This window comes from Eucyclogobius newberryi, unplaced genomic scaffold (assembly GCF_026437365.1).
Source record: "Eucyclogobius newberryi isolate DKJ021-1_F unplaced genomic scaffold, fEucNew1.0.hap1 SCAF_2, whole genome shotgun sequence".
Lineage (NCBI taxonomy): Eukaryota > Metazoa > Chordata > Actinopteri > Gobiiformes > Gobiidae > Eucyclogobius > Eucyclogobius newberryi.
Genome location: NW_027315834.1, coordinates 37507759 through 37579039, shown reverse-complemented (window position 1 = coordinate 37579039; position 71281 = coordinate 37507759). Strand labels below are relative to the sequence as shown.

The window sequence follows — 71281 nt, the reverse complement described above, 5'->3', positions numbered from 1 at the left end:
ATCTTTGTGACGTAGAAGAGGAACGCCGATGCAGCAATCAGGTACATGATCAACACTCGGGGCAGGAACAGCTGAGCAGACCACACAAAAAAAAAAAAAACTCTTTCAACAGCTCCCGAATGTGACGCGGGGGGAACGTGTATCCGAGCGGCGCGTTTGTCAAACCTGCACGATATCAGAGGCGAGCCCGTCGGTGAGGCAGATCCAGTGGCAGGCGGGCACCACGCTGACCCCGGCCACGCAGCAGAAGATGCCCATGCGGATCTTCTTCCAGTCGTTGCTGAGATAGTGAGGGTGAACCTGGGCGCAGAACACGGCCAGGATCAGGGACAGGACGGTCATGAGGTACACCTGCCGCCAGAACTGGAACACACGCCAAAGCCACCGTTAGTGCAAGTGAAGGGTGAAGAGAACGGCTCATTTACTAGACAGATGAGCCAAAACTAAATTATTATTTCAGTGGTCGACTAGTCCAGCAATTACCGTATTTTCCGGACTATAAGTCGCACCAGCCAAAAAATGCATAATAGAGAAGAAAAAAACATATAAGTTGCACTGGAGTATGAAATGCGGTTGCAAGTGTGAAAATAACAATATCACATATATACTTATACTCCGGAGCGACTTATAAGTATAAGTCGCACCCCAGCCAAAACTATGAAAATAGGTGCGACTTATAGTCCGGAAAATACAGTATTTCTATTGTACATTGAGACTTTTGAACGCATTTTTTACCAAATAAAAGTTGAAATGCCATGAAAATTTGCAAATAAAGTACATTAGTGACAAAAAATACGAAATTGTCAATTATTTCTGGACATTTTTAATTAATTACAACACTGTCTTTGTTGTAGACTCTGTTTAGTCCAAATAACCATGATAAATATTCATATTTGTTTTATTTGAGCTTTATTTAACCGGGTTAAATCTTGTCGAGATGAACAGTCTGAACAGTTTCAAGAGCGATCCATCAGCAGAAACACAGCTCAGGGGTCCGACATTTTAACACCCGTCTGCATTTACAAATCTTTCATGGAGAGTACTTTCAGTCAAAACATTCACATCGAGTCTATCAACGCAGATTTAATTGTTGCGGCCCGCAAAACGCAACAACTATTTCTTAACCATCAGTAGAAAGGCTTAGGTAGACTCTGTCCGCAGGGAATTCTGATCAACCCTTGAACGTCTTTATCTAAAAATAGACCAGACTGAGTACAAAAGGAAGGTGGAGCGTTACATACGGTGTCACAGTAGAAGGCGTAAAAGATCCCGGGAACGTAGCAGCCCAGGATTCCCACTGAAATCCCAGCGTAGTCCAGCGAGAGCCAGCGCCGGCATGTTCTCTCCGAGCGATGGCACGAGAACAGATGGTAGCCCACGGAGCACAGCATGCACACCTGACGACACAACACAGTTTACACTTTCACTCGTTTCCTTTAACCGGTCAAAAGATCAGACGCCATTCCAGCTAAACTAAACTGTTACCATTGGGCTTGCTGTGCATGTCACCTTCATCGTTCTGCCTCGGCTCCGTCTTTAGGATGTATTGTAAAAGGAGGCTTTTTCGAATTCGCTAACCCTAGCGCCTTCTACACAATCCAGCCCTGCCTACTCCAGGAGAAACTGAACATGATGCTGTGGACCTGCACCTGGTGAGCTGGAGGACGATTACTTTACCAATAGGCCACAGTTTGTCCGGCCGGGGGGACTGACCTGCAGCATTGGAGTGCTTCAGGGAATGGTGTTATCCCCTCTCCTCTTCACCTTCTATGTGCTTACCGAGCTGCTCCTCGGACAGTGCCTTGTGCATTAGACTAATGCAGCCGCCTCCCCTCTCTCAGGGGCAGGAGAACAGTCTTTAACAGTGGCTTTGTTCAGTGCCTTTAACTTCTAGCACCTTATTAAAACTCCTTAGCACTTTATGTATTTATGTAAATTACTGTGACATGTATAAAACTGAACCTGTTAATCTTTTAAAATGTGGTGTTCATCATAAGTTTTATGTAATGTGTGAATGGGATTTTGGATTAATAAAGTATTTATCTATTAATCTATCTCTACAGTACCAACACAAACATAGAAGTATTCAAAGAAGTGACTATCTAGACTTTTAATACCGTCTAATCTACTGTACAAACCCGATGTTGTCTCTGTGGCCTGTAACAAAGTAATATGTAAATAAAGAGGATACATTTATACAATTTAAAATAGGTTCCATTATGTGTTGTTGTTTTTTTCAATCGCTTTGGTACATTTACAGAAACGTTTTATAAAAATTCAGAATTCAGAATCTAACTTTGTGAAAAAAACGTAAAATGAGTTTTCTCAGCTCATTGCATGTTTTGAAACCTACGTTTAGACCAGTTAAAGGTCATTCGAATACTAAATTAGATGACGCTTATTCCAATAATCAATCAGCTGCAACCGTAGTCAGGGGCATTACCGTAGTTACCGCGAACTGTAGCTGCTTCGCCTCCGTCGTACCTTCTAACTTTTGATATTTGAATTTTTCCAAATCTCTAAAAGCAAAGACTTATGAGAAATGAGCGTCCAGAATCACGATGAACTCTGACATTGCGCTCCGTCTGTGTTCTGCTTTGTACCTGGAAGCAGAATAATCCGATGGCGTAGATGACGTAGTCCTCCCTGTTGGCTCCGGAGGCCGGCAGGACGGTGAACAGGTCGTTTAGTGACAGAGAGAAGAAGAGCAGGAAGCCCAGCAGGTGGCTCCAGATGTTCACCGTCTCATTGGACAACATGAAAATACTGCAGTAGAAACAAAGAGACAGAACATAACACCGTCAACATAAACACTGAATCAGAACTCCCCGTGCGAGTTCAATACATCAAATATTATTTATGAGCACATTTCAATGGGACTTTTATGAGCTTTTAGCCTTAACAGCGTCACCTCATCAATAGTGCACCAAGTCATATTTTGATTGATTCAAGCGTTTTTAGGTAATCCTGTTCGATCATGCATTAGAGGCTTGAGTGCTCAGGGAAATTCAGTCTACACTTACCCCCTATCCCCACCCACTGAGATTTGGCATGTCTTTTACTGGGGAGGAGCCTATTGAACATGTTTTCTATTTAATCTGCAAAAACCTATGACGTGATCAAACACATTTGTTGGCATCAGAATTGTTCTTAGCTGATTAGGTGCTGATTGATTAAAAACAGGATTAAAGTTTGTATTACAACAACCCCAGCCATTAATGTGAATCTGCAATTTTACAAATGACAGACAGGTCAGTTTATCACTCTGGGAAACTTGACAGATCCTAATAATATTGAACCATAATACCAAACAGCTTTTTTCATAATGTATTATTAGGCAAAAGTATTGCAATCACAATATGTTGAAATTGCAGTATATATTGTATCTGGCCTAACGCATCGTGATCGTCTCGTGACAAAAGCATATCGTTACAGCCCTAAAAAATAGTTCATTGCATAGCCATCTATTAGTTTTTGAAAAGCCTCAATAGTAGTACATTATCAACGCACTCCTCAAGTGCTGCGAACGCTCCCTAAATAAACCCCTAAATCACATCACAAAGCCAGAATCCCACCTCCTGAGGCAGAGTTTGGAGGGCAGGTGGGCCCGGTATCCGCCGGTGATGTAGGGGTTCTCCTTGAGGAAGGGGGGGATTTGTTCATAGGTGTAGAGCCGTATGCTCTGAGGTATGAGGACGGGCCAGTGCTGGTAACTGCCCAGCTCGATGTAGTGAGCCGTCTTCAGCAGCTTCTGAGGCACCTTCAGCAGCATCCTGTACATGAGGCTGAGTCACGAGGCCAGCGGCGGACACCAGGGCTGAGCGAGAAGAGAAACTGTCAGTTCAACTATTTTAGCGACTCTCACTTTCTTAAGATGTTGCCACACACAACAGCTTAAAAAAAGACATCACTATCACACATCACACATCAATTTTACAAAAAATCTCACAGGTGAAGTTCTGACTCAGTGTGTCCGATAGAGGAGAGACTATAATGGCCCCTCAGTGTAAAATTCTTCCCAGTCTAAAAATAACCAGGACTATTACTGTCATAAACTAGTATATAAAAGTAATTATACAAAAAATACTGCTTTGATATATATTACCAGTGACATTTATAATCCACATTCCATTGCATGAAAATAATTCAAATAAAAACCATTTGTGCAGCTACAGTTTCAACAAACTCTATGGCAAACACAGAAATATAGCTAGTCTTATTAATGATGACACAGAACTTCCATATTTACCGAGTACTTTTGAAGAAAATAAGAACTTGTTCTTTCCATTTTTTTTTTCTTTGACATTTTGATTTAATAAATACACTGTGTTTGTTATGAAAGGTCTTTTCATACGTTATTTAGAATGTGTATAGACCAGATAACACGAACAATTATAAGAATACGACTAAGATTATATATTTACAGTCAACTAGTCACGATTATTGCTTTTTTTGTTGTTGTTATATTATTGCGTTATATTTTTGGTCCTGCAAAAATGGAAATTAAGCCTCTCAACTCAATTCATCGGTGAGAAACAGAAAATAGTGATAAAGTGTTTTGTGCGTGTATAAATGCAGGCAAGAGTGACACCTGATCACACTGCACTGAAATGCTATTGTTTACATGTAGCCTCCTTTAGCTAGTTGCACAATGCACCAACATGTAAGAATGTCAACTGTACAAATGCACCCATACCTTACCTTTTTAAAGCTTTAATAAAAACCCACATAAACATTGCAGTGATGAACGGGTCGAGGATTTGTCTCGCGCGCTCGCAGCAGAAACAGGCTAACGTGCAGCTAATGTTTTGACAGGCTGTCACTTTCGTCAAAACAAGATCCAAAACTGGGTGAAATGACTTACCATTATCCACAGCACCAATGTCGCGGCGCTGTTTGTACCGGCTCCGGGTCCACACACATCCCAGGCCAAGATTAACTCCAGATTTGACCCATCAAAGCGAACATGGATGTGGGACGTGATGTGAGCGTGGATCTCCTGGACCTGTGCTGCAGCAGTGAATGAACACGCGCTTCTTCGTCCGAAACATTACAATGAAAATAAGCGGACAGCGGCGCGTTACTGCCCCCATGTGGTCAGAATGAGTATCGTCGACCTACACGTGGTGTTTGTGCTGTTTTTGAGATTTGTCTGTGGCTGTAAACGTTGAATAGTACAGTGTGTGGTCGATTAAGTTTGATCGTTTATTGCCATGAGCAGGCGTTTTAAATACCGAACATGTAAAATTAAAACATGTATGAAATCTGTTGCGTTTCGTGGTTCGTCAGACATCTTTTCTGCAAAGAACACACACTCGTAGCTTCTTTGTTCCAGTTTATTTCCATCAGGTACAGAGCTCAACAGCAATCAATTTATATCCCGCCAAGACACCAGGAAGTGGTCACAACCGGAAGTGATCAAACGCAACAACAAAATAATACATCAACACAAAGTACACACAAATAACAATATGTATGAGAACACAATTCCAACAAAATCAAAAAAAACAATGACTTAAAGGTTGAATGGACAATTTTTTTGGCCCAAATCTGAGTCTTATTTCCTCGTGGCGTGGACTGCCGATTAGTCCTGCCACGTATCAATCATAAAACGCACCTACCGCTCACCTGCAGCCGCGTCAGGCTCGTCCCCATGTTTCAGCGTGTCTAAGCGCATTGATCTATCATAATATACGCGCAATTGCACACGCACACAGCTTAGATGGAATAATGCTTGGCAGTTGTAGATCATGCCTTTCATGCTCCGCATCACATGGTCGGCGTCAGCAGTAATTTTATTCTCACAGCCTGACATGAAACATCTGAGGAAACTCTGTTGCTATACAATCTGACCCATCGTCCCTGCTCCGGGCACTCGTTCAGAATAGGAGCCACCACAGCCGCAGCCACTCAGGGCATGTCCTCAGCAGCTCTCCAACAACTCGGGTGAAGGTCTATTTCTGCCCCATATGTTCACACGGACCTACCTTGCAGCCCATCGCTCTCTGCACCCCTAGTTATTGTGTCTCTTAGACAGGGCCGGCCCAGCCTATAAGCGAACTATGCAGCCGCGTAGGGCCCCGAGGCGTTAATAGGGCCCCCAATCTGGCAACCCGTCTTATGAGAAGTGCAGGCGCAGCGTGCGCCACTAGTGTAGTAGCGCTGCTGGCGCGGCAGCGCCTAATAGATCGATGGGCAGCTGTTGTTGTTGTTGTTGTTGTTGTTTTATGGCGGTTGGCATCCAATTGTTGCATTACAGCGCACACAGCGGTAACATATAACGCACAAACCGCATTTATTTGTAATTACAATCTGGCAACCGAGACACCAAACCTGCGCTGATTGGGCAACTTCATTGTGCGCGAGGAACTCGAGAGCAAAACATAAACACAACACAACGTGGTCCCTGCGTGGTCCTCATGTCCAGAGGAATATATCTCCTGGTGCCGAAAAAACGAAAGAAGAAACTTCTTGACGATGTAAAGAAACTGCAAACTCAACAACACTCTCCAGGTAGTGAACTTCTCTTACAAAGAGACGGTTAATGCTGCTGTTTGAAACAACACGATTCTGTCAAGTTAGTTCGCTCAGGCTGGAGGCGACGAGAGCTCTGCCCCGCGCACAATAATATGTCTGAATGAAAGATAATAAGCTTCACATTTAAACCAGCCCGGTAGTGTCAGCTGCAGGTGAGGCCGGTGAGGGGCCTCTATGGTCCGGGTCACTAAGAGGCGGGGATCCGGTCCGTCTCGTCCAGAACCTCTGACGTGAGACTTTGGAGTGAACAGTGTGCGGCCCCTGTCCCGGGCCCCTGTCCCGGGCCCCTGAGCAGCCTCAGTCAGAGATGAGCTGGTTTGAGTTTGGGTCCCTCTCTCTCACATCACCATGTGTGAGATCAATCGTGACTCGTGATGTCTGTTTTACTTTGAATTCTTAACGTGCAATAAGAGGAACGTAAAGGTTTATGCACGTAAGGTCCATCAGCCAATCACATCGCAGCATTGTTTCATGTCCAGTGTGTGATGTTCAGATCAGAACAAACATTTATATTCTAATTCTCTTTTAATAGAGCAATAAAACATTTCAATTTATTTAAAAAGCATCATTAGACTATTTGTTATAAATTATAATAAATTGTGAAAAATAACCAGACATATTATAATTACGTCTGTTATAGAATAATACTATATATTTTTATATAAGTGGCAAAGCTGCAGAAACGCAGTCTCTTCACTATAGCTAGGTTTGGACCTTCACTTCTAGTTCTGTTCATTCTCTGGGAATAACATGTTTGCACTGTTTTATCAGTGTTAATTGTTAATCAAGCAATGCTTATGCTATTTTTTAAATTTAATATAACTTGTTTTGTCACTTTGGCAAGAAGGAACAGTTGGGAGCTGTAAAAGATAAATTAGTAAGGATAACTATTACTTTTACATTTTCAGTTAAAATGAATCAATTTGATCATAAGTATTTTTCATAGCCAATATTGTATTGAGTACTTAAGTACACTAATGTATTACTAACTGGCTTTAGTCATTTTCTCCTGGCACAGTTTCATCACATCATCATTTTATAGCATTACAACCTCAACATTTTACTCTTACTTTAGCCGGCTGGACCACATTAAAATGCAGCAGAAGACCCAAAAAAGGTCTGAAAATCTCTGGGGGAGGGCCCCCAGACCCCCCCTGTTCATTAATTTAAACTAATGTGCTAATGTGGCTGTAGACCCTTAACGCCCACAAATACGTCCAAAAACATATCTGGCACGTGTGTTATTTGTTCAGGGAGTAGAGGTGATGTCAGCGGAATACCAAGTTGCATTGTGGGATTTAAGTTAGCAATATTTGAGCTTGTGAGGTGTTGAGAATAAACTAACTGGCAAACAGATGCCCTGGAGTTTTGGTGCGCTTTGTTTGCGTTGAAGAAAGTTCCCATATGTGAATTGTTCACTGACAATGGCAATAAAACTGATTCTGATGACGTGGTGAGGGGCCCCCAAAAATGTTTTCGCTTAGGGCCCCCTGAAGGCTTGGGCCGGCCCTGCTCTTAGAAAATACTAGTGGTGGTTCTAGCTATTCTCAATTATCTGTCCCCTTGTCTAGGCCATGTTTGCTTTGCCCATCTCGTGCCCCTCCTGCTGCGGTGTGTGACCCATGTCCCACAGTTGCCTGTTTCTGCTTCCGTCTGTGACCCATGTCTCACAGTCAACCCCATCCACTCCTGCTCCTGTTTATGACATTATGTCTCACAGTCAACCCCATCCAGTCCTGCTACTGTTTATGACATATCTCACAGACCGACCCCAGTTTGTGAGAGCCCGGGACTGTGTGTCTGACACTCGGACCTGCAGTGTGGGGGCGCCCCAGGGCACTGTCCTCGCGCCCTTTCTCTTCACCCTTTACACTGCAGACTTCAGACACGACACGGACAGCTGTGTCCTGCAGAAGTTCTCTCTGCCCCCTCACCAGTGAACATCCAGGGACGGGACATTGAGAGAGTGGACTCATACAAGTACCTGGGTGTTCATCTGAACCACAAACTGGACTAGACTCATAACACAGACGCACTGTACAGGAAGAGCCAGAGTCGGCTCTACCTCCAGAGGAGACTCAGGTCTTTTGGAGTGACAGGGCCACTCCTGAAGACCTTCTACGACTCTGTGGTGGCATCAGCCCTCCTGTACGGTGTGGCCTGCTGGAGCAGCAGCATCACAGAGAGGGAGAGGAAGAAGCTGGACAAAGTCATCAAGACGTCCAGCTCCGTCCTGGGCTGCGCTCTGGACTCGGTGCAGGAGGTGGGGGACAGAAGGGTCCTGGCTAGACTCACATCTATGCTGGACCATGAGTGTCGCCCCCTGCAGGACACTCTGTCCACTCTGGAGAGCAGCTTCAGTGAGAGACTGATCGCTGTGTGAAGGAGAGATTTCGCAGGTCTTTCCTTCCTGCTGCTGTCAGACTTTATAACAAACACTGCTAGCCCTGAACATGTGCAATACTGATGTAACCATGTGCAATACCTGTAAATAAGAGTGTTCTATTTTGTTTTTTATTCTGTTTACTTACCTGCTAATAGTATTTACCTAGTCTTGTGTAGGCTATTTCTACTTTATTTTATTTTATTCTATTATCATTATTATTTTATTATTACTATCTTATTCTTATCTTTATCTTTTATTTTTTATTTATCTATTTTATTTTATTTCCCCCATCCATTCCCTATTAAGATAGGTGAGGAGTTTTTGTTAACAAGAGTTTTTTTTTTTTTTTGTTCATAAGAGTTTTATTAAGAGTGTGTTTTGAAACTTCCTATAATCTGTCCTTTCCTCCTGTTTCTACTGCGTTGTAACAACGAAATTTCCCCTTGTGTGGATATTAAAGGATTATCTTATCTTATCTTATCTTATCCAGTCAACCCCATCCAGTCCTGCTCATGTTTATGACATATGTCTAACAGTCAACCCCACGCAGTCCTGCTACTGTGCTCTCCGTGAATAGAGGCTATTATTCCAGGTGCTTCAGCCGTCACTGCGTCTCCCTCAATTCTTCCCGTCAACTACGCATTCTAGAATCCACCTATCTTAGGCTACCATGTTAGCAATAGCGGCCTTGCATCCTTGCCATTCCATTTCAGTAAGCTGAGCATTTGCCACCCTCGCTTCCTGATTTTGAGCATCAGTTTTTGATAACCAGTGCCACTTAGAGAGCTCGTGCTTTACATACATCTCATATGAATCTATTATGGCACACCTATAAGAGCAATGTCTTGGGCTCTGAGCACCAAATAACCCATGTAATAAAACTTGGGTGAACTCTCTAGGGTGAAATGTAAGCGTAATTCAATCTGGAAGACCTAAATTCACCCCATCCACGTCCACTGCTTCACCAGGGCCCACTTACTTCACATGATGACCTGAAAAGTACTCATTAAAAGTGATACACACAGTATTCTGTCAAACATCTATGTATAAAAAGTATATGTGAAATAAACTATTAGCTCCATACTGTTTGATTCAGCTAGAAACAACTAATTAATTCAATTCAATTTATTTTTGTAACGCCCAAAATCACAACAACAGTTGCCTCTGAGGGCACCCTCTTAAGGGTGCACTTTTCTGTAAGGGTGCACTTTTCTGGTGGAGATGGTATTATTTTGACTTAAATGTTCCAGAATATGTAATTAAACTTTCAAGCATTTATTCAATTACAAGTGTTATTAAGTGTTTAGTGTAAATAAAAACATCGCAATTGAATTGGGGATTCAATAAAAATGACATCAATATTTATTTTCCTGTATGTAAACCTTTTTATTCATTTATGTATAGTACACGTGAAAGACAAAGTGAAAGACCCCTCAGTCGTCTTGTGGAAGCACAAAGCAGAACAAAACCCTCAAGACTTTACCAAGTCTCCAAAAAGAGAAGCACTTTGGCGTTTTGGCCACTGGAGAGTTGTTTTCTATTTGGCCACTCACTCCTGGGTCTACCAACTCATGGAGGTCTATAAGATTAAAGCTGTGTGAATAGTCAGAGGGTCCGTGCTCATCCCTACAGACGGAGGGTGTTTCAAGTCCAAATGACTCGTCTCGTGTCCAAATGACACGAGACGATGCATCAAACAGGGAGCAGAAGCCTGGGTCCTGCCTAATCAATGCAGAGGATTTGGGAACATCTGATTGAACATCACTTCGGAGACACACACTGGATCTGCCAGAAGACTTGTAAAAAGGTCCGCCCCTGGACAGATCTGCATCAGCTCCTCTGAGATAGTTTGACTGAAAAAAATAACACATCGACGTCGGTACAAACCCGTCATTTGAGTTTAAAAATGTTGCTACGGTTGAGATCTTTGTCGACTTACTATCCCAGGAGCTGAGGACCTTGCAGGTGAGACATGGTTATAAAGGGATGTTGCAGAGCCTGACGAGGAGTCAGTCTCCATGAAGACCCTCTTGTCCTCAATCTTGGCGGCCCTGTTTTCAGGATAGACCTGTACAAACACTCTGGTTAGACTCAGTAAACTATAGATCTGCATTATTAGTGTATGTGTTACCGGCAGGCTTCTTCTTCTCCTGGTTGTTGTTGTTGTTGTTGTTGTTTTATGGCGGTTGGCATCCGAGTGTTGCATTACCGCCAGACTTTATTCCTCAGACTTTTCCGTTGTTGTTGTTGTTGCTGTTGTTGTTGTTTTATGGCGGTTGACATCCGAGTGTTGCATTACCGCCAGACTTTATTCCTTAGACTTTGTCGTAGTCCTAAAAGTTCTTCTTCCAGTGCCTTGACTTCCAGTGCTTTGTTGTTGTTGTTGTTGTTGTTGTTGTTGTTGTTGTTTTATGGCGGTTGGCATCCAATTGTTGCATTACCGCCAGACTTTATTCCTCAGACTTTTGTTTTATGGCGGCTGGTATCCAAGAGTTACATTACCGCCAGACTTTAATCTTTAGACTTTATCCTTTAGATTCCATTCTTAGGTTCTTCTTCTTCTTCTGCCACATCTTTCTCCAGGCTTTATTCTTAAGGCTTTATTCTTTAGACTTTATTCTTCTATTCCCCCCTCTTCTCCACTTCCTCTCGCCCCTCTTCCTCCTCTTTCTTCTTCCTCCCCGGTGCTTCATGGTGGCCGGCATCCACCCACTGTAATTGTGATTTCTGGAGTTACTTCCGTTGTTGTCGTTGCTTTCAATGGCGTCCGGCAGCCGTGCATCTACTGTGGACAGGAGACCAGCGACACCCCTTCCTCCATTTCATTACTCTGATTACTCTGATTCTCCAAATGTAAACTTCCTTTACTCTGACTCCCATTTAGCGCCTTTAGCGTGTTGCCCATTCATGCTCTTTTGTTCCAAGGAATCTTCCTGCAGCTTTAGCAATGATCCTGATCCTTTCAGTTCTTTTTTGAGTTTGAGCAGCACAGTTTATAACATCCACCATAAAGAGTATAAAATCCTCTATCCACAACCAAGGTATTATCAGTAATTCTGGAACCTCCACACTTGGAACCTTCACACTTGGAACCTTCACACTTGGGAGCAATGCTGACTTCTCTCACTTCGCTCTGGCTGTGAGCAGTTCTGGCATCTCTCACTGCATCTACTTTCACCTCTTTACTTGACACTTTCTTGACTGCATCCGCATAGGATATGCCTTGAGAGACCTTAATTTTCTGCACCTCAGCAGCCCTTTTGCTAAACATGCATCCCCTGTAGGCAGAGCTATGTTCTTCCCCACAGTTACAGCACTTAAGTTTTGCTCCTTCGTCACACTTCCCATACTCGTGATCTCCTGCACATTTACCACGCCTTTGCTTCCTTCTACAGACTGCTACTATATGTGCAAAGCGCTGGCACTTAAAGCAATGCAGGGGCGGTGGAACATATGGCCTGACGCCATAGCACACATATCCAATGTACACCTTACTAGGCAGTTTTATCATTACCAACAGGCTGTCACATCTTTCTCCAAACCGGGTTGTTTTCAACCGCCTAGCGTCCACCACCTTAGCTCCAGTTAAATTCTCCTTTACTTCATCCACAGTCACCATCGTAGGGACGCCTGTGATAACTTCTCTGACCATGTTTCTTTCAGCGTCTGAAATGAGAGCTGCCGGCCACCGTTAAAAGTAACAGAAGAAGCAGAAGCCCATGTATTTTTATATAAAAACATCGCAATTGAATTGGAGATTCAATAAAAATTACATCAATATGTATTTTTCTATATGTATCTTTTTACTAGTTTATGTACACGTGAAAGACAAAGTGAAAGACCCCTCAGTCGTCCTCTTGTGGAAGCACACAGCAGAACAAAGCTTCTGCAACCCTCCGTAACACTTTACCAATTCTCCGAAAAGAGAAGCACTTTGGCGTTTTGGCCACTGGAGAGTTGTTTTCTATTTGGCCACTCACTCCTGGGTCTACCAACCCATGGAGGTCTATAAGATTAAAGCTGTGTGAATAGTCAGAGGGTCCATGCTCATCCCTACAGACGGAGGGTGTTTCAAGTCCAAATGACAGAGACGATGCATCAAACAGGGAGCAGAAGCCTGGGTCCTGCCTAATCAATGCAGAGGATTTGGGAACATCTGATTGGACGGTGACGTTCACTTCGGAGACACACACTGGATCTGCCAGAAGACTTGTAAAAAGGTCCGCCCCTGGACAGATCTGCATCAGCTCCTCTGAGATAGTTTGACTGAAAAAAATAACACATCGACGTCGGTACAAACCCGTCATTTGAGTTTAAAAATGTTGCTACAGTTGAGATCTTTGTCAACTTACTATCCCAGGAGCTGAGGACCTTGCAGGTGAGACATGGTTATAAAGGGATGTTGCAGAGCCTGACGAGGAGTCCGTCTCTGCTCACCATCCCAACACAACAAGCCCTTCAGGAGGTCCACGAAGGCCCTCTTGTCCTCAATCTTGGCGGCCCTGTTTTCTGGATAGACCTGCACAAACACTCTGGTTAGACTCAGTAAACTATAGATCTGCATTATTAGTCTGTGTGTCTGTCTCTGTGTGTCTGTCTCTGTGTGTCTGTCTCTCTGTGTGTGTGTGTGTGTGTTTGTGTCTGTGTGTCTGTGTGTCTCTCTCTGTCTCTCTGTGTCTGTGTGTGTCTGTCTGTCTGTCTGTGTGTCTCTCTCTGTCTCTGTCTGTCTGTCTGTCTCTGTGTCTGTCTGTCTGTCTGTCTGTGTGTGTCTGTGGATGTCTGTGTGTCTGTGTCTCTGTGTGTGTGTCTGTGTGTGTCTGTGTCTCTGTCTGTGTCTCTGTGTGTGTGTGTGTGTGTGTCTGTGTCTGTGTGTGTGTGTGTGTGTGTGTGTGTCTGTGTCTGTCTGTCTGTCTGTGTGTGTGTGTGTGTGCGTGCGTGCGTGTGTCTGTCTGTGTGTGTGTGTGCGTGTGTGCGTGCGTGCGTGTGTGTGTGTGTGTGTGCGTGTGTGTGTGTGTGCGTGCGTGTGTGTGTGCGTGCGTGTGTGTGTGTATGGGAGACATACGCTAGCAAGACCGTCCAAGGAGCTGGGAACCTGAAAGAGAGTTTCTTCATCCTCCTCTCCATTCACCACACCATATTGTTCTGGTGTCTAAGAAATGAAAAATGAGTAAAAATGTAGATTTTTAGAAATCTCAAACAGAAATTTCAGCTGCATTAATATAATAGTCATAGACAACAAAGGTGAAAAATACCAGAAGCCTCCATGTTATGGCCTCAGAGGTCCGGTCTTTGATGAAGAAGACATCGCTGAACTCCCCAGTCTCCAGCATGTGGTCTGAGGGTGGCCCCAGTAAGTCCACCATACATTTGACAATATGGTATCCACACTTGACAGGGAAGAGGTTTCCAGAGAGGTAGAGGAAGACCAGGACGCAGCCCACCGCCCACATGTCAATGGCCTCGGTTATCGGGAGGCCAAGTATGACCTCAGGAGCCCTAGAACACAAACAGCACAATCAGACCAAGTTCTCACTAGTCCTGGTTTAGTGATCTGTGTATAACTCTCACCTGTATCCTTCAGCCTGGATCAAGGCCCCCACCTCAACTTCGGAGGCTCTCATGGCCACTCCGAAGTCAATGAGCTTGACTCGTAAAGGCTGGCCATCCACGTCAGTGAACATCACGTTGTCTGGTTTGATGTCACAGTGCATGATGCCCAGACCTTTGAGGGCATATAAAGCCACAAACAACTGCACACAGCACACGGTTACTAAACCTGTTCTGTAACCAATCAGTCTACATTTCTATATATCAAAATCAATTGACTATTGTATTATTATGTAAATACCTGGTGGGCTATAGGCCGAATCTCGCTCATCTGGAGAGGTACTAATTTCCGATTTACAAGGAATGTATGCAGGTCCATGTCAAGCATTTCAAATGCGAGACAATAGAAACCAACACTCTCAAACTGCTCCACAAAGTGCACCAGGCTAGTGCGCACTGGGTCGAGGATACGGAGCTCCTCTAAAATGGAAACCTGGGGAATACATAATGAAAAATATACTGTTTATAAAACAAATACATTCATGTTTAATTGACATAATAGTAGACTATAGGATAAACATGTCATACCTCAGCCTCCATATCCTCTAAAGCATTCTTGCTTTTCAGGATCTTAACAGCAACACTCTGCCTACTGTCCACAGCCATGCACTTGGCCACGGTGCCAAAGGAACCATCACCCTTCCATTCTTGGATCTTGTAAGCATCGGTCAGGCCCTGGAGGGTTTGTCCGATGGTGAATGTAGCTTGGTCCCACTTAGGAGCTGTGGACCAGACAAAGAAGAGCCAACAAGCATTAACTACAACTACTACTACTACTACCATGTTTACTGTTTTCTAAAATAGTAACTCTAATCTTCAACGAGACATTACCACGAAGAGACAAGACCAGATTGTTATACTTTGTCACTGATGTTTTTGAGTATTTGAGAGAAGGGAGGACATGCAGTAAATTGTCCAAGCCGGGATTGAACTCAGCTCTGCGGTGGAGCCAGGAATAAATGTGTGGCCACCTTAAATAAACACATCCCTGGCCATGTTTTGTTTTGTTATTTTAGTGAATATAATGTTATAAAAACAGACTTTTGGGTCTAAAGCATTTTAGACCTAAAGCATTGTCCTCTTTGGGTTCAACTGTGGCCACTACATTTGAATTTTGCGGTTAGACCTGCAGCCACTGCTGGTCATTCCATCTAAAAGCAGCGGTAATTTCTGTAGTGCATTTGATTCAGTAGAATCCCAAGTCAAATACATAACATTAATACAATACATTCGGAGAATTAGGCATTAGCTCCGATGCCACTACAGCTTTCAGTCCAAACTGAGGCCCAACCTTGAGCCGGCCTGTCCAGGCCCCGCTCAGACCCGCTCAGGGCTGCTTGGCTCCGCAATGACCCGTCGGGTCTAAGCAAATGTCCGCTCCAAGTCAGTCTGGCCATGTCGGCCTCTCACCCCTTTGCCCTCCCCCAAACCTCCGGGCACTGCCCACAGAGGAGCCTTTTTTCAAGGTTGCTTTTGCATGAAGAAGGCTGTTTAGTGGCACTTTAAATTGACATGTGTAGAAGTGGGTAGTTGTTTCTTACACAAGAACCTAAATATTCCCACTAAAATGTAAATGAAAGTCAGTAGAAACAAAACTTAGTTCAGTGAGTAGTGTTTCTGATGTAATTACCTTCTGTATGAGAGGTCTGGCAGGTGTCCAAAGATGACATAGTTGCTAATATAGTTAAACCTGGGTCAAAAGCTGGATTTTCAAACAAACCGCTGTGCACTCTTGTAAGCAGAAATGTGAACACTTTTCATCTTCTTCTTCTTTGGGATTGAAGCAACACAGGGGAGGCCATTGCTCTGACGCCATAGCTCATGTATCCAATGAACACCTTACTAGGCAGACATTTCCCTTCAAGTTTTATCATTACTTCTTTAGGCTTTATTCTTTAGGCTTTATTCTTAAGGCTTTATTCTTTAGGCTTTATTATTTTTTTTAAAAACTTTATTCTTCTATTCCCCCCTCTTCTCCACTTCCTCTCGACACAACAACTGGAAGTCAGTCTGACAACAACAACAACACCTCGTGCACTTGGATGCCAACTGCCATAAAAAACAACAACGACAACAGTTTGGATATTACGGCAACATAGAGGAACGCCTCGGTCCGTATGACGGGGAAGAAGAAGAGGAAGCGTGACCTGGTCGGTGACGATATGAACAGCGGGGAGGACTCCCCTGGAGCCACTGATCCTGTGCAGCGTAGGGCGTCTTCTTGCTCGTCTATGGAGGGCTCTCTCAGTGAGGAGCAGGGCGAGGGGGTTGCAGATGTCGGGGATGTGAGTTCAGAGTGTAAGGTGTTCATAAAGCTCGCGCAGGATAATGCGTCCTTTAAGGGGTGGGATCCGATGGCGTTGACAAGGAGCCTGACTGTAGCTGTGGGAGTGGTCAAGCATGCGAGTGTCCTTAGGGATGGCTCGCTGCTGGTCGTGTGCAAGGACGTGGCTCAGCAAAGGAAGGCGATTGAAGCTAAGTCTCTGGGGGGGAAGGACATTCTTGTGTCTGATGCTGTAAGAGGCACGGTTAGGGGAGTTATAGTAGGCGTCCCTACAACGACATCTGTGGATGACATAAAGGAGAATTTGACTGGAGCTAAGGTGGTGGATGCTAGGCGGTTGAAGATGACCCGGGATGGGGTAAGGTGTGACAGCCTGTCGATAATGATTAGATTTGAAGGTGGGATCCTGCCTCGTGTGGTGTGCGTTGGGTACATGCGCTATGGCGTACGCCCATATGTTCTGCCGCCCCTGCGTTGCTTCAAGTGCCAGCGCTTTGGGCATATTGCAGCGGTCTGTAGAGGGAAGCAGAAGTGTGGTAAATGTGCAGGAGACCACGAGTATGGGAAGTGTGACGACGGAGCAAAACTCAAGTGCTGTAACTGTGGGGGAGAGCATAGCTCTGCCTACGGGGGATGCGTGTTCAGCAAGAGGGCTGCTGAGGTGCAAAAAGTTAGGGCCTCTCAAGGCATATCCTACGCAGATGCGGTCAAGAAGGTGTCTGGTAGTCAGGTGACGGTGGATGCAGTGGGGGCTGCCAGTGCTGCTGGTGTCCTAGGCGACAGGGGAGGGGGCAGCGTTGCCCGCGGCCAGGGGGAGGTCCTCACTGGGATGCCTGTGAGTGTGCCTTCCACGGGCAGAGGCCCTGTGGGTGCGGAGGATGTACTGGTTGTGAAGAGGAAAGATTTCTTCCTCTTTATAGTGGAAGTGATTAACTGTACTGGGCAAACCAAGAAGAGATCCGAAAAGACTAAGATCATCGCTAAGGCTGCAGGGAAGTACTTTGGAGCTGGGGGCCCCGAGTGGACGGAGATAGAGGATGCGCTGCGGGAGGGCGCCCTGCCCCATTCTGGCAGTGGGAGTGGGGGGGCTCCCGATGCGCCGTCAGGTTCCGGGGGCTCATAATGGCGGTGGTTGTCTTGCAATGGAATGCGCGTAGTCTTCGTGCTAATGGCCAGGAATTTAAGCATTTTGTCTCTACCTTGTTGAACAAGCCTCACGTTATGTGCGTGCAGGAGACTTGGTTACGACCTAGGTGGGGTTTTGGGATACAAGGGTATGTGTGTGTTAGGAATGATAGGGAGCAGGGTAGAGGCGGAGGTGTGGCTGTGTTTGTCCGAGATGACCTAAATTACGTTGTTGTCAGTGTGAGTAAAGCGCCGGAGGCCCTGGCGGTGAGGGTCTGGCTGGGTGGTGAAGCTGTTACTGTGGTTAACCTTTATAATCCGTGTGGTGAGTTAACGTTAGAGTCCTTGCATAGTATCGGTAAGGATGTTCGGGGAAAGGCCGTCTGGTGTGGGGATTTTAATGCGCATAGCGCTTTGTGGGGCGGTAGTGGTACCGATAGGTATGGGCAGGTGGTAGAGGGTTTTATCAATCAAAGGGAGTTGGTTTGTCTGAATGATGGGGGTGGGACCCGCTATGATATGGGGACCGGTGCGGAAAGTGCAATAGATCTTACACTTGTGTCCAAGGAGTTAGCTGGTGTTTGTAGTTGGGAGGTTCTTGGTAATCTTTCTTTTGGTAGCGATCACTATCTAGTCCGCACCGTGATTGGCTTTGGGAGCTGTGTGGTCAGGGGGACGAGGATCCAGAGGTGGCAGTTGGCAAGGGCGGACTGGGGGGCTTTCCTGAGGAAAGCTGATGATGGTTCTAGGGTTCTGCAGGAAGGAGGATTGACTCAGGTGGATGATCTCAATAGTGCAATTGTCTCGCTCATCACGCAGTCAGCGGTAGGCACGATTCCTAAGAGTGGTGGTAGTGGACATAGGAAGCGGGTGCCGTGGTGGACTGAAGCATGTGGTCATGCTGTTAGGGCGAGAAATGCGGCGTTTCGCCGGCTAAGGGTTGCCCACACTGAGGGTGCCCTCATTGACTACAAGAGGGCCCGCGCTGTTGTGCGGAAAACTGTGAGAACGGCCAAGAGTGCCTATTGGAGGCGGTATTGTTCCAAAATTGGGAGAGAAACGCGTCTCGGGGATGTTTGGGGGATGATTAAGCGGATGCATGGGGTTGAGCGCCGTCATGGGACCCCGGTCCTAATACTGAATGGTGTTGAAGCAGTCAGCGACGTTGACAAAGCTGAACTGTTGGCCAGCACCTTTGTGTCGGTGCACAGCTCTGACAATCTCTCACCTGCGGAAAGGCACTACAGGGAGAGTACTTTGGCCCAGAATTCTGAGCTGATTGGGCACCAGCCTTCGACTCAAGATGACCTTGACCTTCCGTTTAGTTTGTTTGAGCTAAGGAGAGCACTTTCTAAGGCGAAACAGACAGCCCCGGGTAGAGATGAGGTGTGCTATGACATGCTCTCTCATTTGACTGATGACACGCTTGGGCTAGTCCTGGGTCTTTTCAACCGTGTTTGGGATTCAGGTTGTGTTCCATCTGCGTGGAAACAGTCTACGGTGGTGCCGGTTCTGAAGCCGGGTAGGCCAGCGTCTGACCCTTCAAGTTATAGGCCGATTGCCTTGACGTCGCAGCTCCGGAAAACGATGGAGCGCATGGTTACCGAGCGGTTGGATTACTTCTTGGAGAGTCGGGGTTTGCTTCCTGCGCACCAGAGTGGTTTCCGTAGGGGCAGGAACACCATGGATTCCGTGTTGTGTTTGGAATCTGATATCCAGCTGGCCAGGGCTCAGAAAGAAAAGGTTATTGCGGTGCTCTTTGATGTGGAGAAGGCGTACGATATGGTTTGGAAGGATGGGCTCCTCATTAAGCTGCGGAAGTGTGGTGTGAAGGGTAAACTGTTTAACTGGGTCCGGAGCTTTCTGTCTGGCCGGCGTATCCAAACCAGAGTGGGCGCTGCTTACTCTGGGGTCTATGGGGTGGAGAATGGGATCCCGCAGGGGAGTGTGTGTAGCCCTATCTTGTTCAATGTTATGATTAAGGACATCTTTGACGACGTGGATGGGTCTGTTGGGAGGAGCCTTTATGCTGACGATGGCGCTCTATGGGTGAGAGGGAGGAATCTCCGGTTTTACGAGGCGAAACTGCAAAGGGCAATACAGCAGGTGGAGCAGTGGACCCTGAAGTGGGGGTTTAAACTGTCCGTACGGAAGTCTCAAGTGATCTGTTTCTTCAATGGGCATAGGGACGTCTCCCTTCGACTGCATGGGCAGGTGCTCGAACAGGTCAGGGAGGTGAGGTTCTTGGGGGTCACCTTTGACGAGAGGCTTAGTTGGCGTCGGCACATTGATGAGGTCAGTGGTAAATGCAAAAGGGTGAATAACTTGCTTCGTTGTCTATCCGGCCAGGACTGGGGGGCCAGCAGAAGGTCGCTCCTGGGTATTTATCGGGCCGTCATGAGGGCGGCTATTGATTATGGCTGTATAGCCTACATGTCTGCGGCTGAGACTAACTTAAAGAAGCTTGATGTGGAGCAAGCCCAGGCCTTGCGCATCTGCTGTAGGGCTTTTAGGACCTCCCCTGTCTCGGCGCTGCAGGTTGAGTTGGGGGAATTGCCGTTACGGCTCCGGAGGCTAGAACTTCTGTTGGCTTACTGGGTGAATGTGCAAGGTCATACGAGCTCTCACCCGGTGAGGGACTTTCTCAGGGTTGATGGGGGGCAGAGTGAGGCTGGCGGTATGGTTTTCAGCCAGGTAGGAAATGCGAAGGCGCGGCTTGCGGGGGTTGGTGATCTGCGTGTGAGCCCGTCGGTGGCTTTGTCTGCTATAGCTCCGTGGAAGTTTGTCCCGGCTCCTGTTGATGTTAGCTTGCATGGCAAGCTTAGAGGAGTCGCTGGGAGGGCACCGCAGTTTGCCGTTCAAGCGATCATCGATAAGCACTCAGGTGATGTGTTTATTTATACCGACGGGTCTAGGGATCCTGAGAGTGGGCGTACTGGCGCCGCTTATTTTGTGCCTGACCTGGAGCTAGCGGTCAAGAAGAGGTTGACAGATCGCCTTTCTGTTTTCACGTCGGAACTTATAGCGATACGGTTGGCGTTGGAATGGGCGGAATCTGCTTTGCAGTGTTGCGGCATTGTGGTGGCCTCTGACAGCCTTTCTGCATTGCAAAGCATTAAATCTGGGAAATCGGATTGCAGACAGGATGTGTTGAATGGCATCTTCTGTCTGATGCTCTCCCTGTCCAGGAAGGATGTGAGGGTTTCCTTCATTTGGGTCCCTGCGCATGTGGGGGTGGATGGTAACGAAATGGCTGATGCACTGGCTAAACATTCCCTTCGGCGGCCATCAATTGATGTGGCGGTTGAGTTGGGCAAGTCTGAAATCAAGCCTGTTATCAAGAGTCATGTGGTCGGCCTTTGGCAGGAATTTTGGAGCCACTGTGTTACTGGACGGCATCTCTATCACATACAGGGTAGTGTGGGTCCTTGCGGGTCTATGGGCAGGAACGCGTGGGAGGAAAGGGCCTTCGCCCGCATGAGGATTGGCCATACTGGACTCAATTGGTCACTGAGTAGGATAGGCAAACATCCGACCGGTCTGTGTGGTCACTGTCAGGTGCCAGAGACTGTCGAGCATGTGCTGATTTGCTGTGAGGCTTATGATAGGGAAAGGGCCGGGTTGGCCTTGTGGTTTCGGAATAATGGGCGGGAGTTCAATCTGCGGAACGTTCTGGCGATCCAGTCACAGGGTTTGTGTCAGGCTGTGGTTGCTTACTTATGTAGCACAGGGCTGGGTAAACGTTTATAGAGGTGGGGGGTGTTGGAGACTGAGCCGAGGATGAGGAGCAAGAGGATGTTCTAACGCGCTTGGACTTCGTGGGCCTAGAAACGCCAAAGTGATGGAAGAAGGACTTCTAACCGAACGTCAAAGAGGGCGAGGAAGGTGAAGAAGAGTCTCCCTGGAATAAAGCCGGTTGGTCTCTGACACAACAACTATTCTAGTCACAAAAACACATCATGACCTCATGGGCTTTGTACGCCAAAGCAATGGGAGGAGTACTTTTACGGACTACGACAGAGTCTGAGGACTACGAAACGTCTGAGGAATAAAGTCTGGCGGTAATGCAACACTCGGATGCCAACCGCCATAAAACAACAACAACAACAACAACAACTTCCTCTCGCCCCTCTTCCTCCTCTTTCTTCTTCCTCCCCGGTGCTTCATGGTGGCCGGCATCCACCCACTGTAATTGTGATTTCTGGAGTTACTTCCGTTGTTGTCGTTGCTTTCAATGGCGTCCGGCAGCCGTGCATCTACTGTGGACAGGAGACCAGCGACACCCCTACCTCCATTTCATTACTCTGGTTACTCTGATTCTCCAAATGTAAACTTCCTTTACTCTGACTCCCATTTAGCGCCTTTAGCGTGTTTTCTATTTCTGCCCATTCAAGCTCTTTTGTTCCAAGGAATCTTCCTGCAGCTTTTGCAATGATCCTGATCCTTTCAGTTCACATCCACCATAATGGCCTGACGCCATAGCTCATGTATCCAATGTACACCTTACTAGGCAGTTTTATCATTGCCGACAGGCTGTCACATTTTTCTCCAAACCGGGTTGTTTTACTGCCTAGCGTCCACTACCTTAGCTCCAGTTAAATTCTCCTTTACGTCATCCACAGTCACCATCGTAGGGACGCCTGTGATAACTCCTCTGACCATGTTTCTTTCAGCGTCTGAAATGAGAGCTGCCGGCCACCGTTAAAAGTAACAGAAGAAGCAAAAGAATGAACTAGGATCATCTCTTATATTTATGACCAACAGTCTGTTATTTTATTCAAGTTATCAGTCAGTTTCAGAATGATGAAGCGTTGGAACTGTTGCCACAACAATTACCAAATCTAAATATTGTTATTTGAATGGGGGGGCGGGGGGAAATCCTCAAATGTATTTATGTTTTTATGTATTTATTTGACAGGGACTTTGCACAATAAAACACAGATCAGAGTACCGGGACAGAGGCCAAGTGACAGCAGGTTAAGAGTGTGCAGGTAATCCATGAAATGGATATTGAAATCGTAATAATTACAGTTAAAAATATATATATATATATAAACAAAAATCAACAACCAGCAGAGAAAGCACCTCGTCAGTAATCCAACTACAAATGTGAAACAGTTTACATCATTCTTACAGACAGATCACTTGTGACAACACTCTTGATTCTCTTTTAGGCACTTCTTAAGGTTGAAGCAGTTCTGTTCAAATGTGGTGGACCTAAAGTTGACAGTCACAGTCTCCTCTGGTGGTACTAACTCTCACAAAAAGGTTGTAATTTTTGCTAACAAGATGACATTTTCAACAGTTAAGATTTTGTATTTCCTGGCAATAATACTTCCCCAGCACATCTTATAAAATTCCACTGGATATACAATTCCTCCACGTTGTGTTAAACACTGAATCATACAACACAAACTCACTGTTCCTGTACTTGACTGAAAGGTTCCCTCTGATCCTTTTCCTCCTGCCATCATCACAATCCAAAGAGACTTGACTGTGATACGAACTATGCTTAGGTCTCTGAAATAGCTAGTTTTTTTGTTTTGATCTAATCAGATAAATAGACCTGGTTAGACCTGTACAAAACACTGGTTGGACTCAGTAAAATATAGATCTGCATTATTAGTGTGTGTGTGTGTGTGTGTGTGTTGAGCAGAGGTGGAGACATACGCTATCAAGGAGGAGCTGGGAACCTAAAAGAGAGTTTCTTCAACCTCCTCTCCATTCACCACAGCATATTGTTCTGGTGTCTAAGAAATTATAAATTAGTGAGTAAAAATGTAGATTTTTAGAAATCTCAAACAAAAAATTCAGCTGCATTAATATAATAGTCATAGACAACAAAGGTGAAAAGTACCCACCATATATAAAGGTGGTGGAGAACCACCGAGCCACAGTCCTCTGGGACTTCCAGATACAGACAGAATGGCTTGAGCAGATATTATAGATATAGATATAGATATAGTAGGAATATCTTATCTTATCTTATATCTATATCTATATCTATATATATCTATATATATATATATATATATATATATATATATATATATATATATATATATCATTTTTTAACTCTTTCTCCTCATCATCCTCTGTTCCCCATTGTCTGAGACATTCACTGAGCATGTCATCTGTAGGAGCCTTGATGTACTTACGGATCTTGGACGTTTCGTCCTGGATAGTGGCTCTCATGCTCATTAGTCCCCGGCCTCCTTCTTTACGGCTAGTGTACAGTCTCAGGGTGCTGGATTTGGGATGGAACCCTCTATGCATGGTCAGGAGCTTTCATGTCTTAACATCTGTGGTCTGTATCTCCTCCTTTGGCCAACTGATTATTCCTGCAGGGTATCGGATCACTGGCAGGGTATCGGATCACTGGCAGGGTATCGGATCACTGGCAGGGCGTAGCTGTTTATTGTATATATATATATATATATATATATATATATATATATATATATATATATAAACCTGAACAGAGACACGTTGCTGTCTTTGATGGATGGATATTAAACTCCACTCTCTTATTTGAGGTTATAGTGCACATGTCTGTAATGTCTGAGCTTGCCTTTTCTGTGACCTCTGTTAATCACATTACGTTTATTTGGCTCTATGACTAGTTGATTTTATAGTCTGGAATTAATATTGAATGCTCTGCTTAAGATTGTATTCACTCAAATTACCTCACGATCTCAGGCCAAACCCTCGACTACACCCAAGAGCTGATGAGACCTAATCCACTGCAGATATTGAGAGGAATCCAAGGGGGGAATCTTTTGGGAATGTGTAGACGTAAGCTTAACAGTATGAACTCATTTACAAATAAATGTCGACATGTTCCAGTTGTTGAAGTAATTTGGCTAATGTTTGTAGGACTTTTCTTTGTTGCAATGTGACCCCACCTTGTAACGTTCTCCAACATAAACCAGTGTTGGGTATTTCCTTTTCAGAGAATCACACTCAAGCAGAGAGACAAACAACCATAACATAACAAGGGTGTAATGTTTGATTTTTCATCTGTTCTTCATCCTCAGCGCATGCAACTCCCGACAAACAACAGCGAGGCCTCGTCATGACACATCGTTCCTGCTCAGACACATGTCTCTTTGCCCATATCGCCCACTGGCACAGAGCTGAGAGCTGCTCTGGTATTACCAGCAGGTTCATTCTTTTATTTGTGAAATGCATCAGCGTAAACCAATATAAGTTTAGGTCATATTGAAATATATTCAAATTTGTCAAAACAATTATGGCTAAGAACATGACATTTTGTTTCTGTTCAATTGGCATCAACACAGCAGTTTTGACATAAGAGAAATCAAGTGAAATTTCAACACAGGAAAAACATGTTTAAGAACTTCAAAACAAAGTAGTTTTCTGCAATGCCATTCTCCTGGAGGACTCTGGCCCATGTCAGGATCACATTACTTTTCTATTATTAACACTTAATAGAAAAGCTCTTATAAACAAAACTTTTATTGTCAAAACCTCTCATATTCTTAATAAGGAATGCATATGAATATGACATTATTGCTTATGAGTGTTGCACATGAATATGACATTATTGCGTATGAGTATTGCACATGAATATGGCATTATTGCGTATGAGTATTGCACATGAATAAGACATTATTGCGTATGAGTATTGCACATGAATATGACATTATTGCGTATGAGTGGTGCACATGAATATGACATTATTGCGTATGAGTATTGCACATGAATAAGACATTATTGCGTATGAGTATTGCACATGAATATGACATTATTGCGTATGAGTGGTGCACATGAATATGACATTATTGCGTATGAGTATTGCACATGAATAAGACATTATTGCGTATGAGTATTGCACATGAATATGACATTATTGCGTATGAGTATTGCACATGAATATGACATTATTGCGTATGAGTATTGCACATGAATAAGACATTATTGCGTATTAGTATTGCACATGAATATGACATTATTGCGTATGAGTGTTGCACATGAATATAACATTATTGCGTATGAGTATTGCACATGAATAAGACATTATTGCGTATGAGTATTGCACATGAATATGACATTGCGTATGAGTGTTGCACATGAATATGACATTATTGCGTATGAGTATTGCACATGAATAAGACATTATTGCGTATGAGTATTGCACATGAATATGACATTATTGCGTATGAGTGTTGCACATGAATATGACATTATTGCGTATGAGTGTTGCACATGAATATGACATTATTGCTTATGAGTATTGCACATGAATATGACATTATTGCGTATGAGTGGTGCACATAAATATGACATTATTGCGTATGAGTATTGCACATGAATATGACATTATTGTGTATGAGTGTTGTACATGAATATAACATTATTGCGTATGAGTATTGCACATGCATATGACATTATTGCGTATGAGTATTGCACATGAATAAGACATTATTGCGTATGAGTATTGCACATGAATATGACATTATTGCGTATGAGTGGTGCACATAAATATGACATTATTGCATATGAGTGTTGCACATGAATATGACATAACGCCTTGTCGTTCAAGAAATAAATAAATAAAACAGCTGAAACAATATTTTTGGGGCTCAGTATTCATCATGTGCACATTTTCTTTTATTACAAATTATAGATACTAATTAGTTAAAGGCGAAATGGACGATTTTTCGGCGATTTGAGAACGCAGGCGGAAGTGCGCATGCACTTCCCCGTGCTGACGGATACAACACACACGTGCGTTTGTTTATTAGCGCAACGGAGCGCATCGCATCGCTTGTCTCCCGTAGATTTCTGTCCACTTCTGCGTCAGCACTATATTATGATAGATCCATGCGCTTAGGAAACGTGGCACGAAGCGCACGCAGCTGCAGGTGAGCGATAGGTGCGTTTTATGATTGATACGTGGCAGGACAAATGATTTATCCACGCCACAAGGAAATATGATTAAAAATTTGCTGAAAAAAATCGTCCATACCACCTTTAATGTTTCATTTGCCTTGTATTTGTTGCAGCTCATGTTTACTGGGATTCTGCAAGTATAACATTGTTTCAGTATCATCTTTTATAGTGATATTTTGACATTTTATCACACTTTTTTAATCGTGACAACGGGAAAAAAGTACTGTATAATCCCATCCAGACACGGGAAGAACATGCAAACTCTCTACAGAAAGACCAGGCCCAAGAATCGTACCAGAGACCTCGTTTTGCTAAGTGCTAACTGCTCTCTATGCTTATTCATTTACCAGGGCCGGCCCAGCCTATAAGCGAACTATGCAGCCGCGTAGGGCCCCGAGGCGTTAATAGGGCCCCCAATCTGGCAACCCGACTTATGAGAAGTGCAGGCGCAGCGTGCGCCACTAGTGTAGTAGCGCTGCTGGCGCGGCAGCGCCTAATAGATCCATGGGCAGCGCACACAGCGGTAACATATAACGCACAAACCGCATTTATTTGTAATGACAATCTAGCAACCGAGACACCAAACCTGCGCTGATTGGGCAACTTCATTGTGCGCGAGGAGCTCGAGAGCAAAACATAAACACAACAGAACGTGGTCCCTGCGTGGTCCTCATGTCCAAAGGACTATATATCCCCCCGATGCCGAAAAACGAAAGAAGAAACTTCTTGACGATGTAAAGAAACTGCAAACTCAACAACACTCTCCAGGTATTGAACTTCTCTTACAAAGAGACGGTTAATGCTGCTGTTTGAAACAACACGATTCTGTCACGTTAGTTCGCTCAGGCTGGAGGCGACGAGAGCTCTGCCCCGCGCACAATAATATGTCTGAATGAAAGATAATAAGCTTCACATTTACACCAGCCCCGTAGTGTTAGCTGCAGGTGAGGCCGGTGAGGGGCCTCTATGGTCCGGGTCACTAAGAGGCGGGGATCCGGTCCGTCTCGTCCAGAACCTCTGACGTGAGACTTTGGAGTGAACAGTGTGCGGCCCCTGTCCCGGGCCCCTGTCCCGGGCCCCTGTCCCGGGCCCCTGTCCCGGGCCCCTGTCCCGGGCCCCTGAGCAGCCTCAGTCAGAGATGAGCTGGTTTGAGTTTGCGTCCCTCTCTCTCACATCACCATGTGTGAGATCGATCGTGACTCGTGATGTCTGTTTTACTTTGACTTCTTAACGTGCAATAAGAGGAACGTAAAAGTTTATGCACGTAAGGTCCATCAGCCAATCACATCGCAGCATTGTTTCATGTCCAGTGTGTGATGTTCTGATCAGAACAAACATTTATATTCTAATTCACTTTTAATAGAGCAATAAAACATTTCAATTTATTTAAAAAGCATCATTAGACTATTTGTTATAAATTATAATAAATTGTGAAAAATAACCAGACATATTATAATTACGTCTGTTATAGAATAATACTATATATTTTTATATAAGTGGCAAAGCTGCAGAAACGCAGTCTCTTCACTATAGCTAGGTTTGGACCTTCACTTCTAGTTCTGTTCATTCTCTGAGAATAACATGTTTGCACTGTTTTATCAGTGTTAATTGTTAATCAAGCAATGCTTATGCTATTTTTTAAATTTAATATAACTTGTTTTGTCACTTTGGCAAGAAGGAACAGTTGGGAGCTGTAAAAGATAAATTAGTAAGGATAACTATTACTTTTACATTTTCAGTTAAAATGAATCAATTTGACCATAATTATTTTTCATAGCCAATATTGTATTGAGTAATTAAGTACACTAATGTATTAATAACTGGCTTTAGTCATTTTCTCCTGGCACAGTTTCATCACATCATCATTTTATAGCATTACAACCTCAACATTTTACTCTTACTTTAGCCGGCTGGACCACATTAAAATGCAGCAGAAAACCCAAAAAAGGTCTGAAAATCTCTGGGGGAGGGCCCCCAGACCCCCCCTGTTCATTAATTTAAACTGCTAATGTGGCTGTAGACCCTTAACGCCCACAAATACGTCCAAAAACATATCTGGCACGTGTGTTATTTGTTCAGGGAGTAGAGGTGATGTCAGCGGAATACCAAGTTGCATTGTGGGATTTAAGTTAGCAATATTTGAGCTTGTGAGGTGTTGAGAATAAACTAACTGGCAAACAGATGCCCTGGAGTTTTGGTCCGCTTTGTTTGCGTTGAAGAAAGTTCCCATATGTGAATTGTTTACTGACAATGGCAATAAAACTGATTCTGATGACGTGGTGAGGGGCCCCCAAAAATGTTTTCGCTTAGGGCCCCCTGAAGGCTTGGGCCGGCCCTGTCATTTACTCTGATTGTATATCACAGACCTGACATTTGAGTTCGGAAGTCACACGCTGATGTCTTTTTCTCTCTGCTTTTATTGTGACAGCGCGCAGGAAGCGGGCTGCCTGCTGTCCCGTGACTTGACCGCACTTGCCCTGCCCCATGGCCCTGCCCCAGTGCACTTCACTCTGCCGCCTCCACGTGAACGCGAGCACGGCCAAGCGCGAGTCAGTGTCCGGCATGTGAGTGGAGGGCACATCTCTCCTCTGCAGTGGAGCATCATGGGATTTTAACACGCTCTTCTTCTTCTTCTTCTTCTTCCTCTTCTTCTTCTGCTGCTGCTGCTGCTATGAGACACATGGATTATGGAGCGACCTCGTCTATGCTGCCAGATGCTGCTCCTCATCACAGTTTTGGTGACTCCTTCAGTTCACGATGGCGACGAGGCTTCTTGTGATGGAGCGTTTGATATTTATTTTGTGTTGGACAGGTAAATGGCCGTGACAGTGGTGCCCTGTTTAATGATCTGTTTATAACATAACTTTGGTGAAGTTTGTTCTGGTTTCCTCAGGGACCGCTCTCCTCTGTCCTGTCCATGTAAGGCTGTGTTTAGTTTGCAGCTGCTCCAGAACTGGACAGTGCTCGTGTCTAATGTGTTGATACCTTTCACAGCTTGTTTCTGGCGTACTATAAGTGCAAGGCAAGTTTGTTTGTAGAGCACGAGTCAATTCAAAGTGCTTCACACAACTGGAAAGGAGATCATTTCAGTCATATGTCACAGCTAAACAAGACTGTTTTTAGCTTAGATTTGAACTTTGTCAGAGTAGAACCTGTCTCACATCTTCAGGAAGAATGTTCCAGATTTTAGTCCTGACTCTGGCACCAGCAGGAGGCCGGTCCATGTTTAGTCCTGACTCTGGCACCAGCAGGAGGCCAGTCCATGTTTAGTCCTGACTCTGGCACCAGCAGGAGGCCGGTCCATGTTTAGTCCTGACTCTGGCACCAGCAGGAGGCCGGTCCATGTTTAGTCCTGACTCTGGCACCAGCAGGAGTCCGGTCCATGTTTAGTCCTGACTCTGGCACCAGCAGGAGGCCGGTCCATGTTTAGTCCTGACTCTGGCACCAGCAGGAGGCCGGTCCATGTTTAGTCCTGACTCTGGCACCAGCAGGAGGCCGGTCCATGTTTAGTCCTGACTCTGGCACCAGCAGGAGGCCGGTCCATGTTTAGTCCTGACTCTGGCACCAGCAGGAGGCCGGTCCATGTTTAGTCCTGACTCTGGCACCAGCAGGAGTCCGGTCCATGTTTAGTCTTGACTCTGGGCACCAGCAGGAGGCCGGTCCATGTTTAGTCCTGACTCTGGCACCAGCAGGAGGCCGGTCCATGTTTAGTCCTGAATCTGGGCACCAGCAGGAGGCCGGCCCATGTTTAGTCCTGACTCTGGCACCAGCAGGAGGCCGGTCCATGTTTAGTCCTGACTCTGGCACCAGCAGGAGTCCGGTCCATGTTTAGTCCTGACTCTGGCACCAGCAGGAGTCCGGTCCATGTTTAGTCCTGACTCTGGCACCAGCAGGAGGCCGGTCCATGTTTAGTCCTGACTCTGGCACCAGCAGGAGGCCGGTCCATGTTTAGTCCTGACTCTGGCACCAGCAGGAGGCCGGTCCATGTTTAGTCCTGACTCTGGCACCAGCAGGAGGCCGGTCCATGTTTAGTCCTGACTCTGGCACCAGCAGGAGGCCGGTCCATGTTTAGTCCTGACTCTGGCACCAGCAGGAGGCCGGTCCATGTTTAGTCCTGACTCTGGCACCAGCAGGAGGCCGGTCCATGTTTAGTCCTGACTCTGGCACCAGCAGGAGGCCGGTCCATGTTTAGTCCTGACTCCTCAGAGTCCGAGATGGTTCATATGGCACTAACATGTCCGAGATGTACTTTGGTGCTAGGCCATGGAGAGACTTGTACACAAGGAGAGCTTGATGTGGCTGTTAAAGTTCAAGTCTGAGTCCATTATTACCCCCAGTTTTCTAACTTGGTTTGTAAGTTTTAGAGCGAGACTCTGGAGGTGACGCTAACACACAAAAACAATGATTTCAGTCTTGTCTGAGTTCAGCTGGAGAAAGTTGTTTTGCATCCACACACTGATCTGTTGGATGCAGTGACAGAGTGCTTTGGTCCATATTCACCTGCCGACAGTGAAACATAGATGTCGTCTGCATAATTGTGATAGGACACATTATTGCTGCGTATCAGCTGAGCTAACGGCAGCATGTAGCATATAACAGTCCATCATATTTTGAGTTAGAAGAACAATTGATTTGTGTCAACATTGCATTGACCAGTAATAAGCCATTTAATTGGTCTGAACAGTAGTTTGCCTAACATTATTAGAATATTGAATCACGTTACAATTCATATTTTATAGTGTATAAGAGAATTTGGTTTAAAATGAGAAGGGGATGAGATTAAAAAACAATAGCATCACGATGTCTTGTCTCTTCTCTTGCTCCTCCAGATCAGGCAGTGTCTATGGAAATTGGCATGAGATCTATGAGTTTGTGGAGCAGCTCACCAACAGGTTTGTCAGGTCGGTCTCAAACGTTGTACCCTTTGAATTAAATGTTTTTATTGTAGAAATGTCTATAGAATTGAAGATCAGACACTAATCTATACTAAAACTAGTATCTAAACTATTTATTTTATTTATTATATATTTTAGAATAGAAGACCACATGGCAACATAAAGAAGAATTGAAAACTGTCTATTGTGTATTAAAAAAATCATTGTGGTATTGAAATTGGTATTGGTCAACCACTTCTTTATACCATAGTTATGATTATAATTATGGTAATTTTACATTTGTCTCCTTAGTTTATACTATCTTACTCTCGCCATATTCACATAGTTATAATGTAATACTATATAACCACAAAAGTATTTAACCTAAATATATTTGACATGTATTAGTGTAGTTCTGGTCTCTTTATGCTCAACGAGGTTTTCCTGGTTAAATATAAGATGATTGAAAAATATTTAAATGTCAATGCCATTAATAAATAGTGGTTAGTTGTAATCATAATAGCTGTAGTTGGCCTGGTCAAGCAGCAGAACTAAAATAACACTTGTAGGAGTTCTAAGAAGTAGTAATAATCGTAGAACAGGCCTAGTAATGTCAAGATGACTCAGTTAATCGATAATCATGATAATTCAGGTCACAAAATAACCGTAAAAGCTGGAAATGACTATCATATTAATCATAGGCAACAATAATGAGAGACTTAAGTTGAATCTATTCTCAAGTATGGTAAAAAGAACTTGTTTATGTGACAATATAATTACTTTTTCATGATTGAATTGAAGGAAACAAAGGATTTCGCAGTTGTTCTGGTGCCAACGATTGTGAACAAAATATTCCTTCACACAAACACTTAATTAGATATTGTGCCATCCATAATGACAAGGACAAATACAAACCCCTGCCACAAACATGTTATTGCTTTTGCTCTATTTGGGAGCCACAAACCTCTGCTTCGGTCTCCTTTGGGTGGACACAGTGGAGAGGGCGTGTTTGATATCTTTAGGTTTAATAGTGGGTTTCTAAAAATGAGACAAAACACTATGGCCAGATGTGGGAGTGAAACCCACCAAACGCCTCTGTGTCCCATGGTCTGAACTGAAGAACAGAGAAGCAGGAAACAGCTGCGGGGGCCGAGTGAGGTCTGTCCACGGTTCTAAAGAGGAATAGACCTCGCCACGTTTGTTACTATTAATTATCACAGAACAACGTCATACTTAACGTGCTATTAAGGGGTATTTTGGTCCTGGCGGTTACAGTTGACACCAGTTCTGTCTGAACCATGCTCAATGACACTTAAACTGTGAAATGTTATGCTTTTGTCAATATAGAAATGGCATGAATAGTCTAATCTACTTGGATTGTACTTCAGTGTTACCCTTAGATTCAGATGAGACTGTGGCACAAGCGATTCTTTGTTTTTTTTTGTATAAACGTCACTTATTGCCATGTCACTTTAAACTGTTAGTATTATTATTTTGATCCTTTGTTTAATCAGGAATGCTCCATTGCAATATAATATATCTTAAATTAAAGAAGACAGAATGATTTTTCCAAATATTTATTATCACTTCTTCCAGAGAGTTAGTTTAACTGTTTAGTTACTTTATGCATTTGTGGTACAAAGTGCAGTTTGTCATAACCTTTTTATTGTTAGTCTTGTCTTCAAACTATCAACCATGGTCTCCTCTAAAGTGAAACATATTGTAATATATTTATATGTCATAAATCCTGTTAAAAGAGCTTTGAATGAACAATTTGATCAAATCTGGACGGTACTTGAAAAAAATATTGAATACCAAATGATTTCTAAACTTTCTATAGAACTTCATTGTCACGTCAAAATGTGTATTTATTGTATTTCTCTATATATTTTTACACTAACTTCATTATAACTGTAAAAGAAGTAAATGTGATAACAAAAACATCCAAACACAGACGGTTGAGTTTATTAAATTAGTGATATTACTACTACCAATGGTACTACTGTTATTAACTACTTCAATGTTTCCTTAAACCACCCACGTTGTTCAGTAAAGTGTTTTAATAGAATCACATGTAAATAGAAGCGTTTGTTCATTAACACAGTTCTTTGTGTCCAGTCCCAGGATGAGAGTGTCCTACATTGTCTTCTCGGCCAGAGCTGCTGTCATCTTACCACTGACCGGAGACAGGTACACATAGTATTACTATTGTCATTCTACTGTCTTCCTTTGCTTCCCTTCTCTGTAGTCTTCCTGTTTGCCGACGTCCTCTCTCTGGCCCAGAAATCCAGTGCTTATCATCATTGTTTGTTTTTTTGTGGCTGGGCAGGACCGAGATAGACAACGGTTTGAAAATGTTGAGCCAAATCAAACCAGCGGGAGAAACGTACATGCACGAAGGACTCATTGCGGTAAGACGTGTTTGCATCGAATAATGTCATCTGAAAATCCCTCTAGTTTCCATTTTCAACCCTTTAATGTTAACTCCATGAAAAGAACATTTTGTACAGATTATTAGTTTTAAAACGTGTTGATCTCTAAGACGCTTAATGGCAAAAATGACATGATATGTGATAATTCATTGGTAATAACATTCATGGCAGCGGAGGCCAAAAAAATTATGTGAAATGAAGAAAAAGATTAGAATAGAAGTCTGGTGAAGTTCTTATCTGGTTAAATAAAGGTCAATATGAATGATAAATAAAGCTTCACCCTCAACTGAAATTTTACTTTTGAGTTCCAGCTGAATCTAGTCAATATATCATGCTTTTTAACCCTCTGAACGTCCCAAAAAAGACAAAAAGGAACATTAATAATCTCTCTGCTGCTCTGAAATGTGATTTTGCTCTCACCAAACTGAACAAATTTGTGTTTGAAATGGAATATTACAAAGAACCTATGAAGTCACATGGCCATTAAAAGGTAAATTCAAATACGATGTTTAGTTACTGTGGCTATTTTGAGATTTAAGAATCAAGTTGGATGAAGTTGACAGACAGGAAACAGGAACTAACCCGGGACACACTCCGTTCATCTGGTGCGCACTCTTATCCAAGACACTGCAGTGAACTCTGTGTGGCTAAGAAGCACAAGTACAACAATGAACCGTTTCCAACATGATTTATTCTTTGCGTGTTTGCGTTTGGGGTTTCAGGTGTCAGAACAAATGAAAACGCAAAGTTCCCCATCGTCCACAATCATCATTGTCCTGACGGATGGGAAACTGGAGGTGTATCCCTTTGAACTCAGCGTACAAGAGGTAACGATGAGGAAATATGACTCGGGACGTTACGATGTGGAATTGTAGTGTTACAGCTTTTGTGAGAAGTAACTACATGACATAATGATTATTGACACAACAAAACAGAAGCGAAATCCTTCAATTATTTCATTCTAATACATAACTGTTCCATTAGTTTGCCACCAGCTGTCTGAATGCAAAAGTAAAGTTATTGTGACATAAACAGCCACGTAAAAGCGCGATACATTTAGATGTACTTTTTGGATCAATAGTTCTTACGATGATATTGAGACATGAATAATCACGATTATCGATTAACCCAATAATCTTGACGTCCCTAAATAAAACGGACTCTCGCTAATTGTATTTTCTGCTGTCATGATGTATTATCTGCAGTGAGATTTCAGTTTACAAAATTAATGTATGAATGTCCGCATTATGAAAAGACCCACTGACTGCTAAGGCTGACTGTGAATATTGAAACTGCACAAAAAAGAACCTGTAGCCGCCTTATTTTGGCATCCAAATCCACTTTGCAAACTTGGGAGTGGCGATTGTTCAAAAAGATGTATCCATGGGTTTCAGAGCGGTGAAAAATTAGGATCATTGCCATAGCAAGAATTAAAAACAGAAATATTCCATATCTTTTGACTGTTTTTATAGCAAAGACATTACACAGAATTATGTATTTGGGCCTCAGAACGTCTGCCATGGACACAGTATATCTTTGGTGCATTCTTCTGGCTACAGGGACAACGGCCATAAAGATAAAGAATAACATCATCCAAATCATCAATCAAGACTGAAAATTACATTCAGACTTGATTTGAAAATTGACCTTTTTGACTAAATGGGACTTTAATGTTAGAAATGTGTTTTTTAACGTTTTTTAATGCATTACACATTTTTCATTTTTCACTCTGTGTCCAGTTGTGTGTTCTGTGTTTGGTTTCTAAATATGAACACTCTTTGACCTATATACCGGTAGTCATGACAAGTGGTACATATCAATAATTCACAACGACATGTTTGAAATAATCACAGCCTGAGCGTATCGGTTTGGGGGGAATCAAACATAAACCATCAAATGTGGGCCATGACCTCAGATGTTTCTCCTCAGGCCGACAAAGCCCGAGGGTTTGGAGCCAGAGTGTTCTGTGTGGGCGTGATGGACTTTGACCACAAACAGGTAGCACACTTTGGAGGAAATAAACCCTGTCACTATTCCACAGATACTGCTCTCCGACCAAACACTGGGCTAATATTTGTCTTTCGAGGTTGAAAAACAGCTCACTAGATGTGTTTCAATAGGAATCAGCTAACGGCAGAATGCTAGACTCTTTTATTCATGATTTATCCAGTATTTCCTTCCTGTAAAGACAATTGCATGTTTTGAATTTAACTAAACACTAACAGACCTTGAAATGTTCCTCTGAAATATTCAGTTGATGACGTATTAAGTGGTTGGATCAATCCAAATTTATCTCAGTTTAGTCCAACTTTCAAACGAGGTGATAAAAGGGAACTATCATTGTGAATAAAACTCATCCCAAACCACATCTGGAGCGTCCGTTCACTGTCATAGTCTGAACTGATGATTTGTTATCAGTAATATCTCCACAGTAACCATCAGAATGTGGAGGGAAATAAACAATATGGTTCATGGATATTGGTAGAAACAACATAAGAAGGCCACACTGCTTGATTTTATAACTCTTTATGTGTTTATGTATTCATTTATGTCATGGTTTGATTTGGATTCAGCTTCACTTTTAATATACAAATTGTTTTGGATTTCTTTTGCCATTCAAATGTGATTCATGAACTAACAAACTGGCAGGTAATATATCCTTTTGGTATATTATTTGATGTTTGAGAATTCAACCTCCACTGTAAACATTTAGAATGGAAAAACCTTCTAATTATCAAGAAAAGAGGGAGATTTTATGGCTTTTTAAACATGTTTTCCTCTCATATTGTAACTGCCAATGCTAGGGAAGATTATTTTTGTTGCAGATCTTGCAAAATGGATTATTTTTATACTTCTAGAATCACAACAACCCAAAAAATAGAAGAAGCCGAAGTACTAGATTTCACTTTGAGCGTGACAGAGGCTGATCAACAGAAGTGTGTGCGGGAAGAGTTTTTTTAAGCATAGAGCGGCATTAAACAGAAAATTAGTCAATCACGATATGGCAACTTCGTACAAAAAGCAGATTGTCACAGGAATCAGATGTCGATTCAGTTTGTCGATCATAATCCGTTTTAGCAGCAATCAGCGGACTGTCAGGGGCTGGTCAAACCGGCAAAAAAACAAAAACACTTTGCATCCTGGCGTTGCAAAAGGTAAAACTATGAAAATTAACTCACTTTTTGTAATTTGTAATTTTCATAAGTAGAAAACATACATTTTTTTCCTCTTATTTCATGTTTTTTAAGTAATACAACTCAAACAATGGCTTTAAGAGGAATATTTTATTTATTAAAGAGTTTAAAAGGTTAATAACATTCATTTAATTGAGAAATGGTTTGTTGGCCCACGTTTTCATGCCGCTTTCATTTTCTGAATCAGTCCTAGATGGACTGCTTCTTACACACTCACATAGATATTGATACATCTTAATGTCCAAAGAAGAGGCTAACATTAACACAAAGATGTTTTGCATTTCTATCCAATACTTTCCATCAGTGACCTCTCTGTTCCCAAAACTCTACGATTTAAAGCAGCTTAAATCCAATATTCCAATACATTTGCCTAATATGTAACAGCGTAGGAGGTTCACAAGTTCATCCATGCACTTCTCACTGAGAGTTTAGTCCGTGCTGTTCTGTATCGCTCAGGGAAAGAAGCTATTACGCTAATGAAATAATACCAGGGCTCGCTTCCTGTGCAGCTGTCAGTAAAACCGCTCTTCAAAGCCCCGCTCGAGACCCGCAGCTTTCATGTTTCTTTTCCTCCCGATGCACAGACCTCCTGTGTTCTGCGCGTGGCGACCGCACCCGACCATAAAACATACTAATAATAATAAGACGAGGTGTTTGTTTGTCTTCGCAGCTCGCAGAAATCGCAGACGACACAGAGCAAGTGTTCCCGGTGCTGTCCGGCTTCCACGCTCTCAAAGATATCGTCAATAAAGTGGGCGCGGTTATTGTTGTCGGTTATTATATGATTTCAAAACGACATGTATTTGACTTGTGTGTTTTTATTCACGCAGATCCTCAAACAGACGTGCACGGATGTGTTCACTATCGAGCCGGCAAGTGTTTGTGTGAATGGTGAGTGACGAACACACACTTGGAATATGATTTTGATTGAATATTAAACAGTTATAACAGTTAAATAGGCATTAAACCTATCCACTGTACATTTATTCAACTGCTCAAAAAGATCCTCTGAAAAACATGTCATGCCATATTGTGAAACATTCCAGGAAGTTGGTAGATTTATTTATACTTTCATTCAACCACAAATAAAATTAACACAGAACATTTCTAAAGATTACAAAAATATATTAAACAAAAGAATGATGAATGAATGATTTAATGTTATTAGAGACTTTTTTTTGGCCAAATGTATCTTTTATTTATTTAATTCTTCCCTTATGTATAAGTAGCCCTACTTCTTAAGGTGTGAAACAATTAGCTCTTACATAGAAAAGGACTCCAGTGTCTGTATCATATCTGTTCAATATTGGAAAATTACCTTGTGAGATTTCCCCCCCATGTGTTTACATTTGCCTTGGACAAAAACAGGGTTGAATGTAATCAAACCACAAATCTGAAAAGAGTTTACAGAATCGAGAATAAACGACGTAATGTTTGTGTTAAATGAAGATAAATATTTAGCGAAAGATTGTGCTAATAATGCCGTGCACTCACATTTATTACGTTACACTTTATTGTCCCTGAAGGGAAATTTCACCCTGGAGAGACACAGAGACCACGAGAAAGGACTGTTTAACAAGCTTTATTACATGGGTTATTTGGCGCTCAGACCCCGGCGGAAGACGTTGTGATCATGGGCACGCCATGATCTATTTGTATTAGATGTCTCCCCCCGGAGCCTGGAGACTGGTGGTGGTAGATGTGAAGAGAAGGTAGAGGATGAGGGGAATGCAGAGGAGGAGCTGGGGAGGTGGTGGGTCGCAGTACGGTATGAGCGGTCGAGCCATCTGCCTGAGGGCTTAAATGCGACCGCCTGGTGCTGATTGGGAGCGGGGAGGAGTCACTTGGAGCGTTGAGCAGGTGCGGGGGCCATGATGCAGACGCCCCCTGACCTTTCACCTTCCTTCTTGCCCGGGAAAAACTGCATAACCTCTTTGGGATAAGCGCAGAAACCTGGGTGAAGTGAGGGATCTGACTCTCACAGACGGACAGGCCACGCCCGCTTGAGTGCGATGATAGCGCTGGGGAGAGGGATCCTTCCATGGTGGACTTGACGTAGATGGGTGGAGTTAGGTCTTCCAGGCTGAATTTACGCAGGCTTCATTTGTCCTCAGCATTTGACCCATCCTTCAATGCTGTTGTAACCTCATCAGAAATATGCCTGTAGAGTAGTATTTTGTCATTTGTTGTTCTGTTGCTCTCTTGGTGTGTCAAAGAGCCTGAACCTTAATATAAAACAAATGACGCTTAATCACGTGAATGTATTCTGTGTCTCATCCTCCAGAGTCTTTTAACATTGTGCTGAGTGGGAGTGGCTTCAGCGGCTCCAAGAGGACAGACAATGTAATGTGCACTCTCACTGTGGACCACAGCACTTACGGTGAGTGCCCAGGCCCGTTACACTCCACACGTTCATCTTCATTACTGTTCTGCAGCAGACACTTTGCGGCTTTTGTAGAAGGAAATTCAACTGCAGACGGCCCTCTTCCATTCCTATCAAAGCTGCAAGTAAATATTTCTCCACCAGCAGTAAGAATGCACTTTGGGATAGTTTGGTTACTCTGCCAGGATCTCCTCCACAGCGTTTGTCTGTTGTGCCGAACAGGAGAAGTCTTTTATTGCCGGCCGAAGGAACAGAAGAGGCATTATGCACGTCTCAGTGTCATTAGTCTATAAACAGATCGATGGGAGGAGCCTTTTTAACTCTGAGCACATGACAACATCTTTCCCTTGCTTTTCCCAGTCTCACTTACTTATTATTAAAACCTCATTAACATAACATTGTTTGGAAATAGGCTTTAAAATCAGTAGAAAACTTTGATGATTGTGAACTTTGACAAATAGGCCGGACATATGTTTAAGCACTGCACTGTATGACAATAATTGGTCCTTGCAAAAAATGTTTCTTAAGCCACTAATAAATATAGCCAGAATAAAAAAAATTGCTTCAGAATTGAATCGAGAATCGTTTTTGAATCAAATCGAGACCCCAAAAATCTGTCTGGAATTGAAATGCCAGGACCAGTTTCACTCCCCCATTACAGATCTGTCACACTCTTGATGAATTGCATATCTCTGAAGTGGCATTGCACTTACTGTATGGTGTTGTTTCTCTCAGACCAGAAGGCCACAGTGGTGAGAGAAGGTCATCTGCTGTGTCCTGCTCCTGTGCTCCATGAAGCTGGACAGTAAGACTCCACTGACCCTGCAGCACAAAGTCCCATTATACCACAACACATGGCCAATAAACTGAGCACTGGACTGGCATCTGCAGAGCCGTAACCCAATAACACCCGACTTAACCTTACTATAAATACTGTTGCCGTCATTACTTTTCATATTTCTGTCACCGACATAATAAACATCGACCACAAGTGTGTTTATATTTACACTGGGTGGAGGTTTCTGAAATACACATTTATGACATGCTACCATTTTTTACAACTTTTGACTTTAGAAGACAAAGATCTAGTTCACTACAGAAGACAAACAATACAAAAATGTCCTTAAACTGAGCACTAGAGGGCGGTATTAGAGTTTGTTTTTTTGACTAGACAAGACTACATACTTGCTTTTCATATACTTCCTATACTTTATAAAGACGTGTAAATCCTATACAGAGGATTTCAGTCCGGATTTGCCATGTGAAATATTAACCCGCATTACCCATAATTCCAGGCATTCACAATAGTGCACATTTGTCTGCATTGTTTTCCCAACACAACCGCACGCCGCTTGGTTCCAGAAGCAAATTTTCTATTCATTTTCCCCACAGACTTTCAGAAAAACGTTTGAAAGGACCAATCCTGTACGTGTTAATTAAGAACTACAAGACCTTTCATTTGATCTGAAATTTGCTTCAGAAACTTTACAAACCGACTGTGAAGTTACTGAAACATTTGGCTGTTTTAGCTGTAAGTTCATTTGAAAATGTGTGTTTTTTTGACTGAAAGCGACTGTGTCATGGACATTAGTTACCACATGCGCTCTGTCGTGCCTTTAAACTCTTAATATTTAAATGTTCCTAATTGTCTGTGAGGAAAATTATTCATTATTATTCATTTCCGTAAACACTGCAGGCTTCAAAATGTTGTGTTGCTGCTCCACACTGCATAATGTAACGTATTAACTATTTATCAACTATTATTCTTCACTGCTCCAGTCAAGATTACCATATAAATATAAGAAAATGATTTATTTATGGAAATCCCGCGCCACTTTATTCTGGCAGTTCAAAGCCTGTAAAATGTGATTATGTTATAAAAAAAAAACACCAACACTTCAACATAAAATGAGCTTTTGTTTACATGTTGTGCTGATCCTTAAGAGAAAATCACACAAGGCAGTAAAGGTATTATATATATATTTCTTCTATGCATTAGTACCGTAAGTCCTTCTATTACGGCGACACAGAACTGAGCCGTCATTTACAGCTCGTTTATCTCGGAGCCTCAGTGTTGGATAAAGTCGGACCAAAATATCTGTGTGGCATTTTTAGCTGGAGCCAGAGCGGATCTATCACTCATTCTTCCTCCTGGGCCTGTCGGCTCTCACCTCATCACATTTCACAACGTTTCATCACAATCCACTTAAGCTTCCCAAAAGATACGAGCTCACAACGCCGCGCAGTCCAGATTAGTCTGACTGAAACACTCCATAGACTCAATATTATATGTGCAGTATGTGATGTTGTTGTGTTTTCAGGTCCGTAGAGGTGCTGGTCAGTCTGAACAATGGACAGTCCTACATATCAAGTCCTATTATAATCTATGCTACAACATGTGTGAGTGTCAATTTAACACAAACCTTACTACATTTATTTAAAATACCAAGTCAGTGCTTATCCATGTTAACATGACATTGAACTGTGGTTGTTGATCTGCTGAGTTAGCATTTACAACAAGCTAAAAGGTGTGTCATTGTTTAGTATACACAGTTATCACAATATTATATTATAGGCTATAATATAATATATTATCATCATATTTAATGATATTCCATCCATCCATCCATCCATCTTCTGCCGCTTTATCCGGGGCCGGGTCGCGGGGGCAGCAGTCTGAGCAGGGACTCCCAGACTTCCTTCTCCCCAGACACTTCCTCTAACTCCTCCGGGGGGATCCCGAGGCGTTCCCAGGCCAGCCGAGAGACATAGTCTCTCCAGCGTGTCCTGGGTCTTCCCCGGGGCCTCTTCCCGGTGGGACATGCCTGAAACACCTCCCGAGGGAGGCGCCCAGGAGGCATCCAGAACAGATGCCCGAGCCACCTCAGCTGGCTCCTCTCGACGTGGAGGAGCAGCGGCTCTACTCCGAGCTCCCCCCGTGTGGCCGAGCTCCTCACCTTATCTCTAAGGGAGCGCCCAGCCACCCGGCGGAGGAAACTCATTTCGACCGCTTGTATCCGCGATCTTGTTCTTTCGGTCACTACCCAAAGCTCATGACCATAGGTGAGGGTAGGAACGTAGACCGACCGGTAAATAGAGAGCTTTGCCTTTCGGCTCAGCTCCCTCTTTACCACAACGGTCCGATGCAGCGACTGCATCACTGCAGCCGCTGCACCGATCCGCCTGTCGATCTCACGCTCCATCCTTCCCTCACTCGTGAACAAGACCCCGAGATACTTGAACTCCTCCACTTGGGGCAAGGACACCCCACCCACCTGGAGAGGGCAAACCACCTTTTTTCGGTCGAGAACCATGGCCTCGGATTTGGAGGTGCTGATTCTCATCCCAGCCGCTTCACACTCGGCTGCAAACCGTCCCAGTGCATGTTGCAGGTCCGGGTTTGATGGAGCCATCAGGACAACATCGTCTGCAAACAGCAGAGATGAGATCCTGTGGTCCCCAAACCGGACCCCCTCCGACCCCTGACTGCGCCTAGAAATTCTGTCCATAAAAATTATGAACAGAACCGGTGACAAAGGGCAGCCCTGGCGGAGTCCAACATGCACTGGGAACAGGTCTGACTTACTGCCGGCAATGCGAACACAGCTCCTGCTCCGGTCATACAGGGACCGGACAGCCCTGAGCAAAGGGCCCCGGACCCCGTACTCCCGGAGCACCCCCCAAAGGACACCCCGAGGGACACGGTCAAAAGCCTTCTCCAGATCCACAAAGCACATGTGGACTGGTTGGGCAAACTCCCATGAACCCTCGAGCACCCGATGGAGGGTATAGAGCTGGTCCAGTGTTCCACGACCGGGACGAAAACCACTCTGCTCCTCCTGAATCCGAGGTTCGACTATCGGTCGGATTCTCCTCTCCAGTACCTTGGAATAGACCTTACCCGGGAGGCTGAGGAGTGTGATCCCTCTGTAGTTGGAACACACCCTCCGGTCCCCCTTCTTGAACAGAGGGACCACCACCCCGGTCTGCCAGTCCAGAGGCATGGTCCCCGACCGCCACGCGATGTTGCAGAGACGTGTCAACCAAGACAGTCCTACAACATCCAGATACTTTAGGTACTCAGGGCGGATCTCATCCACCCCCGGAGCCCTGCCACCGAGGAGTTTGCGGACAACCTCAGTGACTTCAGCTTGGGTGATGGATGAGCCAGCCTCCGAGTCCCCGGTCTCTACTTCCTCTTCAGAAGACGTGACTGAGGGATTAAGGAGATCCTCAAAGTATTCCTTCCACCGTCCGACGACATCCCCAGTCGAGGTCAGCAGGCCTCCACCCGCACCGTAAACGGTGTTTGTGAGACACTGCTTCCCCTTCCTGAGGCGCCGGACGGTTTGCCAGAATTTCTTTGGTGCCGACCGATAGTCCTCCTCCATGGCCTCCCCGAACTCCTCCCAGGCCCGGGTTTTTGCCTCTGCGACAGCACGAGCCGCGGCTCGCTTGGCCTGCCGATACCCATCGATGACCTCCGGAGACCCACAAGCCAGAGTGGCCTGATAGGCCTCCTTCTTTAGTCTGACGGCATCCCTTACTTCCGGTGTCCACCACCGGGTTCGGGGGTTGCCGCCACGACAGGCACCGGAGACCTTGCGACCACAGCTCCGAGCAGCCGCATCAACAATGGAGGCGGAGAACATGGTCCACTCGGACTCAATGTCCCCAGCCTCCCCCGGGACATGGGAGAAGCTCTCCCGGAGGTGCGAGTTGAATACCCTACTGACAGAGGGCTCCACTAGACGTTCCCAACAGACCCTCACAATGCGCTTGGGTCTGCCAAGTCTGTCCGGCTTCCTCCTCCGCCAGCGGATCCAACTCACCACCAGGTGGTGATCGGTTGACAACTCTGCCCCTCTCTTCACCCGAGTGTCCAAGACACGCGGCCGGAGGTCTGATGACACGACAACTAAGTCGATCATTGACCTCCGGCCTAGGGTGTCCTGGTGCCACGTGCACTGATGGACACCCTTGTGCTTGAACATGGTGTTCGTTATGGACAATCCGTGGCTAGCACAGAAGTCCAATAACTGAACACCGCTCGGGTTCAGATCGGGGAAGCCGTTCTTCCCGATCACCCCTCTCCAGGTGTCACTGTCATTGCCCACGTGGGCGTTGAAGTCCCCCAGTAGAACAACGGAGTCCCCGGTCGGTGCACTGTCCAGTACCCCTCCCAAGGACTCCAAGAAGGCCGGGTACTCTGCACTGCTGTTCGGCCCGTAGGCCGCCACAACAGTGAGAGACCTGTCCCCCACCCGAAGGCGGAGGGACGCCACCCTCTCATTCACCGGGGTAAACTCCAACACGTGGCGGCTGAGCTGAGGGGCTATAAGCAAGCCCACACCAGCCCGCCGCCTCTCCCCGCGGGCAACACCAGAGAAGTGGAGCGTCCAGCCCCTCTCGAGGAGATGGTTCCAGAGCCCAAACTGTGCGTGGAGGTGAGGCCGACTATATCTAGTCGGTATCGCTCAACCTCCCGCACAAGCTCAGGCTCTTTCCCCCCCAGCGAGGTGACATTCCATGTCCCCAGAGTTAGTCTCTTTGTCTGGAGATCTGGTCGCCGAGGCCCCTGCCGTCGACTGCCGCCCAGATCTCTCTGCACCGGCCCCTATTTAATGATATTATAAAAGTTATATCATATTAAACAGATATTAGGCTATATTATTTTTACACCAATTTATTTATTAATAGGAAAATAATTTGGCCTAAAAGATATGGTATATTCCAAGCTCAATGACAACACTCTGATGATTAAGATACTGTAATAATAGTAAGTAATAGTAGTAAACGATGGTAGTGAAGTTTGACAGACTGATGCTGTAATTATGCCGCTTTAATTCACTTAATTCATACTAATTAACCCTGTTAATGGTTAAAGCTCAAATGTTATACCTTTTCTTTTACTCATTTCTTTTCTTTTACCCTCGTCGTGGTCATGAGGGTACCACAGTGTTTCCTCATCATCACTTTCCTCAAAGTTGTTTTGATTGATTCCTGCACGTTTGAGTCATCCTGTATTATCCTGCAACTGAGGCCCTGAAAAGGTTATTTTCACCTACCCCCTATCCCCGCCCACATCCCAGTACTAAGATGAGATAGTTTGAAAGACTTCGAGTGACACATGTAGGGTTAAAAAATGTCACGTAGACACTTTGCACAAATAAAAACATGTAACTGACAATATGCTGCTTGTTACAGTCAAATGTAATGAAGAGGCTCATTAGTGCTGCAGAACCTGAAGTCAATGGAGCTGTTTCTATTACTGTAATAGTTCAATAATAAGCACCCGGAAAAGCCCAATATGTCTCCTTTGGTGGACAAGCGTATGAAAATAGACGACTAAATGAATGTATCCTGGTTTGTCGCCCACAGTCGGATGGGATGTGGGTGCTGTGGGTGCTGCTGGCTCTGCTGCTTCTCCTGGCTCTGCTCTTCATCTGGTGGTTTTGGCCTCTCTGCTGCACTGTGGTCAGTTTGTGCCACCACAGCCATTTATGCTTTCAAGACAAGTTTATTTAATGAAGGTTTACGCCACCGAATGTGTTGTTTTTTTTAATCACAGGTGATCCGAGACCCACCGCCCGCTCGACCTCCTCCACCTCCGCCGCCTGTCATTGTGAGTCGAGTTATTTAACCTATGATTTTATGTATTTTTATACTTATTCATTGTAGGAAATGGATGAATTTGAGAAGGTTTCTGGTTTAAATGAAAGAAGCGTGCTTGTCTGTAGCACATCTGATCTGACACGTTAACCTCACCACAAGGGGGCAGTAAATGATTGTTTTGTTTTAAGATGAGCAAAGACATGTTTATTTGTCCTAAAATGAGCAAAATCCAGTGTTTTGCACAGTTCAAGAACAGCGAGAGAATAGAGATTTGCAGTTTTAAAAAAGTCAACATAGATAATAGTTTTGTTGTTTCTTCTATATCAGACAATAGGTAAGATATAATGTCATTTCCTAACAAAGACGGAAGAAACATGTTATAATTACATCGTCTCTAGAGGTGGGTGGAGCAGCCAAACATTGCTCTCAAGTACGAGTAATGTTACTTCAAAACAATATTACAAAGTAGTGGGCCAAGAAATGACTCAATTAAGAGTTAAAAAAAAAGCATTTGGAGAAACTACTACCGGGTACTAGTAGTATTTAAAGAGCAACTGTGTGGACATAATTGAAAGTGCAACAACAAAACAGATATTTTCAAACGATAAACGAAAAACTAAATCATATCAGGAGCAGTGCAAAAAACACAAATAATTTAATATTGTCAACATGAAGCTTTTATCACTTTTGTCAGATTTACTCACAGTGGGAAGAGGAAACAATACTTTTACTCAAGTAAGAATGTAGCGTCCAGTCGAATTGAGAAGGCCAGAACTGATGGTTAAATGCCCGTATTTCTAGCTCATTACATTAGTACTATATTTTCACAACATATTCGTCCATTAAACATTTCAAATCTCTCATAAATACAATCGTTTTCCACCACAGACCTTGTTCCCCTGTCGACTGTAGCTAGATCCTTGAGTTTGTCCGTTTTCCGTTGTTCAATTTACTTTTCGTTTAAAGGTCCCAAAACATGCAAAATCGACTTTTCAGAGCTTTTAACCTTCTTACATGGCTATTTGTGCTTCATATATGTACCCAGAGTGTTTTTTTGATTGATTCCCGCAGTGTTTAGCTATATTACAGACTATCTCCTTTCCTCGAATCTCCAAACTGACGGGCGGTGGCTACAAGACCGCGTCATAACCCCAGGCACGCGTCATCATGTTGCACAACCCTTATTATTATCAATTATACACTTAGGATAGACTACGAAACGTGAAAAAAAGCATGTTATAGCACCTTTAATTTAGACTTCCGTTTTACCATCACTTCCGGTTACACAGGAAGTTACCAAAATAAAGCAAAACCTTACCATAAAACATAAATGTGTCAAATTGACCTTTACAAATAAACTGCTGCTTCAATAAACATAATTGCTCAAGTAGAAGTAAAACTTTAGTGTCAGAAAGTTACTCCAAGAAGTAGAATTTCTTGAATAAGGGACTGAGGTAAATGTAAATGGCCCACCTCTGATCAGCTCTTACCTACTGTCCGATGTAGAAAACTGATCCACTGAAGACAAGATGAATATTCCTCATCTAAAAAGATAAATACAACACAAGTAACTATTGTATTTAAATCTAACACAACAAAAAGACCAGACTAAACACCTGTCAAACGTATCCTTGTTGTGATTTGTTCCATTAATGTAAATGATGATGTACGTTAAGTTCTTGTTGTTGGTGCAGTTTGTATCATCTATTTATTTGCTCAATGTGATTTCAATAGAGAAAGTTGAATACACAAAATATGAAAAATCAATGAGAATCAATGCATCTGGATTAAAAACATTTACCATTGTTTTTATACAATTTGTTAATTTAAAAGCAGATTATGAAAAACACTTTGATGAAGACTAAAGTCGTATCGTTTTAGGTTCTACTGGACAAATACCCACTATAGTTTTCATTTTACCTACAAATAATGTGCATAATTACCCCGGATGACACTTCAATGGGGCTCAAATATCAACTTGAGGATAGAAAATGGTGACAAACTGACATTTCTCCCCTGACAACTCTAAATTGTTGTTCATTTTTCTGTCATAAAATCATCAACATCTGGATCTACTGTCGGTAAATCATCAAAAATGTGCTGGCGCATAAAGTGTTTGTGTTTTTAGGAGCCAGAAGAGGAGCTACTGCCCAGGCATAAGTGGCCCACAGTCGATGCTTCTTACTACGGAGGCCGAGGCGCCGGAGGGATCAAACGAATGGAGGTACGGCCCACGTGAAACGAACCGCATTGGAACACGGGCGGACGGACGATGCACTGAAGTCTGTGTGTGTTGCGTCCCGGGACATTCAGGTGCGCTGGGGTCAGAAGGGCTCCACAGAAGAAGGCTCGCGGCTGGAGAAGGCTAAAAACGCTGTGGTGACCCTGTCTGAAGACGCAGAAGATCCCGTCGTCCTGAGACCTCCGGCAAGACCCGCCCCTGTGTACGACCCCCCGCCACAGTACAAGTGGTACACGCCCATCAAGGTACGAGTGTGAATGAGTCACAGCTAAATGGATGTGAAGTGATGGATGTTTGTTTCGCTGCTGTTTGAATTGTTTTCAGGGTCGTTTTGATGCACTGCGCGCTTTGCTGAGACGGCAATACGACAGAGTTGCCATCATGAGGCCGACCACGCAAGACAAGGTCATTCTTCTCTCGTCGATGTAATTATAGAGCGACTGTTTTGGTTATAATTGTGCATACTTTTACGTCCGGGCAAGATTTTATATTGTTGCCAGGTTTTCATGGCGACTGTTTAAAATGCACAAATTAAGTTCTGTTGTTTGTGATAATCTTTCTTTTTGGACCAAGACATATTTCCTATGCACAGTAAAGTTAATCTTGGATTATTATTAACCAAAACATGTCCTTTCACTTTGTAGAAATGATCGAAAATTATGGATGTGTAAATATGACGTGTGTTTGTGTAAAAATAATGTGTTTGTGTAAATGTTTTTTAAAGTATGTATGTTTGGGTAAAAATTGTGAATGTTTGGGTAAAAATTTGAATATTTGTGTAAAAAAAGATGTATGTTTGGGTAAAAATTGTGAATGTTTGGGTAAAAATTAGAACGTTTGGGTAAAAATGATGTATATATGTGTAAACCTGTGTAAACCATTAGCATTATTCATATTTTCTTTTGTGTTTGCTGTTGCTTTCAGGGTCGCTGCATGAACTTCACTAGAGTTCAGAGTCGCTGAAGTCACTGGTGCCTTGTGTATTTCACTGTGCTTTGTAAATAAAGGTTTTATTATTGACACATATTTTATCCTGTTGTATTTTGTGCCAATTAATCCCCCCCCCCAAAAAAGCAACATCCAGACATTATTTAGGATAGTTTATTCAAGGGAAAATATAGATTTCTCTTTTCACAAACACCTTCACTACAGGTCCGCTGTCGGGCGACACAAACGCTACACAAAATAATAAAATATATATGAAAACGCTTAAACAAGCTTTGTACAAAACACATAAATGCATCACAAATCCACCCAGGCTTTTCGAAGGGTCACAACACGACACACGATCACTTGAGATGACAGAAAAAGGCATAAGGTTCCTATTCAACTTATGGCATATGTACGTTTCATTCACACATTTAACAATACATACACTGGTAAATTACAGTTTGCTCTCATTGCCAACACACACACACACACACACACACACACAGACACAAAAGGAGTGTCCGCTAAAATCATCAAAAGTGTGTAGGCGAATGCACCAAACTATAACTAGTAGCTTACAAAACAGAGCCAGCTAACCAGCAACAAGCTCATGATACAAGTTTACAAAAAATACACAAAATTTAATACAAAATAATACTGTTTACAAAGGAGATGCCCTCAAAAACAGGGATTGCCACAGTCTAGGACACATTTGTATTCCACCGATGTACCAGGAGTGTTGTACTTGCATGACGTGCCTTGGACAATACACGGTCAAAGTGCACATGGAGGAAATAAAGTTGGAGGCACTGATATCACAAATGATACGTTTTATGCGCACGTTGACATAAACTGCTTGATATTTAGCATTCCGGTATACATTTTGCATCTCTCTAAGCTAAAATAAGTCAAATCTTACTCGTTTGTGTAGAAATGATAGCGGTTATGCACTGACAAGGCATTATTTTATCAGAAAAATGGGCAAAACAACAGATAAAATGTGTTACTTTGCCCTTTTTTTCCTCTTTAGCTTATTTTTGCCCGTGGGGTTTTTGTTTCGCTTATATTAACTTTGTACAGCAAAATAGTTTGTTGTGCAGAGCTTGTCAAGCGCGTTTGCAGCTGGAGATTTTGAACACTTCAACTGCCGCACAACAACTTATCTTTTCAACAAACGGACTCAAAAACATTCTTATTTGAGGAAACGAATGCAACGAGTTCAACTGTGCGCGAGCCCAAAGTTCTCATCAGTGATAAATGTGAGCGTTCCTATTGTTCATCTGGTTTTCTACAACTGTTTACATTGATTTGATTCTATTTCAATGTTGTTGTTTTTTCTTTTTTTCGCAGAGTTGTAGACCTTTACATTTGCAGCAGGTCGTTCACGTTTCACTTGCTGTAGAAAATATGGCCACGTTGTCACACTAAAGCCGCTGGAAACCAAACGGGTCAAGAACGCCTCTTCCTCAAGACGTTCTCGACACAGAGCGATCGCGGGCGGTGTTCTGTCTCGAGCAGAAGAGTCCGATCGAGGGCCGTCTCCTTGCGTAAGTGCCGATGACGGAGCTCGTGTACAAAAAGCATCTCGTGACACCTACGAATAATACAGTCTTCCCTCGTCAAATCTTGCGTCCGGGGGGAAAAAGAAAGTTCGATTCCCGCAGAAACACAAGACGTTGAAGGGTTTTTACAGACGCTTGGCACTGATTGACTTCCACAGTAGTTCATCTCCGTCCATAATATCTTGATGGCGTTAGCTGCACGTCGGGTTTCGTGCCGGTCCAAAGTTTAACGTCCTTTGGCTTTGGGAATGACACGCTCGGCAAGTGACTATGTGTGATTGGCAGTTATGTACACTCTGCAGTGCGAAGGCGGTCGAGCTGGCTTAGGATCGGTTTTCCCTGTGCAGAAGAGACGATCTGAAGAGAAACAGAACAAATACGTTGTCATTGGTGCGTAGTGAGTGAAGTTTGAACCATCTTTACTTCACAAAGTTCAAGCAACATCGACGTGTGCGTGATCATAAACAGCTGTGTGAACGCGTTTTGCTCTCATTTCCCTCCTCCCCTTTCAAAATAAAACAACACATGCTACACGTAGTAATATATAGAAATAAATAAATAAAAAAAACACGATAGCAAAGCCTATGGTATTGTTTAGTACATACTGCATACGTGATGTGGTCAAATGTTCATTTAAGTTGCCTTTATACGTCTACATTTATATGATGTGCTGCTTTAGAGATTGTTGGGATGTCACAATTTGGAATCAGGATTGTGGGAAAAATGTATATAATAAATATTGTATAGTACTAGTATTGTAGATTGTGTATTGTTAAATGTCTTTATTGCCACAATTAATGAATAATCTGACTTTGGTATGAAGGATTATATTTTATTCTCTTTTTCTCTGATCCTTCTGTTGAAAACTCGACCCAGCGATTAAGATCTGACCCAACATACGGGTAATCTTGGCCCCAGCATTTACTTCTAATAAATTGCTGAATTCACTACTATTATGTATTTAATTTGTATTGTGTTTTATTGTGATGAACGGGTGCAATTTATAATATTTATTTTATACTTGTGAATTAGACCGTAGCGTTGCTTGAGCATGATTTGTGCTTTATAAATACATTACTCTTGCCTTTTTACTCTTGAATTCCTAAAATTACAATTACATTTGTATTTTGTTTGGGAATATAAGGCTAAATATCCTTCACGTGGCAAATAAAAATGTGAAAACCTCATACCTTAGTGATCTCCTGCTGTCCTTCTCCATGTGGTTCTCGGGCCCTTCACTTTCATACGAAGCCAAATGCAGCTCTGTCGAGACGAATGAACATTTAACCCTCTATTTTGGCCTAAAAGTTCAAAGTCAAATGTTTTTTTTGTACTGACCATCTTCACTGAAGACGGGAGTGGTGACCAGGTACTGCAGGACGCGCCTGTCTCGTTCAAACGGACAAACCACCTGACGCCAGACCAGGAACTCGCTCACCTGCTTGGCCAGCTCCCAGAGTTTCTGTCCAGAGAGAGGAACACGCTTATTTATGAGGGAAACGGAAATGAAACCCACTAAACAATGCGTGTGCGTTCACATTCACCACATCAAAATTGGGACTAAATCATGACTAAATCCCAAAACTAAACCTGGACTAAACAAGGACTGGAAAAGGACCAAACCAAGTCCACATCAGGACCAAATAGCTACACGGCGTTTAGTATAAGTCAATCTTATTAACAGCAGGTCATAGTTACCTTTTTCATCTTCACACATTGTTTTCTATTTCATATTGTGTATCTGTACGTTTTATTTTGCTTGTACAAATATGTATATTGGTTCATTTATTAGACAAAAATGCTGGTATTCTTATCATTTTGTTATTATCTTTTTATTAATTACGGTTGTGTATTCGAGTAATTTACCTTGTGTCACAATGAAGGTTTTTGAGCAACAAACAAAATAAATATAAGGCTGAAAGTAACAACTTTAAGCCTTACATTTATTTTGTCGGAGCCTTGAGCAGTCGATTAATCTCGAAATTTGACCCGAGTTTGACATCTTCATATGAGTTTATTTACAACTTCATCGTGTTTCCCCTTTTAAAACTGTAATTTTGCACATTTCTACTGTCCTTTTGAGGTACATTTCTACTGTCCTTTTGAGGTACATTTCTACTGTCCTTTTGAGGTACACTTCTACTGTCCTTTTGAGGTACACTTCTTCTGTCCTTTTGAGGTACACTTCTACTGTTCTTTTGAGGTACACTTCTACTGTCCTTTTGAGGTACACTTCTACTGTCCTTTTGAGGTACACTTCTACTGTCCTTTTGAGGTACACTTCTTCTGTCCTTTTGAGGTACACTTCTACTGTCCTTTTGAGGTACACTTCTACTGTTCTTTTGAGGTACACTTCTACTGTTCTTTTGAGGTACACTTCTACTGTCCTTTTGAGGTACACTTCTTCTGTCCTTTTGAGGTACACTTCTTCTGTCCTTTTGAGGTACACTTCTGCTCTGGCTTCATGATTAAACCTCTCAGCACATGTTCTGAGTCTGTGTGTGGAGCGGAAAACAACAAGTAGTTGGCGATTTAACTCAATATTAGATTTGTTGTGATGAATAAATAGTTAAGATAAGATATTCCTTTATTGTCCCACATGGGGAAATTTCATTGGTGCAACGCAGGTAGATTCAGCCATTACTAAAACCAAACACTGTTACAATATATAATATATAATAAATATTGCAGGTACTATATATATAATAGTACCTGCAATATTTTCACGGCAACTTTCTCAAATGCACACACTGTAAATTTTAAGGCAATTAAATACAGTTGCACAGGACATTTCTCAAGCCATATATGTTCCTACCACAAGGGGGCGCCATCGTTTAGAATTCCCTATATAAATTCAGTGAGAAAACTTTACTCTGACCACTTACATAACAATAAAAGCAGAAGAGAGACCGACTTTTATGGTTCCAAAGTGGACTCACCTCGAAGTTGATGTGTCCGTTCTGCAATCTGCTGGCACAGCCTTCGTTCAGGAAGTAGATGTCTTTGATGAGCAGGCTGAAGAACGGAATCACGATCTGAAACCCCAAGACAACGAAGACTTTTTGAGTCCGTGTTCCTCGTGACATTAAGACGACCAGAGCATGACCCGAACGTGCTGACCTTTTCCTGGCTGCTGTGCGCCGTCTCCGACCGCTGGGTGGCGCCGCGGAGCGCAGTGCGGTAGTTGCTGAAGTTGCTGGACGGATCCATTTGATGCTGTGGGATCGGACGAAATGTTTCACGTTTAATCTAATCATCTCTTTCTTTCAGATCTCTAAAAGCCACACTGTGTATAAGGGACGCAACAGTGACTGAAATATTGAGAGGAACTTTACATCGAAGAAATAAATGTCATGAAGCACTTTTAAATTTAGATTCTTTGGAATATGACAGTGCCGTTTCACCCGCAAACCCTTCCAAAGCAGATAAAAGATCAGATCATTTCAACAATTCTGTTCAATTCCTCTCCAAAATATCGCAGCGGGAGATTTGCATATTGTTACATCTCTACTGTGTAACATTTCAGGCATAAATAGACTCAAATAAAAGCCGTCATTTCTCGTTTTTTTCCTGCATTTGGCGACGAGCAGATGCGTTTAGAGTTACGAGTAAGCTCTATGAAGAGAAAACCCCGCTCACAGAACATGTTTGAGTCCGTTTGAGCCGTAACGGAAACCAAGACGTTGCATTTGAGTCTTATTTGTCGGCTGAAATGTCACGCAGTGTGGCTTTAAGTACATTTACAGACCGTGCACTGACCTCGAGTATGTCAAATTTATCGGTGTTGACTTTACTCCAGGTTTTCTTCAGGCGCGAGACGGGGCTCATGTTCATCCCAGCTACGGAGAAAGACGACATCGTTTGAATACTTTTCAAGATTGCGGGCAAATGAACGAGCGCCTTTAGTGCGTTTATCATCGTTTCATCTCGACTCACTGATGATCGCCATGAGGGAGTTGAAGTTGCCGATGTTGAAGCACTCTTGAGCCACGTCGATGAAGAACTCGATGATGCGCGCCCGCTGTTTCTTTTTCGCCGGCTGTAATCGGAAACAAAAGAGCTGGTCAGTGGGTTTCGGCCTCGGTTTTGGGGGTTGAAAAGCTGGAGATGATTCTGAGCGTGAGGCGGCCGGGCTTCATCGTACCATACAAATCTCCGTGGCGACCAGGTAACTGAGCCGGTTGAACCAGTTGACGTAGGCCTCCAGGTTGTTGGTTTTGCGCTTGCGGAAGAAGCCCTGAAATAGACGGGAGACATGAGTAAAACATCACATTTACTGACATTTCAAACTCAGTTACGGAACAAAGGAACAGGCTTGATTCTCAATACGGATTTCAATACCACAACAATTAGAAATGCTTTTTTTTTTCAGACAGCAGACCGCTATTTTCAAGACAAATGACAGTACTTTCCTTATGCTACCATGTGGTCTTATAGTAGGTGTATTATTGCATCTTTGCAAATGGTAAATATATGGCTACTACTACTACCACCACTACTACCACCACTACTACTACTGCTGCTGCTGCTGCTGCTGCTGCTGCTGCTGCTGCTGCTGCTGCTGCTGCTGCTGCTACTGCTACTGCTCTCTCTGGCTCTACAGATTATATCAAAGCTTGTTCTTTTGTAACAATGTCTTTAAACTTTTATTTGAGTCTTGAAATACACATTACTTTTCTCCTCTCTCCTCCCCCCCTCCTCCTCCTCTCTCCTCCTCCCTCCTCCTCGTCCTCCCTCCTCCTCCCTCCCTCCTCCTCCTCCTCCTCCCTCCTCCTCGTCCTCCCTCCTTCTCCTCCTCCTCCTCCTCCTCCCTCCTCCTCCTCCTCCCTCCTCCTCCTCCTCCTCCTCCTCCCTCCCTCCTCCTCCTCCTCCTCCCTCCTCCTCGTCCTCCCTCCTCCTCCTCCTCACAGTAGCCCTGCAGTGGAGTTGGGCATGATCTATCTTGCTTTTCCATCTCATTTACATACGCACAGGTCTGTTTTTGCAAGCCTCAGCTGTCGGGCTCGCTCTGCTTGACTTGGGAGACTTTTATAAACACCATCGGTGGGCTCAGTATAAATAAACTTGACTGGGCAGTTATGATGTAATCATGGAGATTCATGGCTCTATTAAAAGCTTACAGAACACCGCAGCCCACTCCACTTCCCGCGCATCACTTGTGGACCCCTTTGACACTTTTAAACACCGTGGATCTTACATAACCGCCCGGACTTCTTGCTAAAGCGAACTCCCCACAGCTCTTACAGAGGAGGCGCAGCAGCTGACGCACAGGAACACTTAGGGGCCTCTAAGGGCCCCTCACACACTGACGACATGAACATGATGGGGCTTTGATATGGTGCTTGATAAATGTGCAAAAGCTCCATTTAAATGTGACGAAGCAAATGATTTTGTTTTAATATCATTGAGGTATCAAGCCTCAATTGTGTTTGAAACTGTAATATGTCTGATTCAATTGTGCTGTCAGGGTTATCAGTAATTATGATCAAAGACGCCACAATATAATATGATATATAAAGAGTTTTACAAGCAAAAATATATGATTTAACTGGTAGCAAATAACTGTATTTATGGTAGACTTATAACTAACTGACTTATTAGGTTACACAGCAAACATTTTTTAATAATATGTAGTTAATCAAACAAATCTGTAAATAAAAGCTCTATATTATATGGTAAGATACAATATAAACTTTTAAAACAGTTTGTTTTTCTTAAATTGCAGTATTTCTCCTGCTTTTACACTCTTTCCTTCTTGACCACGTAAGTCGCGTGGTCTTATGCAATGATCTAATTCTGTGTTCGGAGATAGTTTAGTTTCATCACAAGATAAACCCCAGAGTTAATCCCTCTCAATGGACAGTGACCGGTCTAATCCTTTGTGTAGAGGAAAAACACCACGTCTCGCTCGGCTAAGAATACGATTATGCAACGGCCCATGAACGCACCTTCTGGTTCTCGAGAGGGTCTTTCATGGCAAACGTCTGAATGAACTCCTCCGGCCCGATGAAACTCAGCCTGTCCTGAAAGAGAAAAACCAAACGCAGAGTACCGTGAGTGACAACGGAGTAATAACGGCTGAGTGTAGCGAAACAGAAACATGAAAGCGACCGCGCAAACGGGTTACGAGAAGAATCACAGTAAAGATAAAAGTGATTGGGCATGATTTAACAAAAGCTGTAAACGTCGGAGCCAACAGCCATGGGAACTTTACACGCCTTCCTCGCTCTACAAAAATAAAGCCAGCTAAATGTAGCTGCACTAATTAAAAACCCTCGTAAAACGCGGCCGCGCACGAGTGCTTGACAGCAAAGTAGAGGGGGGGAAGACGCAAAAACAAAACATCGCAAACTGGATTAGAAAGCGTCTCCGTGTGAAGTGGGTCCTCACCAGCTCGATGTGCGTGAGCTGCTGCGCCAGGACGAAGGGGTCGTCGCACGCGCTCAGTACGTCGCTCCTCTGACCCGCGGCCTGCTTGGACTTCAGCGAGGTCGGGCGCTCCTGGGCCACGCTGTTGAGGGCCGTCACCGCCTCCTCGTACTGCCCCAGGGCGGACAGGCGCTTGATGAGCCGCTGCGTCATCTGCTGCATGGCTCTCCAAGAATACTGTGGGGTGGGGATGAGAGACGATGTTCACATTTTGGCGTGGAAAGAAGAGAATGATCTTAGCATCAGAATCTACTGCAGTTATGTTTCTGTGCTACTGCTCGCGTGTTGCTTGTTCTCCCTGGTACAAGTTGCTGCTTAACTGTCAGATTGCAGATTTGCTGAGCTGGTTTATGGTTCATATCTCTGTAATTACTGGGCCTGTCCACATGAAACGCCAACTAGCCCAAAGTTCAGCATCTGCTCTGTCTACAGAAATAGGCTAAACCAAAAATACATTTTCATGAAAGCTTGAGAAAGTGGTGTCAGTGTTCAAGCCTAAAACGTGACTGTTGTTGTTCGAAAGGAAGTTTAAAGAGCCAGTCTCTAAACAGATAATGATTCTAACAGATAATGATTCAACATGTGTCGATCTTAAGTTTGGATATTTCTTTCAAAAACAGTAAATCTCTAAAAGAGTTATAATAGCATAGCTATGGTTAAGATGCCAACTTTGATTCATTTAGTTTGAGAGTGTTTGGAGACCACAGTGTTGATGAGGGAACAGTAAAACCTGGTGAAAAGCTCGGTTTAGTGGAGTATCAGATGTTGTGGGTCATAACCTCTTCATCCTTCTTAGAATATGTATGACTCTAACCTCGTCCCCTCTGGCCACGTGGTTGGTCATGTCTTTGAGACACCTCATCATCCGCTCGTCTCTGAAGTCGTACGGAAACGTCTCGGTCCACTCGGTGAGGAGCTGCACCAGCTTCGGCGCCACCTCCCGGAAACGGATCTAAAAGACATCATAAACAAGACGTCGGACGGTGAGTCACGTGACGCTCGGCTTTACACGCCATTTAGCACACTGTAAAAGACGTCATATTCAATAAAGGCATCAGGGTTGAACTTACACCTCATCACTTTATTATTCAGCAGAAATGGATGAACGCAGTCATTAGTTAAAGGCATTTTATATTATAATTTCTGGTTGTTTTTTCAATTCAACATTAGAGAGTATTGTTTAAACTTCAGCTGTGAGACTATAGTAAAATAGGCTATAACAAGGACTAGAAAACAAGAAAAGTGTCACCTGTTCAATCTAAATGACATTGCAAGTGTTTCTTGAACAGTTTGAATGGTACTGTCAAGTTTGATTTGTTTGTTTTTTTACATTTGGGACATAAATTAACCTAAGGGGCCAGCAAAGTCTTTTTTTAACACCTTTTCTTTCACCGCCCTCCAGTCGCCCACTTTAAAATCTACAAAACAAGCCTCTCTTTTAAAAAAAATGTTGAACTTGTTGAGCTTGCCACGAGAACCTTCATGGAATAGTTGAAAAAAGCAAACAGATCTATTTGTGCGGCCGTGGGCGTGAGTGCGTGTGGGTGGCGGGCAGAATCAGTGAAAGAGCGCGGTTAATTATCAAGCCCTGAGAGCACTTGTGGATCCACGCACTCCCTTATCCTGGCGGTGGGGGCCGAGCAGCGGCGTTACCTTATCGAGCAGCGCGTCGCCCGATCGCTGCTGCTCCACGCAGAGGTGACACACGCGGGTCATCAGCTCGTACGGGTGCAGGAAGAGGCGCGAGCTGAGCAGGAAGGTGAAAACGTAGGATCTCTGAGAAGCAGAATAATGGAGTTAGTTATGTCGTCGTCGTCGGCCGTCTACAAATACTGTTTTTACTTGAATGTGATTCTCAAGCCAGACAATAGCACTCTTATGAATGGAATACTGATTTTTTTCAAACATTATCAACCACATAAAGGATGAATGCTTCTAGATAGAAAATATTTAAGTGTATATTTGATGAAAATCTGACATGTTTTGGCTTTTTTGACGTTTAGATTTTTTGTTGTGTTTTAGAGTTTATTGTCTGTATTCTAGATTATGATCATTTAAATATTAGAGTCAATTAGTCATACTTAGCAGCACTGAATTTACTCAAACGTTTTCGTTTTAGTGAGCAAGAATCAAGCTTTTAAAAAAAAGAAATATATTTTTCCTTAATTTAAAAAAAACAAAGTTCCTTTCTGGTTTTATATGCAGCTGGGTTAAGTCAATATGTAAAACGTTTCCTCAAACTCTGCACAGACATCTTAAAAGAAAAAAAAAAAAACACATTTGGACGGATCTTGAAAATAGATACATTTGACAGTGATTTGACAAAATGGGACTTTTATTTTGGATTTTGGGCGCCTTAGCACTCTATTCTTTGGATGTTTTTGTTTTTTAATTTTGAAAGATTGAAAAGATTAACATAAAGACAGGATACAGAATACACTTAGAAATGGTGTATGCTTGGTTTTGTGTCAGTTAAACCAAAAATAATCCTGTTTTAGACCAGGTTTAGATCTGATGAAATCTTTGAGAATCACAGCTTTAGATCTTAGAAAAATCGTCTTAAAGTAATAGTAAACCGTAAACATCCGTTGTCACACACTCACATCTGGATAATAGTCCACGGTGGGCACCAGGTGTTGAATCAGTGCCTCCAGCGACGCCGACACCAGGCTGTTGTCATGGTAACACATCTCCCCATAGCTGGCGACGACCCCCCCGTGCCCGTACACCCTGCTCTTCGGCGGCTTGTCCGAGTTGTTGTGGGACGACTGCTCGCTGCCGCTGCTGCTGCTCCGGTACGAGCCGCGTCCGTGACATGAGGCCGTGCCGCCGCCGCCGTGTTGCCTGGGACTGTGCGGCGACACGCAGCCGTTGTTGTAGTGGTGCTTGTTGGTGTTGGTGGCGGCGCCGCCCGTTGTGGGGGGCGACAGAGAAGCGCTGCGGTACGACGTGTGGGGGATGTCGTACGGGTTCTCGGCGGCCACGTAGGCGCAGTTGTAGATGTTTTCCTGGGTTTTGGTGCTGGGTTTGGGCGCCGTGTTGCTGCGGTACGGGCTGTGCGGCTGCGGGTGGTGGTGGTTGTTGTTGCTGCTGTTGCTGGTGTAGGAGTTGAACTTTCCCGCGTACGGAGTGGTGGGAGGCATGGTGACCTGTGGAGGACACGGAGATGTCATGGGTTCGGGCGCAGCGAGAACATCGGCGTGACCATGAAGCTATGCAACTAGGATTTTATAGAGTTCACAGGCTGCAACTGTTTTTGTCAAGAGAATCAAGATCATATTAAAGTTTCATATTAAAGTTTCTTTGTGGAGGTCTGTGATGGCTTAATTTCCAACATTAAGTTCTAAATCCTGACACACATTTAAAGTAGGGATGTAACAATGTCTAAATCTATTTCACCGAACAATATGATCACAAAGTGCATTTCATGGTACAATGTTCTGAAGAGGCAGAATTGTAGATAGTATTTTAACTTTTCCTTTTAAAACGCCCTAACATGCCTTTGGTAAGAACAATTCCTGTCATATTCCAAAGATTTAAAATATACAACTGTTTAAAAATTGCTACGGCTTTACGTTGTTTCCACTTTAATGGAGCAAAGGATCATGATTTATGTAGTTCCATCGATAAAACAATACATTTAGGTAAAGAATGTTGGAATTGTGAGACTTTTGATGATGCAGTATCATAATATTTCACTTATTGTTACATTCCTAGTTATGGGGTGATACAGATTGATTAAAAACTGCATTTGATACTAATAATCGTAAAACACCTGCATTTTGGTGAAATAAACTTGGGGCGAAAACCAAACCAGGAAGAAATGTCAGGCCTCAAGAAAACTAAAAAAACAAACTTTACATTTGCTTTAATTTATTAAGTTTTGGTTATCGATCAGACCAAGCGGTTTTAACCTATTTTAACTCCCCAATTCACACCTCAGTTACAGTCTCCAGTCTCAGACAAGGCTCTTCTTGTTTGGATGTGTTACTTATCACGCAGTCTGCAACGCCACCAGCTACAAATCGGTACTTTACCCAAGTCATACAACATTACACTTGACTATCTCACAGTATTACGCAGCATTACACTGTGTACTCTCCAAATCCACTCTAAGGCATACACAACATGGACTTCCTCTAGAACAATTTGTTCCCACAGCATGAATATCTTTATGAATATCTAAGTTATTACTTGTTTAGATATAGGCCTACTTTATATCAGATTGTTTGTATATTTTACTTGTGCTGTGTGTTGAAATGTGGTATCCACATACTTATTTTATACAATTTTAACGGCTAGAGAAAGATAATTTTTGAATTTTTTGTCTTATTCAAGCAATTTTTGGCTAACTCTTTTTACAGAAAGGTTGATGATGATGATGAAATGATGAAACATAACAAAACTACTAGATCCAGCTAAATATTTTACATTTATATCACTTTATCTAACAATTAGATGAGTTATTTATCTAAATTGAGATCATATCATGAATGCTGTTTTGACAAAATGTAAAGTTTGATGCATTGTTTATTGTAAAAACTGCTTCAAAAAATGCTTTTAATAAATAATTGCAAATTTCAACATCACCCAGCCCCCTTTATAATATACATGTTCTGCAGTGATAGTAGTTTATCATATGCTGTTATGTGCAGTGCACTGACTAAGCCACAATCTGGGAGCGTGAGACCCCAAACAAACAGCCACATGTTGTGAAAATACGTGTCGATACCGGCGCACAAATGTGTCACTGCGCCTAATCACATAATGGTACCCTTCCTCTTTTCCTCCTTCACTTTGAGCTCTTTAATGACACCCCTTGTCATATTGACTTTCCCTTTTACGCCGACAATACTCCCGACAACGAGCGCGCGGTGCCTGGTTTATGGGCGCATCTGTCGTCTGGTGGACACTTGTTTTGCACAGAAGAGACAAGGTGGGGCGACAGATGGGCGAGCCTCCGAACGCCACTGTTTTTTAGCCTTAATGATGTAGATAATTGGATCTGAGGGAAAGCCGATACGAGATCACAACCAAAGCATGCTTCAACACCGGAGCCACCTTTATCCTGCTACTGTTGTCTGCCTGTTAACCACATGCCAGCGTAAGTCGAGCCAGGCGCCCCTCGCTCCCCCAACAGCACACACACACCGCTGATGTCTGCACCCCATAAAAAGTGTAAAGTTTATTTTGTGTTGTAGTTTTTAAATGTAGGCAGCAGTTATTCACAAAAAATAGAATGTCTAGTATTGTTTGTATGGGGGGAAGACAATTTGAAGGCTGCAAAAGGAGCCGAGTGAAAATAAAAAATGTAATCTTACAAACAGAGAGTAATATACAAAAAAAATTGCCAATATTGTGAATGTTGTCATGGAGATGTGCAACATTTGATTATCAAGTAAAAATGCTACAAAAGGAGCTGATTCAAAATAGAAATGAATAAGGTTAAGCTGTAAACTTACTCAAATAGGGGTAAAAGATGATATTTCTGCACTTTTGTCTGACATTTAAACCTCAACTAATACTTTTAATGACATGTTTAACACATTCTGTTGGATTGACATAATATTGCCTCAATATTGCTCCAAAAAGAAGTCTATTCACATCCGTGCTCCCTTTGAACCTCAAGGTATGATTTAGCACATTTCTGAGGGATTTCCGTAATATAATCACTGGGATAATCCCAAAAGAAACTGGGATGTTCATTGTTGTCCATATCGCCCACACCCGGCCGGATAAGACATGTTCTTTTCTTGTGGGATTCTAATCTACTTTAATCAAATCAATTTACGTCAGAACTGATCCCCTGATATTAAACCCGTAATTAAAAGTTTACAACATCCCTTTTTTTTCTCCACATTCTTTACTTTTAATCAGATCTTTTTGTGGCATTTTTCAAATATCTTCAAAACAACGGCCACAATATTATCAAAATCTTGATTATTGCTCTAGTCTCGACTGTAATTTTGTTGTTTGTTAAGTTTTGGAGCCAAAAAGTCCACATTTCAAAGCATTGTAACCGACCCATCTTTGCTCTGATTTACCAAAAGCTCCATTATCAGCGAAGGCAACTCCTGCTCGGGCCCACAAGGAGCCAGCCGCCGTCGACTTTTGTCTATCCATTACAGCCCCGACAGAGCGAGTGCCAACATCTCTTAGCACACGCACACAAACACGCGCCTTGTCCGCCGCGGCGCCAAACCCAATGCCAGAATTTCATCCGAATGCACGTCTGGCCTGAACAAGTGACGCGCACAGATGTATACCGCCGCGCTTGGACCCGCGCCAGAGTCCAGCCCAGTGCCAGTCTTTCCCCTGAACCCTGTGATCCTCTCCTTCTGTTCTCCGTCTAACGTGGTTAAGAGATTACGCCGGCTCGCAGATTCAATCCACCAACTTGGACGAGCTCAGGTGGTCAAACACGAAGAATTGTTTCTAATAAATCGAGTTAGAAATGTCCTCCTTGCTCACGTCGGACCTTACATAAGCGGGGAACGGATCCAACAACTTGAAACCTCTCTTGTTTTTTTTTTTCCAGGCCGATTTCCTCAAGCACTGACCCAAATACTTGCGGCTTTCCTGAAATTTTAGCCGCCAAATCATAGGTTGGGCTCGCCTTGGATGGCTTAATAATGATACTGTACACATTCCGACGTAGTGAACGCATTGTTTACATGTGGACTGTTTGTAAATGTGAAAAAGATTGCAGCTTCTAAGAGTCAGAAATGTATTGTTTGAGACAGAGATTGTGAGCCTGGGACGATTCAAGATTTAGGATTTAGAGACAGTATGAAGAGAAGACAGAGCCAAAGGAAAGGATTAGGAATGAAGGGCAGCTCAAGTTTGATGTTTGTGAGGTATAGATGTTCTGGAGAGATGAAGAATTGTGAAAGGAGGAGAATACTGAGGTCGGAAAGGCAGAAAGACTTGAGGACTAAAGAGGATGCTGTAAAAAGGACTAAGTTAGTTGGCTTAAGACATGATAGTGCCAGGGATAAGATGAAAGACGACTTTTGTGCTTGAAACAACAAAACGACAAGAAAGACACTGACTTTTTGCATTCGTCAAACCACCAATTTACCAGCCATATGATACGAAAGAAACCAAACTTTATACAAAAACTCCCCAAGGCAACGATGACACGCTTTCAATTGCATGCTGTTGTTTTGTTTCTAAAGTTCTGTCGCTCTTCAAATAAAATCTCTTGCGTTAGAAAATAAAATTGCCCGTGGCGCCTAAAACAACCCTGCAGTTTATCACAAGGCAAAGACTAACTGAACTTTTGACAGGGCTGCGAGCAAAAGTCTGTTGCAGAAAAACTATTGAAATGTGTCCAAATGTTTCAAAGCGTCTCATGCAAAACATAAATTGGTGGTTTGGGCAGCGCTTTGGTCTCCACTCTACTGCAAGTGAACACTTCCTTTTGTCTGGTTTTGGTTGAAATGGGATGGGTTTAAGAGCTTCTTTGGAGATTTCCCAAGCCTGACTGGAATAAACAGATTGGGTAATCACTGGTGTTTATCCAATCGTGTGTCCATTGTTCTTTTTTCTTCTGTGTGAAGTTAGTAAGTCTTCAAAGTCCAAACTTTATAAGAAAGGGAAAGGAAGATAAAACTGCGTGCAAACAGTTTGTACTCAAAATCACATGATGTGGTCTTCAAAAGGTAAACTCTACGATCTGAGACCAGTCGAGGGGGGAGGGATGGGAAAGACGGACCGAGGGGGGCAGTTCGTCAACAATAGCCGCATTATCTGCTCCGTCATGGTTTTAACAGCCGCACAAAGACCCCTAGGAGGAGATCACAGAACATCGCGGCACATCAGACGGGTGGAGCAGCAGCTTTTCCCCCTAAACTCTGCTCGCTGTCAGGCACAGGGTCGCCCCACCTCCGCAAACCTGGAAGCACGCAGCAGCCAGTCACACCATTAAACCTGAGCCCCTGTACAGCGTGTGGTGCGGGAGAGGGAGGGGCCACGAGAGGGGACAATGTGGCTGCTGCGCCCCTGTAAAAAGAAGAGGGCGGTGGTCCAAATGACACTGAAACTAGGGAACTAGGATGTTGAGTCAAGGAAAAGCACGTGGTCGTTAACAAAGGGGTGAAGGCCAATTCTGTTTTGGAAAGATATGCAAGGAATAAGTAGAGGTTTGAAATGGGATACGTAAAGCTACCAGCACATTCAAGGTTGGAGGTGTATCAAAAAGTCTCATCGAGGATTCTTAATCTAGAATCTGAAAAAATCAAGTTACTGGCAATATTGACAAAAATAAATGTATCTCAATTTTAATGACGTATTTAGGGCTACAACTAACGGTTATTGTAGTGATGCACTAGTCATCAATCACTTTTTTTTTGATTAGTGGACAAGTCAAACTATTATTTCTATTGTACATTAAGACTTTTTAAATATACAATCAACCAAATAAAGATTTAAATATGGCCACTGAAGGTTGTCTAGATAGAGAATATTCACAAAAAACTGTACTACAGATGAAATTCAGAAACTGTTTGATTCAACAATGACAAAAAGGTAATTTTTGTATATCTGTGTGGTCCAGATAATGATCACGATTATCAGAATACAATCATTGCTTTATATAAATCGACTACTAATCACCACTAGTCGATAAATGGTTGCAGCTCTGGACAATATTCAGATGATATTACGGCAATCCATGATCCAAGTGTGCTAAAACTTGCCTGTAAAGTGTCTTTAACGTTTTCTAACTTAACTAGTGGTTACCAAATGCTGGACCACAATGTGCGCAGCTGAGAAGTGTCAAGAATATCATTTAAGACACGAGAGAGGTTCTATTCTCATTTCTTTCAGCAATCAAATCACTGAAGCCATGTAACACATCGTGCGACCGTGAGCAGTTAACTTACTTACTCCAAGTTCAAACCCAGTTGGCCCAATGAGCATCTCGAGGCCTAATCATGTCAAGCTAAAACCCCCTGACGGGTAACAACAGCAGCAGCTAAAGAGAACTAGCTTTTGTGCGCCCTAATCTAATGAAATGACCAGGTAAATCCCCTCGCGAACAAACTGTCTTTCTTCACAGCGGGGGACACGGCAGGGAAACTAAGCTGCGAGCAGAAGCAGTCGCCCATTGAACCATCTACACCTGATAAGAAGACTCGTAAAAGGGCGTTTATCACAATAGTTAAGGGCGGACGTAATCCAGCCGTATCTCGTGTTCCTCTTTGCACTCGGTGTACTTTGGCTCTCCGGCGTGTCGTAGGAATGTGAGTGAAGCCTGTCAAGATCAGTTCAAAATAAATCAGGTTTCAGCTCATAGTCTAGACACAGCACTTACTTACTCATACTCTGCAAATACGTTCAAAACTATGGTCGAACAACAGCTTAAATGGTGGGTTCTTGCGACGGTCTTAATGGGCTATTGCTTCAGTTTGTGGTTTCAGTGGTATTTTATTTTGCAAAGCCAGACCAGTCAGGTGAGCCGCTTGAAAACCAGGCGTGGTGCGTTTCACGACACGCAGCCTGCGCAAATCTTTGGCAACGTCAATTGAGATCAGGTTTGTTTTCATAGTAGTTATAAATGTAATCCTCCTGCAAAACCATTAAAATGCATCGTAACTACTTCGTGACACGGACGGCTGCGCTTTTAACGTCAAGGAAGAAAGGTGTAATTTCGAGCAATGCCAAAGTTATTCTGATTAACTTGAGTGGGTCTTTTGTATTTCCAGACTTAACATGAAATTACCTCAATAATTAAGAACGGTGACAAGACACACGGCTAATTTCCTCTGCACGCAATAGAAATGATTGACAGCCAACTGCTCAATACAGATGTTAGCACCAGGTGTTGTTTTGTTCTAGTCGACTGTTCGAGCGTGACAACCATTCAACCTAAGTGTTTTTTGGATGGTTTAGTCCAGCTTCGTGGTCTTAAAGTGACATTACCCATTGAAACCTTTAGTCACAGTGACATGCCCAGCCATTATAAGCGATGCCACTTTAAAATAATACAGAGCAAGTTGTCAAGAGCCCATAGCTGTTGGGATAGAACACACGGAAGATGAAGAGAGATTGGCAGCCAGTTCAGTCATGTCTGTGAATTGAGTTTCTATTGTGCGTCTTCAAAATATCTCGATAAGATCCATGTCAACAAGGTAAATAAGAATCGTTCGTAATGTCCAGGAACATAAATGTAAAATAAATGCATGAATGTGTAGATCAAACACAATGTTGTTTTTGTTATTTTGTCCCAAACTGAGCACATTTCAGCTCATTGACTTGGTTTGGTCCTGTTCTAGTCGTAGTTTAGTCCTGATCTAGTCCAGGTGTAGTTTTGAGTTTAGACCTGGTTTTATTCCAATTTTGGTGTGGTGAAAGTGTGAATGACAATGGAATAGAAGGATGGATGGATGCAGAAGTGATTCCTATAACATCAGACTAGTAACCAACTTCTCAAATTAAAAAACATTTGCCGTTTATGTCTGGACGAAACGGGTCAAAACAGGTGTGAATCTAACTTGCGCAATTAGGCCCAAACCTGCTTTTTGTTTTTCTTCTGAAGCTTTTTTTTTTTTTTTTACAAGACAGCAGGCAGTCCATCACCTGCCCACACAGCTAAATCAACGGAGCAACAGCGGACAACATCGCAAATCACTCCAACTCCCTCCACCGCGCGCCAAGTGTCAGATGTGGCATGCGGCCCATTGTCCAAACATCAGCTGCCAAAGCGCCCTGACTGGTTTTCAAACCTGCCTCTGCATACCTACAAAAGACAAATGAAAAAACAAAAAAACAAAAACAGAAACACTAAACAAAACGCACATGATCTGACCCACACAACTCGACCGGTTCCTGATGTAAAAGGAAACGGCACAATGGAGCGCACACACCTGTCCCTGTGCGTGTCCTGCAGGCTGGTACAGTATTAACCCAGAGCCAGAAGGGATAAAGAGCCACATTATCTCCTCTGCTGCAGGGATGTAATCAACTAAGCTGATCTACAGGCCTGAGATCGCACACAAACATTTTCTATTGTGCCCCTGCGAAGCAAACAGAGGGCCCCGACTATGTGTGCGGTAAATGACTTCTAGTAAAGCCCAGGATCCACTTTCTAAGGAAGTCAGAGCTGTTCCTAAATCCGGCTATTCACAAGTTTAGTGCAAATATGTGTGTCAACCCGAAAGAGAAACGAAAAGAGGATGTGTACCTACATTTATGCCTGTTACGATAATTACTATATCAACTTATTGTTCAATAAATGAGAGATGTGATATTCCTTGGGGCTCAGTATTTATTTAAGGGGAAAATGTTGTTATTCTTTGGGTAATTCCATATTTTAGTGGTAGAGAGTTGAATAATTAACCTATGACAGAGTGTTTAATTCTGCGATGTATTTGTTGTGTGTTTAACTATATCGTACATTCAAACGGATTTATTTCAGGGGATTTTCCTGCTTTGAGGTTATTGTTTCAGTTGCATAAAGTAGTTTCAATATCATCATGATATATCGAGTCTCAAAATGTGTTATCGTGACAGACCTTAAACAATATTGTCTTAATCCACACTTGCTTTAAGCTTAGGCCATCGTTATTGACCCACATTGCAATCCAAAACAGTTAGATCCATAAATCATTAAAACATAAGCACAGTTTGATGTATCTTTCATCCCATACATCATTCACAACGTAAACTCAATACACTTTGAATCACAACACTCCCACAACGTGTGACAAGCGCGCTCAACTTAACAACTCAAACTAAAGTGATGTAAAGCAGTTGCACTCCACCTACTCACTAAGAATACTTCGAAGTTGGCACAATGTACGCGTATATCTGTGTAGTCGTGTGTGTACCTTTTCTGCCAATAAAATCGTTTTCCCTGTTGCTAGGGGACATCACATTGCACCGGTGTTAATTATTAAAAGCTAAGATAAACACTTAATCTGAGACCATTTAAACAACGTGTCGTGAAGCCAAGCAGAGTACAAGCCCAGCATTTACGCGCAGCATTTTTTACTCACAGTATTTAAGGATCAGCTCAAAACCTTTTTATTTAGTCGAGCCTTTTAATTGCATTTGCTTGAGGGACTGATTTGACTGTTTATTGTTATGTATTTCTCACTGTAAGTTTTTTGTGTTTTCATTGTTTTATTCTGTGTTTCTGTGAAGCACATTCTGACTTCTCTCTGTGAAAGGTGAAAAAAAGTCAAATAAAATGTACTTACTTTACTTACTTACAGCTACCCACAGTATTTACGCACCGCATCTACGCACGGTATTTACGCACACCATCTCCAACAAAGTATTTACGCACCGCATCTACACAAAGTATTTACGCAGAGCATCTACACAACGTATTTACGCACGGTATTTACGTACAGTATTTACTCCCTGGTTTTCATTTGCAGATGAAAAGCCTCCAGAAAAGCTCTCTCTGCTCCACTTGGCACGGAGAACACGCGCTCTCCCTCCCGCGCGCGCGCCCCTCTCCCGCAAACACGCTGCTCTTCCCCCCGCAGTTCTTACACACACACACACGCACACACGCACACGCACACACACACGCACACACACACACGCACACGCACACACACACGCACACACACACACGCACACACACACGCACACACACACACACACGCACACACACACACGCACACACACACGCACACACACACGCACGCGCTCTGAGTCATAACGCAGTAAAAACAAGTCCAAAGTGAGTGAGAAATAGAAACAAACCGCAGAGCCGTCCGCAGGTGCTGCTGGTGAGTAATGTTTGTTTCTGTCTGTCAGAGAAGCTACTTTTACTCTCACATGGGAACAAAACAACAACAAAACAACACAAACAAAAAGTCAACGTTGGCGCAGAAGCATTTAGCCTTAATACACAGTAATACATACAATAATAGTGTAATAGACTGCGCCAACGTATCCAAAAGCAACATTTTTTTTATTTTTTTACACGTTTTTAGTTCATAAACGCGTTGATATTTGGGCTCAAACACGACCCGCGCGCACTTGGATGTCACGCGCCTTTGAATGAAACGCAAAAAAAACAAACTTACCTCTTAAAACACTGCCAGAACCGCGCTCAGAGTCCCGAAAGCCGTCTTCAAAACGTGCAGAAAGAGCGCAACTGTCCAAAACACATTCAAAAAAAAAAAAAAAAAATAAGAATAAAAAGGAAAACGCGATCGCTTTTGCAGCTACGTCCGCCTTTTGCTTTCCCCGCTCGTCTCCTTCCGCCCCGTGCGTGAAAAGCGGCGTGAAACAAACCGGAGCGTGCGTTCGGACGTGAGTCGGTGCGTTCAGACGTGAGTCGGTGCTGTCCGCGGCTCCATTGTGACTCGCTCTGTGATATCTGAGTCAGTTTGAACTCGCAGCGGCCGCGCTAATGAGCCACAAAAGCCGGAGAGAGGCGTATTCAAATGGCTTCCACGGAGCCGGGAAAACGAGCCAATCGCGGCGCGGGGGCGGGGTTTCTCCGAGGGGGGGCGGTGCCGACCAATCGCGGCGAAGGAGTGGGGGAAATCGTAGTCAGGTAAACGTGTGATTGGTGCGTCCCTACCCGCAAGTCCCGCCTCTCCGTTTTCAACCGCAGACTGAGAGGGAGCAGCTCGTGTTTGTGTTGGAGAAGTGCAGAGATCTGAAAAGGTGTAAGGTTTCTTCTGTGGAATGCGCGCGGGCTGTAGCGATGCATTTTGGGTTCTTTTGCATTGTGTTTGCATCGTGGGCAAACTGTAAAGCATTTGAGTAACTCTTAGATCAGAAACACATGTGATTA

At 43.3% G+C, this 71281-nt stretch overlaps 4 protein-coding genes across 4 annotated transcripts in view; 1 reads left to right on the top strand and 3 right to left on the bottom strand.

Moving 5' to 3' along the window:
* Window positions 1-4956, bottom strand: part of LOC140368272 (progestin and adipoQ receptor family member 3-like) — a 7855-nt gene extending 2899 nt beyond the window's left edge. Inside the window, exons 1-6 of the mRNA XM_072455240.1 lie at window positions 4865-4956; window positions 3576-3817; window positions 2604-2766; window positions 1242-1397; window positions 166-363; window positions 1-71 (exon numbers count right to left, since the gene is read on the bottom strand). The exon at window positions 1-71 is cut by the window's left edge and continues 20 nt beyond it. Coding sequence (XP_072311341.1) covers window positions 1-71; window positions 166-363; window positions 1242-1397; window positions 2604-2766; window positions 3576-3781 — 794 coding nt within the window. The 5' untranslated portion in view covers window positions 3782-3817; window positions 4865-4956. The remainder of the gene's footprint in view (window positions 72-165; window positions 364-1241; window positions 1398-2603; window positions 2767-3575; window positions 3818-4864) is intronic.
* Window positions 4957-14115: 9159 nt separating this feature from the next.
* On the bottom strand, window positions 14116-16200 carry LOC140367165 (homeodomain-interacting protein kinase 2-like). The gene is made up of 5 exons (XM_072453518.1): window positions 16161-16200; window positions 15059-15252; window positions 14772-14963; window positions 14492-14673; window positions 14116-14419 (listed from the first exon to the last, which is right to left on the bottom strand). Exons 1-5 carry the CDS (start codon window positions 16198-16200, stop codon window positions 14116-14118), a joined length of 912 nt encoding a protein of 303 aa, XP_072309619.1.
* A 13189-nt stretch (window positions 16201-29389) lies between these two features.
* Window positions 29390-49608, top strand: LOC140368270 (anthrax toxin receptor 2-like). The gene is made up of 17 exons (XM_072455237.1): window positions 29390-29667; window positions 31685-31756; window positions 33848-33919; window positions 34059-34140; window positions 34884-34988; window positions 36091-36159; window positions 38026-38106; window positions 38186-38246; window positions 39640-39735; window positions 40474-40543; window positions 42060-42138; window positions 46120-46215; window positions 46310-46363; window positions 48482-48577; window positions 48667-48840; window positions 48920-49000; window positions 49520-49608. Exons 1-17 carry the CDS (start codon window positions 29543-29545, stop codon window positions 49556-49558), a joined length of 1452 nt encoding a protein of 483 aa, XP_072311338.1. The 5' UTR covers window positions 29390-29542; the 3' UTR covers window positions 49559-49608.
* A 72-nt stretch (window positions 49609-49680) lies between these two features.
* Window positions 49681-60666, bottom strand: LOC140368269 (ras-GEF domain-containing family member 1B-B-like). Its single transcript, XM_072455236.1, has 13 exons — window positions 60120-60666; window positions 59170-59292; window positions 58331-58468; window positions 57478-57693; window positions 57036-57110; window positions 55232-55324; window positions 55024-55126; window positions 54847-54926; window positions 54208-54303; window positions 54027-54122; window positions 52426-52549; window positions 52278-52350; window positions 49681-51444 (listed from the first exon to the last, which is right to left on the bottom strand). The coding sequence occupies exons 1-13, from the start codon at window positions 60657-60659 to the stop codon at window positions 51411-51413; spliced, it is 1791 nt and encodes a 596-aa protein (XP_072311337.1). The 5' UTR covers window positions 60660-60666; the 3' UTR covers window positions 49681-51410.
* Between the last annotated feature and the right edge of the window lie 10615 nt (window positions 60667-71281).

What these genes read in the sequence shown, in the direction of transcription:
- LOC140368270 (XM_072455237.1), top strand. Translation starts at nt 29,543, where the DNA reads ATGGAGCGACCTCGTCTATGCTGCCAGATGCTGCTCCTCATCACAGTT. An exon ending in TTACCACTGACCGGAGACAG is followed by an intron (nt 33,920 to 34,058) that starts GTACACATAGTA and finishes GTGGCTGGGCAG; the next exon opens with GACCGAGATAGACAACGGTT. An exon ending in AGTGGTACACGCCCATCAAG is followed by an intron (nt 48,841 to 48,919) that starts GTACGAGTGTGA and finishes AATTGTTTTCAG; the next exon opens with GGTCGTTTTGATGCACTGCG.
- LOC140367165 (XM_072453518.1), bottom strand. Translation starts at nt 16,200, where the DNA reads ATGTCATCTTTGGACACCTGCCAGACCTCTCATACAGAAG. An exon ending in CCAGACCTCTCATACAGAAG is followed by an intron (nt 15,253 to 16,160) that starts GTAATTACATCA and finishes TCTGGTCCACAG; the next exon opens with CTCCTAAGTGGGACCAAGCT. An exon ending in ATCCAGGCTGAAGGATACAG is followed by an intron (nt 14,420 to 14,491) that starts GTGAGAGTTATA and finishes TTTGTGTTCTAG; the next exon opens with GGCTCCTGAGGTCATACTTG.
- LOC140368269 (XM_072455236.1), bottom strand. Translation starts at nt 60,659, where the DNA reads ATGCCTCCCACCACTCCGTACGCGGGAAAGTTCAACTCCTACACCAGC. An exon ending in ACCCTCTCGAGAACCAGAAG is followed by an intron (nt 55,325 to 57,035) that starts GTGCGTTCATGG and finishes CGTCTATTTCAG; the next exon opens with GGCTTCTTCCGCAAGCGCAA. An exon ending in TCGCCACGGAGATTTGTATG is followed by an intron (nt 55,127 to 55,231) that starts GTACGATGAAGC and finishes TTCCGATTACAG; the next exon opens with CCGGCGAAAAAGAAACAGCG.